Genomic DNA, 72,089 nt, shown 5'->3' on the forward strand with positions numbered 1-72,089 from the left:
CTCAGTAGATAAGATTCTGGAATATATGATACTCGCTCAAGATAAGCATTTGCACATTTGCGAATGCGGCCAATTGTTATGTGGTACTCAATCATTATACTCAGGAATATACTTCATACTAACATACGCATTGCTTGTCTGTGCATGCGTGCTTCTTCCACTGGGGTCACACAGCCGTTAGATTTCCATGTGAGTAATTATCTACGTCGTTAAGAACATCTCTGATTTTTCATATTGAGCAGAACTAAGGAGACTGCTCAGGCTGAATCTTGGCAGGTGTGAGTCTTTTCTTGGCCAATGACAAGAGCAATAATCCAATACTAACATCTCACGTCTTGAATTAAAATATAATCACACACTGTCATGGCAGCGAGTGTGTAGTCGTCAGCCAATACTTGCAGTCGACTAACTGTAACCAAATGCTCGTTTTTTAATGTCACCTTAAAAGAAAATTGTGTGTCTTATACACAATGCAGGCATTCAGTATACCTTGTACAGTACTATAGACAAGTTCATCTCAGTTTGGGTATTGAAGATGACACAAATAATATAGAAAACACAACATACAATACAATCACAATATTATGGACGGCAGTCTTTGAACATTTTCAGAAGAAAAAAAAAGCCGCTTTTCTCATTCGTCTGCACAGAGCGGTCCAGATTAATTCTGTCCTGTGGTGCTGCTCTGTCAAAGCTGCTTCCCATCACGAGAGCTCAAGTCCTCCTTATTATCAACACAGGTCCCCACAGGAAATGTATGTTTTCACATCACGCTTCGCGTTCGAGCTAAATATGTGAGGAAATTCCAGATGTGATAAAACAACGCCTGGACGCAAATGTCCTCAAGTTCAAAGTTTGCCAATCCTCTCAGGAACAGACATCAGTTCAGGTGAGTCGTGTCTTACTTTGTCTTCCCCTTCATGACTGGGTTTTAGTTCACATGAGGGGGGGAAAGGATATGAGGCAAGACAGCAACAGCAGTCGCTCTGCAGTTCATGGATGACTCCCGAGGACTGCGGAATGAGATGAGACAAGAGGATAAAATAGGAAGCTTCCCTCTAATGTGTTAAATAGTTGTTAGGAAGTTAGAAAGTCTTTGAGCTCATGCGACTAGGAGAAGTCCAGGGGGCGGATCATCATGATGGTGGCTCGTAAGGAGTAGCTGGGGCCTTTGAAGTAGTGCCACTTGATACCGTTCAACTTCCCTATGTGCTGTCCGTGGGTGAAGTACATGCCGTTGAGGTTGGACGGGCCACACGCATCAAACCACCAGCCTGCAAAGACAAGGAAGGATGGAGACGTGCATTTGTACCGGCAGCATAAATGAAGACGATGTGTAACCCTGTCTGATCAGGTTATCGACAGAGTGTCATCAGTCATAACATTTGTCCGCAGGAAAGGTCGAGTGTTTCCCGTCGCTTCTCCCAAAGGGCAGACATCACGCCGTTATGTGTTACTGTCACAAGAGCCATTCGGCACGCCAATACCGGTTTCTATTTCAAGTGGTGGCTGCATGTGCATGAGCTCCGGCATGGGAAACATTCATTCTGCTCAAAAGGTGACAAATTTCACAATTTCCCTTGAGGATATTTTGTGTTTAGTGAGAAGGTTAACTTGTTTGTCCTTTAGAGGGCAGTTCTTTTTTTTTTTTGCAACTGAAAAACCCGATATATTTTTTAATTTATTTTAAAATACTGTTGATAATATTCTAGGTCCGAATGGTTTGGCTCTTTCCTACGCTGTCTCCAACCAGCCGTTATCCTACCTGCAGCCTTTAGTTACTAAACAGCAGCATTACATCTGTCAAAGCAAACGTATGGACAGTCAGCCATTTCTTATAATCTTAAATTCTATAATGATTTATTTTGAGGTTTTTCACACATAAAAGTGTCCCTTTGAGCGTACGATACAGGTTATAAGTCATGATTAATGCTGTTATTACTATTAGAATGATATATTTCAGAACATACAGATTTAGTGAACAAAACATCAAAGTGCATTCAAGTAATTTGTGAATTGCAGTCTCTGAACTTAACGCACCCTCACTGATACGGTCAGATATAGAAGATATGTGAGGAATGGCATGTGTCAGTCACACAATCACAGATGGCAACGCTCCTCTGCCCTGTCAGAGCGGAATACCGCTGCGGCATACTGCAGCGTGACATTTCACATGACCCGATGGTAATCAGGTCCAATGTTCCGCCCTCGGTGCTGGCATGCATCACACATATATGAATTTCACATTGATTGCTGCTTCTTGACAACACACACACACAGAGATTACATAGCATGGAAACTGGTGGACACTCACACAGCTGCAGAAAATTTCAGGATGCTGGCTCCAGCTTGAAGTCAATATGAAATTTCTTTTGCTCTGCTACAATTTTATTGTACATGAAATTCAATGAGGAATCAATCTCAAGCTGGGCAGCCTGACGACTGTCCTGACCTCTTTGCAAATTTGCGAAGCCGCTATATTCAATGTTTACATATTAACATAGGATCAAATGTTCATTTGTAACTTGGGTTACTTGTAGAGATAAACCAGCTGGAAGCATCCGACTCTGCAGTTTCTCTCAGTTCTACTGCACATTTTAAGATTTTGTATTGATGGAACAAACTATTTCAGGGATTATACCCTAAAAAAAAAAACCTTTATGCTATCTAATCAGCATAAAATATCAATGAGATAAGGTCAGCATCTAGCTGGTGAACACAGTGGAGCTTAGAGCAGCTACCCAGTCAACGGTTTAAAAAAAAGTATTTGTGGAGACCCAAACTGAGCTAAAAGCATGTGAATATTGGTAAAGTCAGTACTGTGATTACAGCTTGTTCCAGCTACCCTGAAGGGGCAAAACATACATTGATACTGCATTAAATTAGACATATGATGTCTGGGAGACAACAAATAGCATTAGAATGAAAAGGTAAGTCAACATTTCCAGGAGAAGAACTGGTGGTAATGTCTTCAGGGTTTGGTAATAACACGTCATGTCCAGGATACTGTCCTTTTTAAAGAACAGCCCTTTTCTTTGCAATCTACTACTACTGTACTTCTGGCTTATCCCATCAGGGATCACCACAGCAAATCAACTTCCTCCACTTCACCCGGCCTGTCCTTTGCATCGTCCTCCCCAACGCAGGATATGAGAAATGTGCCCAACTTGCTCTCTCACTTGGTGATGAACCACAGACCACGACTGCCGTCACACATACTGTATAAACACTTAGCGTGAATACCACCAATAGATTTATGATCATATATTCTCTGCCTCTAGGCCAGAGTACAAATTACCAGCTTGTACCATTTGCTCTCGTGATTCCTCCTACCTCCTCCTGCCAGCATCTTATCTCTACTGCAAATTAAGGTTTGAAGTAAATACAGACATTATGTGTGCGTGAAAGCAATATCCTCCCCGTCTCCTCGATACGGCACGCTGCGGTTGTCCTCATAAACGGACCAGAGAATTTCCCTCTTGTACATTCCAGTTGCTTTACGTCATTTGATGTTAGCCCAGCTCTTGTGAATGCAGCAAATAAATCAAATGATACGCTGCATATACGATAGCTGGAACAGCGCTGGGCTCAGACCAACCTTGATGCAGGCTAACAGTCGTCATGCTCCTCCGTTGTGGCTGGCAATAGACAATATGAATCAAGCAAAGCAGGGGTGCTGATCAGTGATCCCATGCCAGTTCCCTTTAACCCACTGCATTCACAATGAGGTAAGAGGTAGAGCGGATCTTAAATCTGCACTTAGAAATGCTTGATTGGGACCAGGTCAGGAACGGAGCTGCCATGAGGTGACAGGAAGGGTCACTGGGCTCCACTTTTGTAGGAGAAGAAATAGAGCCATTTTAAATCTCTTTGACACTTGGTGCTGTGCCCAGGGAGTTTTATAATGTGTGTGTTTCCAACAACAGTGAAACTAGTCACGGATACAGAAAATAGCCCAATAGGTGCAGATAGATGAACACATGTTCATGTTCATGTTGCATGTCTTGCATGAGGCATGCTGCAAACTAATGACTGGGCAATAAACACTGAGGTGTTGGTAAATAAGACCAAATGGCTTTTGTAATGGCAATTATTTTAAAACTTTATCATTAATTCTGTATGATCACTTGTGCCATATGAGACAAAAGCTAAAGGGATGATTCCAATTTATGACCTCATGGGCCCTTTTCACAGTGTTATCCATGATTTATTTTAATAAAAAATAACAGTGCACTGCCAATTGTTACAGCAAGAACACTTTTTGTGGGAGCAAGGAACAACTTTAAGCTAGTTAAACATATTTAGTAATTAAAACACATGGTTAAACTGTCATTTGCTGCTATTATTAATGCTTTTAGACCATGACTACATGAAAATAGATAATAGCCTATTGGTGCACATGTGCCTGAATTGACCCACTTGGGTTAATAAAGTATTCCGATTCTGATTATATTAAGATTGTCTTATGTTCTGAAAAATTCAGTTCATTTCTTGTTGTCTCATTAGCATTGTTCCCAGCATGCATCTGTTTTCAGAAATAAAAGCTTAGCTAAACCTCTTTCTAACCAGCATCAAATGGTCGACAGATAAAGTCACCATTTAGCAGCTATGAAACATCACATTCCCATCAATAGTTCAGGAGAAGAAAAAAATAATCTAAATATACTTATGCATCTCTAAATAAATGCTATGAGTTAAAGCTGTATTGTTGCTGTGTCTGATGGATGTTATAACCAGTGACTGTTTATTAAAATGTTTGCCACCTTTACAACATAACAATTATGTTGTTTATATCCTGGCGAGTAAAGCAGTTGAACGTCTTTAATAGCTCAACTTCAACACCCTGACTGTCCTTGCTGTCGTGCAGAAACATGGACTGCGAAGTCAACACTGTGATAATGAATGAGAATAAAAACATGTTCAAAAGTCAGAATAAATAGTAATTCTTGCATCAGGAGGCAATAATAATAATTCTGCTGTGGACTCGTGATTATGCTCATTGTAATGTGTGGCTGCGCTTACCGCCGGTGAGCATAAGGGCACACTTGCACATGCAGTTGTCATTGTCCATGTCCTTGGTGCTGAAGTCTGCTCCGTGGATTACTAGACTGCTCTGTCTTCCTGCAGTCCCACTGTGGCTTTTCAGGAACAGTCTGAAACACATCAAGGAAGAGGAAGAGAATGAAGTTAGTACATGGAAACACATCAGGAGGAGGAGGAGGCAGGGGGGGGTGGGTGAAGCAAAAAATAAAGGCAGCAGGAAGACATAACATGTGCAAGAAATGTGCCCTCTGTGATATTTATTGTTTTGTTGTGATTGAGTGCACGTAGACCACCTGAATCAACATGAAAAGGGTAGAGAGAGTCTGTAGAGAAGGAGTGAGCGAGAGTGAGATGAAAGACATACAGATGGAGGAAGAGAGAGAGACAGACACATAGAGAAAAGAACATGTGTAGTATGGAAAGTCCAGGAGGCACATTTCAATTTGCAGGGCGATAGCATGTTAATGAACACTATTTAAAACAAAAAGGAGTCACAACAACTGTGCATAGCAAAAGAGCAGTGAGCTCCCCGTTTGGCTTCCCATCCATCCCATTCTGGACAGCGAGAGCACACCCTCTCTGTTTGGTAGTGCGTAGTAATTCTCCCCGTCTTCTCGGGGTTGAAGCACACAGATCGCTCAAATATTGTATTCTTGTTACGGTGTTTATGCATTACTTTTCAAAAACAATAATTCAGGAAAAAAACATTTACTAGTCACAAAGTCAAATTCAAAATGATGCATGGCATGGTGGCGCAGTGGTAGGGCTGTAGCCTCACAACAAGAAGGTCACAGGTTTGAATCCAACTTGCGGTCTTTCTGTGAGGAGTTTGCATGTTCTCACCCGTGTCTGCGTGGGTTCTCTCCGTGTTCTCCGGCTTCCTCCCACCACCAAAAACATGCAAATGAGGTGAATTGGTTACACTAAATTGCCCGTGTGAGTGAATGGTTGTTTGTCTATGTGTGGCCTTGCGATGAACTGGCGGCTTGTCCAGGGTGTACCCCGCCTCTTGCCCTGTTGACTGCTGGGATAGGCTTCAGCATAACCCGACAAAGTATAGTCCAACATTTCAAATGACAATTTGCCTCTGAGGGCTTCATAGTCTGTACAGAGCAACACCCTCTAACCTTTGACCCTCGAAACCGGGTGATGAAAACCTCTATCAAATAAAAGAAGAAACCGACGAATAATTCACAGCGCTGACGTAAGTCATGGCTGTGAAGTTTTTCTGGTGTAATTCAGGGGTACTTTCGTGAAATCCGATGCCACTGATTTGCTGATGATGAATGTTACTTGGGAATAGATGTTATCCGTCTTTACAAATGATTTCCAAGACTGAATCAGATGCTCAATGGAAGAAAACCAAAAATTAAGCACCACTTCCAGCTCACACACAATTGAAAAATGAGCCGTTATCTACTCATCCTCATGTCAGGGGGATTTCGGGGTCCTGGAGTCTAAATCTGCAAAACATTTGTGGAGCTTCACAGCCAGTTTTCTGGCTGTAGAAAATCATTCTTCCAATAATCATGGGGCTTCTGAAGACTTAAATTACTCTGCATGGGATAATTGTACGTTTGTTTGCTTTCACATTTTAAAGTAAGGGTCTATTTTCATCAGTTGTTCAGAAGATTACTGAAAAGCTGTTATGATTGGAAGATAATTATTGCTGGCAACAAAACTTAACGTGAATTACCTGCGTGGAGTCGAACATTTGGTCTCCTCATGCTGCTGTTACATGAATTCATGTACATTCTATAGTCTAGAATCAACTTTATCTCAGCCTTCCAAATAATTGCCTGGAAACAATTCACTGAAGTAATTCATTCCAAATATAGTTTTGACCAGAGAAAAACATCTCTCCTTTTGATTTTTAATGTCTGAGTTTTTGGCGGTGGCCCCTCTGTTTGTTCAACTATGATCAGATACTGCCTGAGTTTCTCTCCTATTCAAGAAAGGTCAGAAGTGTGTACTTTAAAGTGCATCGTTTTCTCAAAGATGTTCTCTAATCTCACGACATGCTTAATGTTTTGTGGATAAAGGTAAAGGTATATAATCAATAGCAAGTACGGGTAGTGCGGTTAGCAGAAGCTAACGTAGCATTGCCAGTTTCTCCCTTGCGCCGGTCTCAAGCCCGGATAAATGGACTTGAGGATTATCATGACAAACAGCATGTCTAATGGAGTGAAAGCTCGTCCCACCTAAGATGAGTTCCTTCACAAACCCTTTGCTTAACACACAAGCAGAACAGTGAGACTCAGCTTGGAAGCAGATTTCTTCAGGGCGTGTCCCACGGTGACCTCATCCATGGTGTGAATGGGAATTGCTGTATGTGAATCTGACACTCGCCTCATCGCTTTGACAGCTTTACCATTACCATCACAGCACACCTTCCACTCATCCAACACATCAAATGCTCTTTGTCTCATTTTGTCTCTCTCACACTCTCTCTCAGATTCCCCTCCTGCCAGCAGAAAGGACTGGGAGGGAAGAAAGCGCTCGACTGCAGCACCACGCCAGCTATACGATATATTCCACTGTCCTTGAAAGCAATATCCTGAACTGGTTTCAACAAAAAGACAATCGTGGGCGTGTTGTGTATCCCTGCACCCCATTCGAGTTTAAGACGAGAAGGCCAGGACACGAGAAACAATACTTTAGGTGTTCAGAAGATGTTGAGCACCCTGAAGGCCACCCCTACCTCTGAGGGATCAGGCTGAACACCTCAAAGAAAGACACCAGTAGATTGCACAGGAAAGAAAGTCATTTAACGTGAAAGACTTCTGTATTTGTACAGCTGTGCGAATGGCTGCAGCGTGAGTGCAGGTCACCGTAGGGAATTCACAAAGCCACTAAACCAATACGAGTAATCCTACAGCGTGACAGCGAGTCGAGTCTCATCAGTGGCACCAAACGGCCACCAGACTTGGCAAGCTTGGATAAGAAGCCGCATGCACAGCATATTATGGGCTGTAAGTGTGCAGGTTCTTGTGATTAGAGCGTATTAGCCGTCTAAAACAGATGTCTGTGGAGCTAATTTCCAGTCAAGAAGCACTTCTTAGGAAATGCATGACTTGAATTAGCCATTTCTTGATTTTGAGGAATGTAATATACAGTGTCAAGGATGGGGCCTGCTTCTGCCCTGATTAAAAAACAGACTTAGCGCCGCATCCACTCTCCCTTTCTCAAAACTCTGTTATGCTGATGAATCAACCGAGGTGCATCATGAACAGAGGTTTCCAGTCTGACACTATGACAGGCTGCTTTAAATAGTTACCGGCTGCATTTACTGGGCTTCGTGCATATTTACAAGACCAACAATCGCCAACTCAACTGAGTTTTTCTGTCAGTTATGCACTCAAATTATATGTAGGTTAATGCAACAATTTTCCATGTAATGAACTCCAAAGGGAGAGATGCTCAAAGACAGACATGGTGTCTCTGCAGAACTTCTGTCAATGAAACACACCGGACAGCTCAGCTAGAATTCAAGGACTTTACAGGCAGAGGAATATCTTTGTTCAATAAATTTGATGATGCCACTCACCAAGACTTTATTTTTTATATACCGTATTTAGCTGAGTGGGTACTTTGGTTTTGCTCAATCACACATCTGGGCAGGCAGATTAGAGTTGCTGCGTTTGCGACCTTTTATTCCATCATTAATGAGCCGTTTCACTCAAATCAAAACAAGTCATATTTCCCACTTGCCCCTGTTCTTGTTATGGACAGATGTTTTTTGTTGCCGAAGCTTTTGAGACATCTGAGAAGAGACTCCCGCTCCTGATGACAAATACCACCCAAGTCAAGTTAAACGCCGACGCTTACTGGACTCATTCAAGAAGAGCAGCTAAACTCAGCCTGACACTCGTTTGGTTAATGTGGAATGGAAACAATGTTCGGTGCAAGTGGAAGCCAGCGAGCCTAGCTTACACTTTCATACTTGAGCAATGATAAGTGTTATCAAATTGTGAATGGACAGAGCGCTTAAACATACGACAGCCAGCAATCAGTGGAAATAGGAATGAAATGACTTAGGGTCATATCAGGGTAGGTGGGGATCAGGAGATACCCAATTAACGCATATCAAAACTACGATGGTAAAAAGCCTGGCCGAGAACATGCTTGACTGTTCTCTTCAAAACATACAATAAACAGCCTTATATTGAAAGAAATAGAAAGTACAACTTTGATTACAGATAATTACTGCTCTCTCTGAATATATAGCTTCAAACCAGTGTGGCCCTTCAATGAACTGGCGGCTTGTCCAGGGTGTACCCCACCTCTCGCCCATTGACTGCTGGGATAGACTCCAGCACGGTCCGCAACCTGGTAACGGGCAAAGCGGTTCGGAAGATGAATGAACGAATGCGTGTAGCATTGGTAACTGGGACACGTAATGCTTCCAGGGAAGTTCAGACAGCCATAACTATCCAACATTATCACAGTATGATTCCTGGAAAATAAAGTCCAGTTCCAGAAGGGATTTTGGGCCACAAACCACATGCACTGGATTTTAGAAGCTTGTCCAAACAAGGGAAGATATTGAATAAAGATGTAACGAGTCATTCAAAAATAAGCATACATGCCTTTTCATCCAGCAGGGTGGATTTATAAATGCCGACGTTACCTTTCCAGGCAAACCTCAACTTGTGTCTGTGCATATATTTAACTGCTTGAATGTATTCTGCAGACAATTTTGCAGCTTGGGGTTCTCTCTCTGGGCATGTTACCTCACATTGGAAAGTTCAAGTTATATTTAGTGACCTTTGTTGCATGTGAAGTTTAAAAGAAATCTGAACACATCATTCAGATATTATCAGGCTTTAGGAATCTATAATTGTGCAAAGAAAGTAAAGCCAATACCTTCACCTCTTCTGCATTGCAAAAAAACAGTTTTAGATAAATCAATTGTATGCATTATTATTTAATGAAAATATTTATAAGCTGTTATTTCTTTTTCTTACCTAATTAATGACCACTACAATATATTTGACTGATTGTGGTAATGTCCAGTGCATTACACTACGGTAGCAGACCGGTTGCACTCAGCATTATACGGTTAAATTATAGCTTAGTCCATTTTGGCATGAGAGGTCAGTGTTTAAATTCCAATTATTCCTCTGTGAACCAGTTTCTCCGGGAATCCATGCACTTCAGTTGGACTCATGACTTTCAATCCCAGAACCTTTTGTAAAACAGACTTATTTGCAATAATGTTTTGAAATTGTATGCAGGTGGTCCTCACTTAATAACTTGTGATGGGCTTTTTGAATTTCAAAAGTACGAGTTCAATTGCTGTTGGGATGAGCGGAATGTACTGGCTGCAGAGTTATGAGTGAGTAAGTATGTACGAACGGTATAAATGGCCCATACATATGCGAATATAATTTTTTTTACAAAAAGTCGGCTCAGTTTTTCGTCAAATCATTTCACGACGGGGTCTTTGAAAACGTAACTCCGTTATAAATGACGACCACCTGTAACTGATTCTACCTGCCAATTGCAGTTTTTCGTGGTATCATTATATATATATTTTTCCATTATTAGTTTTTTGGTTTGCGCAACATATGGTAGATACCAGAGACAGAAAAACACGTAAATCACACTTCATAAATTTTGAATGAGCTATTTTGTATTTGTTACACGCGGTCACAATTACCACATCTCTACATGCCAGTTGTTGTCGGCTACACGTTCTTGCCTTGGGACGTCTTTTTGTACTTTTTCATGTTTTTAATTGTGGGTGTGGGTCACATTCTCGAGTTGCTGTGTCTCTTTGATTTTTCTTTCTACAGTCATTATAAACCCTTGGGTTTATTATCCTCATCCGGCTGAAACACTAATGATTTGTTTCAGGGCAAACTCAGATCTTGCAGTACCTTACAGTATGAGGGCCTAAGTCCACTATGAATACATGATTAATAACAACAACACTTAAATGGGCCTTTCATCCAGTTAAATTAAATAGCCCACTGGAGGGCTTGCCAACAGGCAGTTTACTTACTTTGGGGATATCGTGTTTATTTTCAACATTCTTTACTGTTGTAACATGATTATCCTTTCAATATATGACCAGTAGATACATTATACACTTAATTAATACATCATAAATACTTTATTTTGAGAAGACAAATGTTTCTTATTTAGCAAAAGTGAATCCGCATCCGCTCTTGTGATGCACTGGAGGACGCCATGCTGCCTTCAATTTATTAAAATTAGCATTAGCTCGGTTGCTGGAAATAATTAAAACATCCAACATCAAACTAAATAAGAGGTTAATTTAGTTTTTCCTGACAAAGAGACAGAATTTGCACACTAAACATCCTTTTTGTGTTGTATCATGGAACAAATAGCCACACACAAATGAAACGATTTAGACTCTTTAGATTTCCATTGTCTAGAATCTCTGTTTATCCTCAGGAACCTGTTTATCTTTTCTTTGCTGTAATTTTCACTCTCTTACTTTTCTTATATTTCATCTGATTTTCTCAAACCTAATTATCATGTTAACTTTTTTTTGCATCTTCTACTTTGGATGTTTTGCCACGCTGCTTGATTTTTAATTCAACCCTTCAGCCCATTACGGTGACCATTTTTGAGGCAAATAAACTTTGATAAATGAGGGTGATTAGCTGGATGCCTTGACCTGACGGCTATCATTACAACAATATTTGCAGGTCATCAAATTATATGCGATTTCATTATTTTCCTTTCTGTGCCCAAGTTCCATCGCTGCAACCGCATCACAAAGATATGGGATCTTTGCTTGCTTGTTTATGAAGACAGCAACCTCTACAATTACGGTGATCCCACTCACAATGACAATGACGTTGAAAACAACCCTCATTTCACATTATGAGGTTGTGTTTCAGTGGGAACTCCGCTGCTCTGGTGAACCCAGATTTACTCCTCTATAGTGAGAATGTGATTTTCTTTTGGTTGAACATTAAAATAACATTGCTGATGCCAATTTATGCTGTGTAGATTTTATTTCTTCTTTTATTTGGCTGCCTTTGCATGTATGTAGCAGCAATGCTGTGCTCTTGGTCTAATGATTTACTTCTGGAAGTATTCCAATGACCAATTCTTGATGGAGACTGCAAAGGTAATGCATATTTTTCTCTTCTCAAAACATCACTAAATAATAAAACCCAAATGAGCTACTTCATCCATTAATCGGAACTTTATTCCAATTTATGTGTTTGCCATGTATAATACAATAAACCACAAACAACACTTGTTGTTTATCTTACTGGAAATGCAAAACTCACTAATCTCTATTTTATAAAGATGAAAAAGGTTTGAGAAGCTGGATCTACCATAATCAGCTCAGTTTTATTTAACTGACGAGTTTTAACCTACATTAGCTCTACTGTGATAATGCTATATGGTATGGTATAGATAGAGTATAGACAGTTATGACTTCTTATTTATATTTCATGAAAGTACTAAGGGTAGGATGTCTGGTTGAAAAAGATTTTCAAAGCAAACAAAAACTGTGGCGGTCAAATAATAAGCAAAACAAACATTTCCAGAGCTGAATGTTTCACAGCAATAAATTGGTGAACATCCTATAGACCAGACTGCTGGACTTTCAAAAGCAGAGCGAGCAGAGAACATGGCAGGAATCTAATTTGAAAGCTGAATCTGCATAACTTCTTGTTGAAGTCGTCTCTTCGATGCAGAAAAAGATCTTCATCGAGGTGCTTCCCAACTTAATGCAGGCATTACTTTACCTATCGAAACGTGAGGTTGACTGTAACGAGGCTGAGTTTCCATCAGTTCGGCCAAACTGAACCTCAATTTTCTGCTAAATTCAAAACAAGAAAGAACAATTTGATCTCTTTTGCCTGATTGAAATCCATTTCGCCAGTCCTGAGAAAACCCACCATAGGTACATGCTCCCCCAAAGAAGGAGACTTCTCAAAGTGAGCCCTCTGTCATAATAAGACGAGAAATGGCAAAAATAAAAGCAGTAAAGAAATACTGAAAAGCCAAGATAGCCGAGACATTTCACAACTAACTAAAAAGACCTCTTCGCAAAGAGAACCGGTCATCCAGTGGAGACGGCTGCATTGGAGATGTCATTCTCCTCTGAAGCCAGCAAATCCTTTGAACTTGTTGGAATTATCTGCAGTTTTCCACAGCCGAGAGGGCCAAGCATCTGCCATAGCCTGTTATCATTAACCCCCTCAAAGGGAAAACAGAAACCTTCAACCTTGAAACACACAGGGACCAAGCATCAATCAAAGTGAAGTTGCAACGAGGAGATGATGACAAGTGATGCATTTGGTTTGGAAGGACTTCTCATTGATAAAACCTTTGTCACAGACTCGCCTAACAGAATCAACACAGTTGAAGATTTTTGAAGAACTGAGCCATATCCTTCCAATCTGGATCGTTTTGAACGTTTTTGCAATATTGTTTTTTATTTATCTTAGTCTTATTTCATGAAGATTTAGTTCCTCATTCCATCTTTCCATCTATGACATTCATCAAAGTCACAGTTTCACAATCCTCTGCTATTTCAAGGCAAGAATAAGTTGCATTTTGCTAACAGCTGTCTGTGTGAGCTGCTTTATTTCCACTATGAGTGGTTAAACCCCGGCTCGAGTCTTACAGGTTGTGCTCTGAGCACATCAAAATATGAGCCAGTAAACAAGGTTGCAACACATTAGCCAGTTTAACCACTTTTACCATATAATAAGAATACATTCTTAAACATACAGAAATCTTGCAGTTTGCTTGGAGTGTTTTTGAAGGACATTTTACTTTTACTCGGGTAGTGGGACCTTCATAAGAGGAAGGAAGATTCAATAACGTTTCCTCCTCCTTTCACTGCACAGGCTGTGTCCACATGTTTAATGTGTTTACAGCTATGGCAGCAGTGCTACAAGGCTGCAGGGAAGTGGTTTCAGGGACATGTCGCACAGTATCGTGCTGACAATGTGTAATGTGGTTGTAAAATGTATTTGCATGCTAACGTTTAACGATTAGCGCTAAATTCAAACAACAGCTGAGGCTGATTGTAAGTTTTACAGTCATTCGCTCATGTTGTAAAGTGTTGGACATAGAAAGTTTTTAAGCAGGCAATGGTGCTCTTCAAAAGGCTCACGAAAAACTAGCTCATCCAGAAGTGGTGCATATGATTCCTGGAAAATGGAACGCAAAATTCGTCAACAGTATTGGAAATTGCAATGTGGGCCGAAGTGGTGACGGATCAGTATTACCATTGCTTGTGTTACTAGCATAGAGAAAATGCATATTCATCAAGGAGGAACCACATACAATTTTTGAGTGGATCTGAATGAAGGAGTTGATTCAGAAATGTTTCCAAGGCTTTTTCTCCAATGACTACTTGAGTAATGATATGAAATTTGCAGATAGTGACCAAAATAAGGAACTACTGTTGGGTCTTGGCAGAGGAAAGTGGTACAATGAGTGCCTTTCTAGTTCATTAGGAGCTCCATTTACCCCCCCCCCCCCATCCCATTCTTTGACAATGTTATCAATACTAGTACTATTACCTGTAGTTTTGTTTCTCATTGCCGATTTGGAAGCGGTCATACAGGGAGAAGGCCTGGTGTCCATCCCAGTCTGTCAGCTGGACACGGAGGGCATACTGTCTGTGACTGGTCAACTGGTAAACATACTCATTTCCCAACCAATGCTCTGCAGACACACTTCCAAAGCCCTGCATTAAGGGAAGAGGAACAGAAAAACAATCATTGGTGAATAGCATTCAAAATACAAATCGTAAAAATTGTTACTCAGTTTATTTGTCAAGAATGATAAGAAAACCTCTCCTCAATAGGAGAAGAATGGATAGAAAGTGATTTTCAAATTTCATTAATTAATTCATCTTCTTGACTACTTCTGGGAAATCTGGGTCGCAGGATTTACTGGAGGCACACACACACTCACACACACACAGACAATTTCACTTAGCCAATTCACCTCAGCTGCATGTTTTTGGAGGCGGGAGGAAGCCGGAGAACCCGGAGAGAACCTGGGGAGAACCCATGCAGACAGGGAGAACATACAAACTCTGCACAGACAGGAAGCAAACCCGATACCTTCTTGCTGTGAGGCAACAGGGCTACCCACTGCGCCACAGTGCCGTATTTTCAAATGTATTTACTGCTTTGTTTTTTGTTCAATCCAAGCTATATCTGAACAGTTAGTCATCGTGAATGACTAGTTTTTATTTCTAGCTATGAGCAGTAGAATTTGTTTCTCATCGTGGCCCTGCATTCCTTCTTTTTTTGTGGAGACAGCGGTAGAAAACCCACAGACATTACTCACATTTTATGTTAAGATTTTTTATGAAGCTTTTTAAAACATGCTTAAGGTTTGAGCCTGTCCCTGAATGGACTTATAAAACTGGTTAAAGTCGTAACAGCTGAAATAGAGGCACCCCTTTGTTCCATTTCTGTGTTACACACATGTTAAACTAATTATTACCTAAAGACTAGTTTACCAAAATATACGCTGCTCGCATGGACACGCCTTCAAACAACTGCAGAAGTTTGCTTTTGATTAGAGCGGCTCCTGGTCACAGGCAAAGTGCTTCTGACAGCAGCCAGAGTAGTGCCTTGCACAAAGGAATATCACAACAGGCAGGAGGACATTACACCTCTGACAGGACAGTCTGGACTGATCTATTGAAGATTAGGAGAGAGGGGGATGGAGTTGGCGAGGGAGGAAAAGTCTGTATTGGAGCTGAGCATGCATGGTGATGACAAATGTTAAGGAGGAAAAGTAAATATGGGGCATTCCTTGGGCCTGAGACAAGTCCTGCTATGTGGGTGGATGAAAAAGTGACTCAGGTCCATTACAGCTTTCTCTCCCTTTTCTACATTTGAGCTCACTCTCGATGAGATGTTCCTTCCTGCCTTGTTCTCAGCTTCATCCAGTGCCTCCTACTGCGGCTTTAGCTCAAGAGGAAAAACGTGAACTCTGCATGATCCTTCACATCCAAACTTGATCTTCAGATTAGATGATGAAGACGATGACAACCTGGCCAGTCACATTGTTGGAGTGAGGATTGCATTTTCAATTACACCTCTAAAATATATTTGGATGGGAGTAAAGTTTATGTACATGTTGTTAATGTTTGTGGTGACAGTACTATAAAAAAAAAAAAAATCATCCATCCATACTTTTTTTGAGATGAGACGATTGCAATCTTGCTGGATGTTGCTGGAGCCCGTCTCAGCTGGCGAAGGGGCGGGAAGTGGGTGCACCCCGGATGAGATGCCAGCTCATCGCAGGGCCTCACGGAAGACATGAAAGTCATGCATGCTCACACTTACAGCTACGGACAATTTGGTGTGATCAATTCACCTAAAGCTGCATGTTTTTTTGTTTTATTTTATTTGTTAGATCTTTGTTTTCTTGTATTGTTTCCCCTCATGCCGTCTATGATATCTGCCTCTACCTATGCTTTCACATCTACTGAGTGAATCACAATGAATTTCAACCAAGTCAGAGTTGGTGATTTGTTGGAACAGTGCGAGAGCAAACAATGTCAGCTTTGGATGATCATTTTTATAAAGGTCTACTTTTGACTGTAAATTTATGTTTCGTTTATTAAAAGATAAAAATCCATCTCTGTCGGCATCCTTCTTTAATGGTGCCAGATACATTGAATCATGAAGCTGTAGTTGTACATTTCTAGCCACTGTTGCAAAACTTATTTACACACCAAAATCTGGGAACACAATGAAATTCTCCTTTACTCTGTTCCCATGCCTGTTTATCTTTCACATGAAGCCAACAGTTTAAATAAGTTAACTAAAATGTTTTCACAGGTTGAACTACAGTTAACAATTTCAACGGTTCATTCGTGTTCCGCTCAAGGCTTTAGCAGCAACGGTTGGGAATAATTGTTCTCCAGGCACCATTTTCAAATTTAAAGTGTGGGTTGTCAAAATGAGTTGCAATATCGAATGTGACGCGTTATCCCATGTCGATGTCCTTATGATAACATTTTAATGGCAAAACAGTGTCCTTGTTGCCAAATCTGTTCATGGTCTCCCAATAAAATAGAATGTAAGATGGGATTGTTAGCCAAACGCTGCATTTCATCTGATCTGCACTGGCCTCTTGGTAGAGAGAGAGAAAGGAAGAAAATGACCACCGTAATAAAACATTATTATAAAATAGCATGACCTCCAGTCTGTTCAAGGACAAGATTGTTAACACTAAGTTATTTGATCGGTTCTAAAAATGTCAAGCCAACGTCCATGAGTGCACTCGTGTTCTACAATGGACCCCAAGCTGTCCGTAACACCTGCTCCAAGCTGGAAGGATTCCATCTCTGTGTTCATCGGTGCTTCATTTTTAGGTCACATATTTATTTATTAATTATCCCTGGCTTGTTTCAGTAATTCACCGTCAGTTAAGCACTTTTATTTGATGCATCTTGGGAGTTCGCTCAATTACTGACACATTTCTACATTAAGAGCGAAAGGAATAATTCATGTGGAGCATAAAAAGGCAGATTACAGCAGGCAGAGTGGCAGCTAATGGCGGGTATATGCAGGCGATTTACAGGGCAAACGCATTCGCCTCCAGTGCCAGCAATAACAAATCCAATTTACTGCCTAAACACATCTTACGCTAAAAAATGTTAAAACTCGGGGGGGGCACATAGATCACTCCTTGATGACAAACAGATGAAAGTGTTGGCACAGCGCTATAGAGACTAAACAACTGTGTTGTTTTTTTACATTTAGGTAATCATTTCCTGTTGGAAACGAAGGAAAAATAATAATAACTGCGTGTCACTGAGACCTGAGCTGGAGGAGCAGAGCAACTCTCAGACACCCTTGACAACATGTCTCGTACAAAGTCGGAGGAGGAGGAGGAAGGTCCTCCTGAGGATGAATGATATTTGGCTGAAGCGTTTAAAATGGTTTTTGGATCAGTGGACCCTGGGTCTTAATTTTCAACATGTCCGATCAGACCAAAAAAAGCACACACACTTATTATGACCCCCCTGTTGAAATGTGTTTTTGAAAAAGAATGCCTAACTCAGTGCACATTTTTGGAATTCATGAGTGCATTCTCTGACGTTGGATGTGTGCTGACTCGCCGTGTTGCCTTTACGGGATCATTAATATCACCGTGCTTTTCGTGGAGAATAATTTGTCTCGTCTCACCATCTTGTACTCCTTCCATGTTCTTTGGAAGTCCACACTGCCGTCTTCTCTGTGTTGGATGACCGTCCATCCGCCACCGGCTGTTTCCATGTCACAATACACCTACACAAGTGATGGGAGGGAAGCGCAAAAGGAGGGTGGGAAACATATCTATGGGAGTAGAGGAATGCTCACGGCACCCCTAGGTCTTTGCGCACAGTTTCAGGGTGCAGAAGATGCATTGTAACATCCAAAGTGACTCTCAGCGGCATTAACAAACAATGGAGAGCTTTTAGGAAAATCATTTGGTGTCAGACACTCCCCCCCCCACACATCTTACATGATGAATCATATTTTGGAATGCAGCATGTCTGTGTCCTCCTCTTATTTAATCAGTGTCTCCTCATCCCGCACCAACTCCCAGGAGATGTTTCCTCATCAGAAGGTCTCAATACTCCAGGATCAAAGAGGAGGCCCTTGGTGTGATGTGGCCCTTAACCTTGGACCTCTCTGTGCGTAAGCTGATCATGCAAGACTGGTGCTCTGTCCAGGGTGTTCCTCTTTGTTTTGAGGAGGAGACCCCCGGGTGGAGTGGAGAGGGTCTCTCCACCTCAGCTCGCCCACACAGCTGAACATACATGAACGCAGCCTGGGTATAATTAAGAAAGTATCCCTGACATCACTGACAAAACTGAACTTTAAATTCATAAAAATAATAATAATAATAATCTAATCCTGCATTTATATATATATATATATATATATATAAATAACTGATTGCTGAGGTTATTTATTCTCAACAATCAAGAGGTGTGAGGATTGCGTAGAGGATAAAGCCTAATCAGTTCAGTGTTTCCCCTGTTTCACGCCTCTCCCTCTGCTAAACCCCTGAGAAGCTGCCAAGTGTATTTTCAGCTCTCAGTGTGCCTGCAGCAGTTCGCACCCATCATTGACACTCATCAGTCCAGTGGTGGCCGGTAAACTTAGAGGTGATTCTCAATTTAACTGGAAAGAAATATGTGAAACCCACAATGAAAAAAACAGTCTTTTTTACAGTACAGTTGAGCCTTCGCACCTTTTTGGTGTCCTGAGGATTTATCTGGATAGAGAAAACTCCACTCTTGCGGAAGCCAGCCTGGTAGAGGTCGGCACAGTCACGGAAATTCTTCTCTTCATCAACGACCTTTGTGCTATTGGGCACGGCTGTGGGTAGGAAGAGAAGAATGGATGGCGTTAGTTTACAGTTCCACCAAGGGGAACCAAGCACAGCTAATAAACCTACACGGAGCCCTGGAGTGGAAAATAGCTGGCTGAAAATGAAGCGGGAAGATTGATATGGTCTCAGGTGGATGGCTTGAGTGATCCTTGATTATGGATCACTTTGAAAATGTCATTAGCGTTGCCGTCAATGGAGCTTCAAAATGTGTTCCTCAATATCTCGGTCGATTAGGGTGGAGAACTATCTCACCACCGGATTTCATCTGGATCCGATCCAGAATGAGGTCAGGAAAAAAGATTACATTTTAACATTGACAGCCCCATTTACGGATTCAAAAATCAGTTAAAAATATCAACTCCGATTCACTTTAACTTTTTAATGGAACAATGAATATTGTTAAATTACATTAAATTGTTCTTGACAATTTACAACCTTTTGATGATCCAGATCACCATGTTGATGGTGTAAATCTAATTAGGAGGGGAATGAGCTGCTTGGCGGAGGTCTGCGCTCTCTCTCTCAGTGCTTTTCTAGTCTTTACATAGATTTAGGGGTCGGCTGCAAGTCTTAATCACTTTACAAATTTGCGGAATTTGAAAGTGGCGACCCCCCGCGGGACAAGTCCTGACTTATAGCAACATTTCATCTGCTGCATTGCTGTGGAAATTCACATAAATTCCGTGTAAATTGGTTTGAATGTTACACAAGGCGTCTGTCAGAAGCATTAAATGATCTGTACAGACAGGCCCAGGTGACTAAACAGCTGATACAGCAGAAAAATAAAGCCTTTAACGATACGGATGACAGTTTAATGGTGTGCTGTGACAGTGCATGCTATTGAATGGTCACCCGCCATGGAAACTCTTGTGCCAGAAAACTATGGCAATGATCAAACAAACAAACCTTGAACAAGATTATTTATCCCTTTTGTAAATCTGTACACGTCAAAGCAGAGAGTCTATAAGGAGGCGATGGGTGAGGTCTCACTGCGAGTGTACTGGAACGACCAGATACAATCTCTGACTCATTAGCCAGTGAAAAGCACTTTATTGACTGGATGGTCTTCCACTCGGAGACGAGCCCCGAGACTTTGACAGACCAGCTGCATCCATTTCCATCTGTAGATAATTATGGCGGCACTATTTTGAAACTAAGCAAGGGGCTAAGGACAAAATACTACAAGCTATAAATTTCAAGTTCCTGTTATAACAAGTGGTTTATATTTACCTTCGAAGCCCTTGTTATGCTGGTGGAAATTCCTTCTGATTTTCTCCCCCCCCCGTTCTCTTTTTTCCTCCCATATAAGGGGTTTACCTCAGATTTCACACCATTGTTTTTTGTTATTGGAATTGTTGCGTCAAAGAGGATGTCAAGAAAAAGTGAAATGTGTCAGTGATCCTTGGCCTTCACTTCTGTGCGCAGAACGTCCCTGTGGGACACAGGAGGCTTATTTAGGTGTACTATCTGAGCATATTGACAAAGTATTAGGTGTCAGCGACAAGAATCTCCTGCTGTCACAGGTTGACAGAGTAAGCCCTTGCGCTCCAGATTCTAATACAACAAAGAGCGGTCCCGTCAGGCGGTAATTTACCCCAAGCCGAGCGACGGCAGAGCGCCTTTTAGAAGCCAGATCATTGTCAGAGGGGAACTTTGCAGTCTTCAATATGTAAGCGTGTGAACAATTATTGCACAATCTCATTTGAAATCTCCCGTTGTGAAGAGAGCTTATTTGGTGAGGGACCTGATGCTCTAGTGGTAGCGCTGCTCCTTTGAACAGCTTGCTGCCCAGCTCATAAAAAAGAAAAAAATATTATTTATGTCATATTATTTGTTTACAGACAAATATTTTGTGGTTCAGCAGGGACTCGTATTCAGTAGGGGGGTTCATGTGAAAAGATCAGCAGGGCTTGGGTGTTTGCATAAATCAGTACTCTTGCCAAATGAGCCCAAATACTTGAACTAAAGAGAGTGAGTAATGGAGCTAAATGCACTTCCATAGACATCACCGCTCCCATGTGACTAGAAAAGCCACAGAGGGTTTAAGTGATTCCATACGAAATCCAATGTAATTTTCTGGTTTATTAATATTGTAGCGATCGCGCGAGATCACGTGAGGCGCAATGCATCATGGGAGTGACGGGGTTGGGCGGTTGGCACCAGGAGTGAGGGGGGTGTAACGTTGAAAGACCCCAGCGTGGCATCCATTTTGCAGTTAAGTTGTCCTGTGTTGATAAAGGCACTTGTTGACGCAAGCTCGGTTCCGGTGTGGTTCTTCGCTCGCTACATTGGTGTCAGAAGTGGGATTTCCGACTTCCAGAAGGATGGAGATGGAAATCAACGAACTCGAGCGAGCAGTCAGAGCCATGCTGAAGGCGGACCGGCTTCCTGACGGCTCCAGCGCGCCGAGGCGTCCGCTGCCCCTGCTGGCCGGGCGGGCCGCCGCAGCAGACGCACCGAGGCGTCAGCGCCCCCTGCTGGCTGAGCAGGCCGCTGCAACCGATGCACCAAGGCGTCCACCGCCCCTGCTGGCCGAGTGGGCCGCCGCAGCAGACGCACCGACGCGTCAGCGCCCCCTGCTGGCCGAGCAGGCCGCTGCAACATCCATGGAGCTCCAACATCCATGGAGCTCCGCTGCAACAGACGCGCCAGGGCGGTATCGCCCCCTGCTGGCCGAGCAGGCCGCTACAACAGACGCACCAAGGCGTCCACTGCCCCTGCTGGCCGAGCAGGCCGCTGCAACAGACGCGCTGGAGCGCCATCGCCTCGTGGCCGGGGGAGACTCCAAGGCGTCAGTCAAGCTGCCCAAATACAATGGGATGACGCCGCTAATGCCCTTCCTCGCCCAAGTCCAACTAGCAGCATCGTACAGTGGCTGGAGTGATGAAGAAGCCGCTGTTCACCTGGCCCTAACGTTGGAGGGGAAGGCAGTGCAAGTGCTCCTTGATCTTGCCCCGGCGGAGCAGCAGGACCTCCACACCTTGACAACTGCACTACAGAGGCGGTTTGGACAGCGGCTTTTCACTGACCAGGGCAGAGAGCAGCTGGCCAGCCGACACCGCCAGGAAGGGGAGAACCTGGGCACCTTTGCTGCAGACGTGCAACTGTATGCCCAGCAGGGCTATCCACATTTTGATGCAGCTGTTCAAGGTGAACTGGCCCTCAATGCCTTCCTGCGGGGGCTCACACCTGAAAGACTGCGCCAGCATGTTCGCCTCGCCGCGCCCAAGTCCGTCAACGAGGCACTGTATGAAGCTGAACGAGCGGAGGCGGTGCTCTCCAGTCAGCCTGCACCACAGAGGGGTCCTGCTCGACAGCCAAATGTCAGAATGGCTGACTATGAGGAAGGGGGGGCGCCCGAAGAGACCCGCCAAGCCACGCCATCGCCACTGCAGCTCCAAAGAAGACCTCCGCGCTTCCAGCGGGCCCCCCGCTCAACTGACCGCTGCTACCGGTGTGATGAGGTCGGTCACATCGCACGGGATTGTCCTGCTCCTGCTCCAAAGGCCAGACGGGCGGGAAACGACAGCGGAGTGACTCAATGAGGGGGCTGCCACTCCGACCTCCATACCCCCTCCAAGGTAGATGCACGCTGGTGGGCCGCTGTGGCCATACCAAAGGACTGTATCTAAACTGCTGGCTTGATGGACAGCCCTGCCAAGCCTTGATGGACACGGGGTCCACCATCTCCCTGGTAGGCACCGACACTCTCGCCTTACCTTCCACTGCGTGGACGCCAACCGACACCAAGCTGATGACAGTGACAGGGGAAACGGCTGTCATGGGGGGGAGCAGGCGGCTGACAGTGAGGGTCGGAGACCAGGAGGTGATCCATGAGTTCTGGCTCGCCAACATCCAGGACCAGTGTATCATCGGCCTGGACCTGCTGAACCGCTGGGGAGCCCAGGTCGACGTGGTAGGGAAGGCTGTCACCCTTGGCGGAGAGCCCATGAAGCTCCAGGCTGGCCGAGAGAGTGGGAACCGACCGAGGAGGCGCCACCAATCAGCTGCAGTTCAACGGCGGCTCAGCAGCCTGGCACAACCCCAACCTGCCCCAGAACTGCCCACAGGGTCAACTGTCGCCCCATCTACAGAGACAACCGAGGCCATATACCAGCTATGGCTACGCAGCAGCGATGGCCTAAATCCCCAGCAGCGCCAGCAGTTGAAACACCTCCTTGATGGCTACAAAGACATTTTTGCTGCCAAAGATAAGGACTGTAAGCAGACTGGCCTGGTCCAGCACACCATTGAGACGGGTGATGTTCAACCCATTCGCCTACGACCTCATCGGCTGGCCTTTTCTAGACGGCAGACGGCGGAGGAAATGGTTCGTGAGATGCTTGCCGCTGGTGTGATTGAGCCATCAGATAGTCCATGGGCTGCCCCGGTTGTCTTGGTGAGGAAGAAGAATGGCTCCTGGCGGTTCTGCGTAGACTACCGGCGCCTCAATGCAGCCACCAAGAAAGACTCCTACCCACTCCCTCGCATCGATGACGCCCTCGACTACATCGCTGGGTCCAGCTGGTTCAGTTCCCTTGATCTCCGCAGTGGCTATTGGCAGGTGGAGCTGGCCCCCGAAGCAAGACCGAAGACTGCCTTTACCATCGGCCAGGGGCTATGGCAGTTCCGTGTCATGCCGTTTGGACTCTGCAACGCACCAGCTACGTTTGAGCGGCTGATGGAGAGGGTGCTGGCCGATGTGCCGCGGAGTCGTTGTGTGGTGTACCTTGATGACCTGCTGGTGCATGCCACTGACTTTGACGGAGCCCTGGCCAACCTAGGTGAGGTTTTTGCTGCCATTCGCCAGGCCGGGTTGCGACTGAACCCTGCCAAATGCCATCTGCTGTCCAGGGAGACGGAGTTCTTGGGCCATGTGGTTAGCGCTCGTGGTGTGGCTACTAACCCAGCGAAGGTGGCTGCAGTTCAAGAATGGCCAACCCCAGCCAACGTCAATGAGCTGCGGAGCTTCCTGGGGCTGGCTTCATATTACCGGCGGTTCGTCCAGGGCTTTGCCACCATTGCCGACCCACTGCACCGCCTCACCAACAAGGGCCAGCCGTTCAACTGGGACGACAAATGCGCAGCCGCCTTTGCCCAACTCAAGCGAACTCTCACTGAAACCCCAGTGTTGGCGTACCCCAATGCTCAGCTGCCCTTTATTGTGGACACAGATGCTAGCAACGTCGGCGTCGGGGCTGTCCTCTCCCAGCAGGGAGAAGAAGGAGAGCGTGTGGTGGCCTACTTCAGTCGAGCGCTGAGCAGAGCAGAGAAGAACTACTGCGTCACCCGTCGGGAACTACTGGCAGTGGTCCTGGCCCTGCGGCAGTTCCGGCCGTATCTGCTTGGGAGCCACTTCCTGCTCCGTACTGACCACGCATCGCTCACCTGGCTTCTAAACTTTAAGAACCCTGAAGACCAGGTGGCCCGCTGGCTGGAGGTCCTCCAGGGATATGACTTCAACATCCAGCATCGGGGGGGGCGACTTCACGGCAACGCTGATGCGCTCTCCCGGCGTCCATGTGCAGCGGTAGAGTGTCGCTACTGCCGGCGGCAGGAGGAACGGAGCCAGATGACACTCAGCGTGGCCAGCGCCAGCCCCTCCAACGATGGAGAAGGATGGCTCCCGCTGACCACTGAGCAGCTGAAACAGCAGCAGGAGGCTGATGTGACCCTTGCATTGGTGGGGGGCTGGCTGGAGGCGGGACGCCGTCCTGAGTGGGCCGAGGTGTCTGCCCTGGGGCCCGAAGTGAAGGCTTACCACTCCCAGTGGGGCAACTTCGTGGTCCGTGACGGAGTGATGTACCGGAGGTGGCAAACGCCAGGACGAGGGTACGACCTCCTGCAGCTGCTGGTGCCAAGGGCCCTACGGCCCCAAGTTCTCCAGGCGGTCCATGGCTCGGTGGGGGCGGGGCACTACGGGAATGCCAAGACCCTCAACCGCCTCAGGAGGCGATTCTACTGGCCGGACTGTCGGCGGGAGGTGGAGTTGCATGTCCACTGCTGTGATGCCTGCACGGCCCAGAAGGGACCGACCCAGCGCTCCCATGCCCCGCTACAGCAGTATCTGGTGGGGGCCCCGATGGAGAGGGTTGGAGTCGACATCCTGGGGCCCTTTCCAGTCACCAACTCTGGCAACCGCTATGTTCTGGTGGCCATGGACTACTTCACAAAGTGGCCAGAGGCGTATGCGGTCCCAGACCAGACCGCGGCTACGACCGCAGAAAGACTGGTGGAGGAGATGTTCACCCGTTTCGGAGTCCCTAACGAGCTCCACAGTGACCAGGGACGGAACTTCGAGTCCCAGGTCTTTGGGGAGGTCTGCCGACGGCTGGGGGTGAGTAAGACCAGAACAACTCCGCTTCACCCGCAAAGTGATGGGCTGGTGGAGCGGTTTAACCGTACCTTGGCCACCCAGCTTGCCATCCTCACCAGTCAACACCAGAAAGACTGGGACCGTCACTTGCCGCTGGTCCTGTGGTCCTATCGGTCCGCTGTTCAGGAGTCCAGCCAGTGCACGCCTGCCGCTCTTATGTTTGGGAGAGAGCTCCGGACACCGGTGGACTTGGTGTTTGGTGCCCCGCCAGAGCCGGAAATCCCTGGGGGGCCGGAGATGGACTATTTTCGCAGGCTGAGAGAGCGCCTGCTGGTAGTACACGACTACACCCGCCAGGCCCAGGCGAACTCTGGCGTTCGGCAGAAGAGGGGCTACGACGTCCGTTGCAGAGGACGGGCCTTCATGCCAGGGGACAAGGTGTGGGTCTACTGCCCTGTCCGCAAAAAGGGGATTTCTCCGAAGCTTCGCAGCCACTGGCAAGGCCCCTGTGACATCATAGACCGCTTGTCTGAGGTGGTGTATCGGGTGCGGATGTCCGGCAAGAGACGCATGGTGGTGCTGCACCAGGACAGACTCTCACCGTACCGACCCCTCGTCCCGGATGCTGGGGAGGCGAGTGGTGGCGGTAGTCCGTGCGCCGGCCCCTGTGACTCTCCGCCTGGCACGGCTCCTGCCAATCCTAGACGACCTGTTCGCCGCCGTTGCCAGCCGGGGTATTTAAGAGACTTTGTGTTGGGTGATGGGGTCGCCGAGGGCGTCTGACCCCTCAGGTGGGGGCTATGTAGCGATCGCGCGAGATCACGTGAGGCGCAATGCATCATGGGAGTGACGGGGTTGGGCGGTTGGCACCAGGAGTGAGGGGGGTGTAACGTTGAAAGACCCCAGCGTGGCATCCATTTTGCAGTTAAGTTGTCCTGTGTTGATAAAGGCACTTGTTGACGCAAGCTCGGTTCCGGTGTGGTTCTTCGCTCGCTACAATATATAAAGGATGTATAGCACAGTTTCAATATCAAGAGATGACAAGAGAATCATGGTTGTTGTGCGAAATGTACAATACATTTAGTATTAATCACGTTTTCAATAGATCAAAGAACATATACTGTGGGTGAAACACGTCTGTGAAAATTCTATCCTCTCCGTATTTGAATTGAAATCCATAAAGCGACTGCCATTTATACACCAAGACTTGTGGTTACACTAAGAAATAAGGACAACTACGTACTAGAAAAGTCAACCCTGAGTAGAATTATGGAAGACAAGCTGCGTCATAGCTGCATATTCATCCAAAACCATAATCTTCTCCTATATTTAACCAAGTTATTTAGTACCTAATCTGGTACAACACAGCCTCTTGTGACCCCAATAATGCATTCCGGCATCCCAGTGGACAGAAATGTCCCACTTCCTGGATTTATTAAAAGATTACCACGAGAGCAAATGTGCATTTTATAACATGATTAGCAAAGCAAGCGCAAAAAAGATGCATATTTTATTTGCATACAGCTACATCTAGCTGAATGCATGCAGGGTGTTTGCAAATTAAGAATCAAAATCAATAAATAAACAAACAAACCTCTAAAAAAATATTTCCCCATTTAACAAACACGTGAAAAATATGCATCTAATAAAAATAATCAAGGCCTCTGAAGTGACTTCCAATAAAATTGCACAATTTGCAATTATTGAAATTTGTATTTGCAAGGATTGTTTTCATTCGGTTGATTAGTGAACATAAATATAAAACTTTGCAGCACTTAAAACGTTGGTTGTGATAGCAATGGGATGGTTTGGGAAGGTATCGTATCCTATAAATTCCATTTTATGTGATTACTCTCTTCAAGTAAATAAGCAGCTGTAAAAATGATGAATGTCCTTCATTTTGCCGGATTATAGAAAACCATTAAAAAAAAATCAGATTTGACAGGGCTTTTTTCCCTTCTTTTTTTGTGTTCCAAACCTGATGCCAATTACTGTTAATAACACTGTGGCTCATTGCACCCCAATGAGGTTTGGGTAATGACTGCAACCTAAACAATCTCTCTACTACTGCATCTGGCCACATGAAAACACTTCACTCAGTCTGCAGTGTCTGAAAACATGCTGGAAACTATCATTTCCAGAATATACATGCATGGCAAAGTGGGAAAATATATATGTTTTAACATATGGTATATTTTTGAATGTTATAACTCAGTTTATAGGTCATTTGAGCCCATGTTTTCAAAGTACTGCCTGGGCAAGCAGATAATCTATGGCAGTAAATCCTAACCATTTCTTAACATGAAAACAATCATCCATTTCCCCAAAACAAAACCTCTCTAAGATGGAAAACGAGCACTCGTTTCTTTAAATGGCATCAATAAATAGCTTGCATATGCATCACATATTCATTGTGATCTACCGATTCCGTCACGTCCTTCGGACGGGTCTTCCCCCAGGAGCAATTGCAGTTTGACATACAGGTATTTAGGTAGAGGTGAAGAAAGGGGAGACCTCTGACCTGCATGCCCAATGCAACCTTCAACACTACCATTAAAGAGGAAAGGATCAGCCACAGAGCAGCAGAGGCCACAATATATTTCTATTGCCTCCCATTAGGGCAACCAGTAACCACAGATGGGTGGTACCCTGTTTAAAAAAAAAAAAACCTAAGACATAGCGGCAAAAACAAACAGAGACTTTTGTCAGACTTGGCAGATTGCAAAGTCAGTAAAATACAGAATGCATAAATACATGTGGTATGCATAAATCTAGACTAAATAGATTGAGGGTGAATATAGCCTTTGTTGCATGGAACATGAAATTACAAAATGATAAATGTAAGGTCCGTGTTAATCACGTGCAGTAGTCGTCCCTTCACGATTCCTACATCCTTTCTGGTTGGATGGAAAATTGGAAGGAATCGCTGTGAGGTCCTGTAGGAAATCCACAAATGAAATTGGGGTCACAACCATAGTACAGAGTCGGACATGTGTGTCATCTCTCCTGTGACCAATGGGGATGTAACGCCAATGTTGAGATCAGGTGGGTTTTGGTATTTAAACAGCTCAGAGAGGTAAATGAGTTAACTCAGTTTGACCAGACAGGAAAGGTCACGTTGCTGTTGGGGTCAAATGCAAGGCCGAAAGGAACCTCTCATCTCTGGTTAACAGAAGGGGAGAATAAAAAGAGGAAAAATCTTATTTGATGCTCCGGTTAAGTGCAAATGCTAATAAGTGTGGAAAGGAAAAGAAAAGTGCATCACGATCATGCTGTTTCATAAGAGGCACAAACCCATTTAAGAACCATGTTTCTTCCTTCATGCTGCTCTCAATGGTGTGTCCCTGTGTCTCTCTGTATGGGGGTGAGGTTTCTAGAACTGCTGTCATCACAATGCCTGAGGGTTGTAAAATCAGAGTCGAAGCTGCAACATCTGACCAGAAAAAATTCAAAAACAACTTTGAATGCGCCTCCCAGTTTACGAATCACACGGCCGGTTCGCAAACTTTCTTGACAGCATTTTGTGGTTTGGCAAGTTTGGCAGGTATTTTCTCGGGTCGGGGTGGACAAATTCTGGGCCAATCTATAAGCAAACAAAAAAAGAAACGATGACAAGTGTTCTCCTCCACTGAAACATAAATATTAAAACTTTCTTCAGTTGGATGGAGTGAGGCAGTTGCGTGGTGGACATTGTTGATTTAGTCTCAGGGTTTCAAAGCGAAACAAATGTAAATGCATACATCTGCTAATGGCTCCGTGATGATATGAAACATTACCAACTTAATTCTCATGATATTTTGACAACCTTTCTCTCTCAGTGACCCTGATACTGATTCAGTCTTTGGAAAGGAACTAAACTAAACTCCAGCCTAACACGATGGCCAAGAGTCTTCTTTTAACTCTTTCAGTGCTATTAACGTCTAAAGACGTTTTTTTAATAACCCAAACATTCACTGCCAACCCTGACATTGAAATCTGCCTCTCTTTAACGGCCAATAACTCCAGAACAGAAAATAGTAGGAACACACTTTTTTTTCGAATGAAAGAAGGGACTTTGATCTTTCGTTTGATATGTTTGGTGTTTGCTTAGACATAGTAAATAATATTATTTAGGGATTGGAAAATCGGGCAACAAACTGGGGCACTCAGCATATAGCTGGGCTGAAAATGGCTGGCACTGAAAGAGTTAATGCTGATGACCTGCTTCTCCTTAAACACTTGGCCTGAAATTCCAAGTTTAAGAGCAGTCTGGAAGAACTTTGACTATTTGCAGGATATTTTTCATTCTAAACAAAGCCACAAAGGCCAACTTCATGGTGTTGCTTGTGGAGCTCAATGACGTATCATTCAGTAGCAAAGAGCAGTTAGCTGACATGTGCGTTAGATGGTTGCACCAGTTTCCGTCTAACCATGAATGCCAAATGAAAGGATTTCCATCTGCATTTCACAAACTCTTATTTAAAATGTGCAAAGAAATCGCTTGAAGCCGTTTCCAGCAACCTGCTAAAAAAACACACACAAACACACCAAGCCTCTTCATCTGTCAGGCTTTGATTGCATTGATCTTACCTCCATCTTTGGAGCAGATATTGAGCAGGTTATGGACGGTGTCCATCATCTCCTGCTGCTGCCTCTGCAGAGCTGTGCTGTTTCCTGAGCTCCGGCTCAGCTGGGCTTCCAGCTCTCTGATAACTCCACTCTGGCTTCCCACCAGGGCCTGGAGACTTCCCTTCTCCTGCTTTAGTGTCTCCAGCTCTTCACGGTGCCTTGTCTCCATTGCTATCATCTTCTGCTCCAAGAGGCTGATGGGCGGGATAAGTTAAAGAGAAGTTACAATGTCTGTCTATATAATCTGTCGAATTTATTAATTGTAATCACTCTTTATCATAAATAAATCCATGTTTTTCCTCTGATTTCAACGGATTGCTCTCTTTAGCTTAGTGGTTATGCAGTGTCTGCCACTAAAAACATTTTAAATGCATTACAAGTAAGGGTAGACCAATTAAATCTAACTGACTAAGATTTCCTCCATTTTTTGGAAGCAGTGATTTCAAATCTCCTAAACCTTAGGAAAACTGATCTCAGAAAATGATTCCCACAAGCCTCAATAATAGCTTAAAAGTCAAAGTCCATCCATTAAAATGGTGTTTGTTTCTTTCCCAGTGATTGTCCAGATTTGGTATGGATATTGTAATGAGAGACGCAGACCAAATGCTCTAAAACACTACATCAAGTAAGCGTCCCGCGGGACCAGTCACTGTACAAAACAAGATTTGAGACTAAATCTATCCAAAAGCCACATTTTGATTGCCTGATTACGCAACAGATTTGCACAGTGGTCCAAAGTGGAAAACATAATCTCATACATCTGAGACCTTTTAACTTAACATCAGACAACAATAGGAGCTTCCTATATAATGCTTTTGTATATACGACCGCATACTGCTTTGGAAAACGGTCAGTAGCAGCTGGGTAGCAAGGAAGCGAAGAAGTCAGAGTGAAAGCTGTTGCTTGATTGGATTTGGATCGTCTTTATTCCGATCCATCTTTCCAGTATGGAGGGTACGTAAGCGCGTTTCTGCTTGGCTTAAAGTCGTACCTGTTCTTGTCGTGCAGCTTGTTTATCTCGTTGGTCTGGACCATCAACTCTTTCTCCAGCTTGTTGGTGGAAAGGGAATTTTCCAGAAGCTGAATCTCAAGCCTGGATGTCTGATTCAGAACCTTACACCATGAGAAATAGAATACAAAAATAGCAGATGATATTCATTCATTCTTCTTATTCAGACGCGATACAGGTTGTGTGTTATGCTGGAGTCTATCCCAGTGGGTAAGAAGCGGGACACACCCTGGACGAGGCGCCAGTTCATCGCAGGGCACAGATGATATTATGTCTTGTGATATGCAATCATAGCCGGAGAGTAATACTAGCTATTAATATGCACATGTGCAATAGCAAGACTAAAAACAAACAAACTATTACTAAGTGTAGTAGATAATAAATACACATAAAAACACACTTGACATTTGAGGAACACACAGCCATCGACTGCTTTCATTTTGTCAAGTGTTCACTCAACACATGGAAACATCTAAATACTAAAATAAGCAATTCTTGGGTTTGCAAACATCTATTTTTGGTGCTTTAGCAAAAAATAGCTGCCGCTAAGATCACAACTTTCCATCACCTCCTCGGCGTAAACATGACACGGAAACGAATCACATGGCCAAAGAGGAAGGGACAGGCTTATATTTAGCATCACTAGTGTCTATGGTCAGTCTTCTGGGACCTTTTGGGAGCCGTTAAATGTGGAATATTGGGGGTGAACCACAGGATTGGTGGAGCCGAATGGAACTCATTTGCCTTTAGCATGTTTGCGCGCATCAGTGTGTGTGTGTGTGTGCAATCTCACCTGTGTCTCAACGTCAGTCAGCTTGCGTGTTTGTTCAGCAGTCTGAGACAGGAGGTTGGTGCCCATTTCCAACATGGCTGCCGTGTGGTTGTGGACGGCACTCTGCTGTAGCTGAGCCATCTCCGTCTTCATGCTCTCTTTGATGTAGTTCTCAATCTGCAGCAAACGACAGGTCAGTTAGAGCAGCGACTAAAGAGCACCGGCAGCGCTACAGAATCAACAGCAGAGGTGTTACTTGGACATACTACGCTTTAATATGTAATAATTATGCCATTTGTGAGCATTATCCCACTGGAGATTAATAAAGTGCATTTAAATATTTAAAAAAATATTGTCTCCATACGGCTTAAGCATCTTTAAATGATGCCATATTGTGTAACTTAATCAAGATGGAGGATATGGTTACTGTTCAACATTGAACATTTCTTAGGTCAAACACTGGTATGGCTTTCTGACGGACGTCTGAAGAAATCACAAACAAAGCCTCTTTTTTCTTTTCCATCACTGGAGAGGAACTCAAGGGAAGAATTGGTTGAGCCAACATAGACACTCTAAGTGGTTAACTCGATTTGGAAGAGGCTGACCTGAACAGATATTCACTGAAGCCTGTCAGTAGAGATCTCTAAACACACACACACAATAACGAGAGACAGAAAGATAGAGGTTTGTGTTGGATAAAATGACTATGGATTATCAACATGGATAAACTGTCTCTCATGGATTACCAACATGGATAAACTGTCTCTTATGGATTACCAACATGGATAAACTGTCTCTTATGGATTACCAACATGGATAAACTGTCTCTTATGGATTACCAACATGGATAAACTGTCTCTTATGGATTACCAACATGGACCATCTTTCTATTGTGCTTTTCATTTTTCATGCAATATTCCTACAACGTTATGCACCTTGTGTCTCATTTGTACAATATTTACATCACACTGTGTCTGATAAGGTTAATAAATATAACAGAGCTCATCTGTTTACAGTTAGAGACATGCTAAATTTTACAACTAAATCTGACTTGATTGGATTTCAATCCGCCTCTGATTACTTTTACTCTGAACACAAACTGATCTGATTTAATATAATCTGGCCAATGGGGCGAGTCTCTTCCACTTGATCTTTAAAATATATTGGTCGAGATTTGCTTTGATAAAAAAAATATATATATACTTTCTTGTCAAATAACAGAATGTATTTAGGCTGATTTCAGGCAGAAAACTGCTTCCCTTAACTGTGAACTACATACGGTGTCACTTCTCCAGACAACCTCCAGAGTAACTGGAAACAAAACGGCGAGTCTGGAATCCATTACCAAGTAATGATAAATGGCAGCACCTAATAATGAACCATGGATTTGACTGCGTTTGGAAATGGTTTTCAGCCATCGATTTGAACCTCGCTGTTTTGCACATCATTTTTGCATTGCAGGCTACTCATCCAATGAGATCAGAAGACGCACCTTTGGAGGAGAGCGACTGACTTTACGCAGCGTAAATCGCCTTGAGAGAAACGGTATGGAGAAGCCAGGTGGCCGATGGAAGCTGAAACCTTTTCATGGTTTGTCTCTTCGGTGATGTGGCTTACTTTCGAAAGGACTTTTAAAGGGAAGGGGCTAAAGTGATGCTGGATTATCACATACCCAATTGTGTAAAAATCTGACTCTGCTTTATTTACATTGTTTCTAACCTCAGCAGTTTGATGTCGTGCTATCCCAGTCAGCAGCTGCCAATCGTAAGTACAGTCAGCAATGAAAGCAAACACTCTTTATTACTTCTCCTGAATTACACACCTGTGTCGATATGGAACGGGATTGAGATGGCGAGATAAATTCGAGCGCCTAACAAGAACACGTATGCTTCACCGACTTCCCTGGTGCGTGGAGAGGGCGCAAATTGCTAAAGAGGTAGACACTCCAGCCCGACCTCCAGGGTCATCTGACACTGATGAAGGCCGCATGCCGAAACCCGTTGGCCTATTAATAAAGTTGTTCCTGATACTACGAGTGTTACTGGAGTTTCTTCCTCTTCATGCATAGCAAGAACACAAAAGGTCGTCTCGCTTTGGGATACTCTTATGCCAACTGGTGTACTAAGTTTATTGAACAGAAGATTTACGTGTTTTAGGACTGGATTCAGCGTCTTTCACAGGTTTCATTTGAGGAATTTATGAACATTTCACACTGGAAAAGAAAAAGCGAAAATGAAATGATGTTATTCATCTTTAATGCAAGTTAAAATAAATCTCTATTTTAGTAAGTGGATTATTTAGGGTACAGTAACAGTCGGCTGCTTTCAGAAACTATTAAATCTCTCCAAGTTTCAGAAAATCACCGTTTGCTAAAGGACAGACCCACAAACACAAGGTTTTTTTGGCCCCTAATTGCTTCTTTAGACCAAGGCATTAAGGTTTTAATGTAGTGTGTTTGGCACAGCCTGATTTCATGAGCTCATGAGGACAATCGGCAGCCATAATAATGATACTGCCATTAGTACCTTACTGTATTTCCACAGCGCAGCACATGTGCACGTACAAACGGCTCCTTTTAGATTAGATTTTTAGATTTAGTTTCTAATGCACATTTGGCTGCTAATTTTCTAAGGCTGCTTTAGGCCCTCTAGAACAAACATGGCGAGCAGCGGGACGTAAAGCAGGATACGGGCTTTAAGGAGCACAGGGACTGTTCATCAGGCAGAGGGACAGCTGTTTAGATTACTGAATTAACTGTGTGACCTGTGCACATTTTCATGGAAAGCACCACAGGCAAAAAGCCACACAATCCATCATGTGAGATCTCCATCATATGTAGTCTGCGTGTTATCATGGCCAAGATGTTAACTCGCCGTCACTTGAGAGCCAAGAACAAGATAATCCACCAAGATGCTACTCCCCACTATCATTGTTACAGATTACTGCTAATGTTTACCACTTTTCTGACATTTCCCATTTAGCGATTCTGAAAATGGGTCTTAATCTTATTCTAAACAGCCGTGTTGTTGCTGAGAGACACAGAGATTCAGAACACCGCGGGGCCTGGACTATATAAAAACACTTACTGCTTAAGCTCTTTCAAATCTTTGCTTATCTCTGGCTCTGAGTGCGTGTGTGTGTGTGTGTGCAGGGAGGTGATGGTGATGGTGTTACTGGTCTAGGTACCGGTTCGCATCCCTTACGCTCAGGTCTTAATCCATTTCAAAGCATGTGAGCTTTTATCCACCTCCATCCAGCTCTAATATCAGCACCTCCTGGTGCTCAACATGCCGTTGACAAACCTCCACCAGACCAGCAAGCATCCTTGCAGCATCTTATCGCCCACCGACGGCGGCAGGCGAGTTTGACAAAGCTGTTTTATACCTGGGCGTATGTTTCACTCTGGCAGAGCTTCGGGAGGTGTTGCCATGACTCACTGCCCTGTCAGCCTCCTCCGTTCTGTAAAACAGATATGGGCGCATATTGTAGAAAGCAGCCTCACTCACTCGCCGACTTGTTTGCTTTTAAATTCACCTTGAAACTGTTTTAAAGCTCTCCGTCTTAAACTCTGTCAGGAGGAGTTGAGTAACGGCTCTCTTCTCTGACCTCTTTGACCTTCACCCCCAGTAGTCAACATCCAAGCGTTTACTCAATTGCTGCCACATTTTATTTCTCCCTTGCATAGAATGTCAATAGAGGGAGGGAACGAGGGTGGGGGCTAATGAAACCATAAAAAAAAAAAAACCCACACACAGATATCCAGCATACCTTTGTTAACTAATCACGATTTGGCTTGACATTGAAATGTGGGTTTGATCAATTGACCATTTGATAAACAAGCCCCATTTGATAATCAGTCTATCGCCCGGTTTAACAAATGTTAAAGGTTGGAATGCAGCTAACTAGCTACTATCTACAATGATTGCTACATCAAAGGCAAAGCGTACATTATGTGTTAGAAAATGTGCGTATTTTATCCCGACTGTATGATTGGCAAAATAACATCAAACACTTTGCGAGATGGGAAAATTGTGCAAACTAAGCAGCCAAACAGTGAAAGCCTGAACAGTCTGTAATTATACCAGGATTAAAACGTCCAGTGCCATATCTAGGTTCAACTACTGCATCATGTAGCATCTGTAGACATCAGCGGGACCCACCTCATGCAGCTAATCATTACTAAAACATATAATATAGCAATTTTCAAAGCCTCCCATATCAACTCTCACCCAGAACACAATCGCTCGAACGCTCTATTCCTCGCATTTTCATCTTTTTTGTCAAGATGTTATTACTTGGATTTCATCTGTGTTTTGGTTGTGCATTTCCAAGAACACAATGAGCCATGTTTAGACAGCCTGAAAACAAACCGGCCGGTCCTCTGTTTAAATACTGGGCACATTTTGCTAACTTTTGCAAACTCCTTTGGCAGAGGAAGCACATTATTTACGTACTTCACTCTTTGTAAGTGGTTTTTTCCCCCAACACATCAGACAATAAAATAATGTGAGCAGATTCTACTTTGCATTTTCAAGGTTGGTTGCTTTGCTTAGCACATTTAAAGCAACCCATATAGGTCATTATTCACCTTTCGGGAAAATTCCTGAAAGCACAAATTGTTTCGACAGAAGAGGAAAAGTTGATGCTTATTGTCAATGAGTTCATTTTTAAATGACTCATGCACTTCAGCTCATAACAATAGACTTCACAACAATATCAAAGTCAAACGTTCAGAGAAAATCTGAACGTTGCACTGAATCATGATCATGAAACACCATCTGGTTTCACCACATCTTTGAATGAAGAAACATCCAACAACGCAAGAAAGTCCTGAGATGAGATTCTGGTTTGAGTTTCACTAATCAACATGGTATTATCATCACTCACTTCTGATCTATATTTAACGTTTTCTTCTGCAACAACTGATACACTGAGAAACTAATGTGACACTACATTTTACCTCCGCCAAGGAGGTTACGTTTTTGACGGCGTTTGTCTGTCTGTTAGTTTGATTTTGATAAAAACAAATCCGAAGATGAATCATGGTCTAACTTTTAGATTTTGAGAGTGATCCGGATACAGAACTGGATGAAAATAAAATAAAATAAGGATACCAAAAACCCATTTACTTATATCTAATTGATGATACAAAAATCTCGTAAAATATGCATTCAATTCACTCATCAAAAATCAGTCATGAAGGAATGCACCGTCACGCACAATGTCCTCTGCATGTCTGTGTGTAGAAGATCCTAAGTCATGCAGGTCGAAGTAAATCACGAAGAGCAAAAACGAAGAATCAACTGAACTTGTTCACAGTTGGTTGAAGATGTTTCACCTCCGATCCAAGAGGCTTCTTCGGTTCTAAATGGAGACAACGACCCTTCACCTTCACCGACATGAGGCGAATGACTCCTGTGGAGACTCATTGCCTTGGTGGTCTCGGTTCTTTGTCTGTTTTCTGCTCCAACAGGAGTAAAAGCATCTGGATCCTCTACCAGTCATTTAGACTGAAGAAGCCTCTTGGATGATGAAATGTTTGCTCTCCTTCTGTTAATATTAGTGTGGAGGTGTGGACACAAGCTTGTTTTAATGATCAAAAATCCATTCCAGAATTTTTTTAATTCTGGAATGGACATGTGGATGTTGACAGAGTGATAAGTCAGTCAATAATTCCTCTCATTCTTATTTCACACACGCTCACCATGCATCTGTCAAAATGAGTCAAGAAACTACAGCAATCATCATTAAGTATGAGGCAAGTGATTGTGATGATTTATGAAAAGGCAATTTTAGGCATTCCAACTGTACACTATTAATGACACTGGGAAAATTACAGTCGAAAATAAAACAGCTGACATGTCAAACATCGGTTCTTGTAGCAATTTATATTATTGTGAGCTGCAGTTTCACTGATTTCACTGGAATTTAATGAAGCAGCAGGAACGATGCATATTCATTGCATTTTTGACTCGTGCCTCAAACAGATATTTTCTGCTTTCTTTTAATCTAAATAAAAAAACAGTGCAGTACAACGTATACCTGGATGTATATTGTCAAATATATTTCAGTTGAACTCCTGGCCTTGAATGTCAACACTGGCCCAAGAATTGCGGCGATTAATTAAGCTTATCTGGGCGCATGGGAGAGGAAGTACTGTGTTCACCCAAGACATGGGAATGTGAAGCGGAAACCAAACAACCAAACAAACTCAGACCTGCTCATTCATCCAGATGCCTTAAACGCTGAGTGCCGACAGAGGGACAGTTTTTTAATATTGTGACGTAAATTGTCCAAAAATGAGAATCGTTCCTCTGGGACACATCCAGGCAAGAATGCCCCCCCCCCTTCCCCAATACTGGGCTTTCTTTTTCTGCAGCACACAGGAATACTGCAAATCCCATGCATGCAAATATTTCGGTTGGCATTGCAGCTTAAGCTGTGAACAGCGCCGCAGGAGAGTCTCATGCAAAGGATGTGTGTTGTTTTTAGCTCTGCCAGGACTGAAACACGACTACACACTGTTGCAGGTTAATGCTCCTAGCTGGGCAAATCTTTTTGTGGAAAAAAATGGTTCCAATCTTCGTGAGTGTGTGCCATCACTACTATCTATCCGGCTGGGTGTCTCTTCTAATCAAAAGGAATGGGCGTTTAATGACAGTGGCTGTTTCCTTCTGTGTCAAATGGGTGTTTACCTTTCATCCTAACATCCCATTAGGCAAGGCCTGCAGAGTTTATAAACCCCTGCTGTGGTCGTCCATGGTTACAATCACCACGCAGCTTTAAAACCTTTGTCACTTTTTCCTCTCTACCGCTCTTTATATCTCGCCGTCTCCTTGTGTTTTTCACCCCCCATTCTTTTTTTTTTTTTTTTTACAACATCTGCTTTGCTTTGCTTCTATCACCAAAGATGGATTAACTCTATCGCCTTCTGTCCAGATAAAGTGACTTATGAGTCGTTTTCTCTCATCCTGCTGTTGCTTTTGCTAGTGCGAGCTGTGTTATCCCATCACCGGCTGCATGAGGCCTGTATAAGTGTGGTGATACATCAAGGCAGTATGGAGTGCGTGTGATTCCCCTAAGACATGTTAAACTGATGTTCAATCTAAACAACAGAGATGAGCAGGAAGGCCGGGTGCAGTAGTCTGACCTGCGGTTCACCATGGCTGTTTGAATGGAGAGTAATGGCTGTTGGTGTTCATGATAATGTGCAGCTCATGGCCACCAGCGCATCATTTGCCTTTCTGTAACACTGGAAACATTCATTGCTGCTCAACTTTCAGTTCGATGGATTCAAACGCTAATTGCATGTGTATCTGTGCAGCACTGTTGTATGTTTTTGTTTTTGGAAGAAAAAAAAAATAAGTGAGTCATGCATCTAGAATTAGCTGACACAAACATGGATAAAAACAAAATTAGTAAGTCTATATTTCTCCAAGGCTAAGAGATGCTAAGCCGAACAGAAGAGAAGGTTTCGGAAAACCCAGGCTTCTCATGTGCCCAAGTTCCTGTTTATTTCGCCACTTCCTAAAATGAAGTGTAGAAGATGTGTGTATAAACACAGTCAAGAGCGGACGCTGGATCAAAAGATCAAAACCAGCTCAACCGAACGAGGACAAAACAAAACAAAGTGCCATCATACAGAACGCAAGAATTCCCACAGACTCCCTCAACGTCAACCATCCGCAAGAAGAGCATCAAATCTCAGCCAATCACAAGTCTATCCGTCTCAGCCTGGATCCCCATGTGCCTCAGAACATAGAAAGTGAAAGTAAGAATAGGAAGTGTGTGCCAATTGTTTTATGTGTCTTTACACTTTAGGCCTAATTTTGGTAGTGCAAAATATGTGTGTGTGATTATGTCTCTTATTTTTCCATTTAACCTTTATCTAACCAGATAAAAACCCATTGAGATCCAGATCTCTTTTCCAAGGGAGACCTGGTCAAGAGGTCGGCAGCACACATCACAGTTAATTAAAAAGAGATAAATAATAAAATACAAGGCCATCTATCAACATAAGCTAAACACAACAGAAAGTTAGAAAGCAGGTTAAAACAACAAAGGGAAAACATTACTTAAAACAAGTTCCGAAACAGAGGCAACTTTCCAAGAGTCAAACTGCGCCCAGCGCCCCGAGAGTGATGAGCTTTGTCAACTTCTGTTCAGACTGGAAGGCATTCCAAGCAGACGGAGCTGCAAAACTGAAGGGTGTTTTCCACATTTCTGTCCCGACACGGGGAACAAGGAGGCAAATAGAATCATTGGAACATAGAGTATAGATTCTTTCAGTTATTTTACAGTGCAAAGGTAAGGGTGAGCCAAGTTAAGCAGAGCCTTATAGATTAGAGTCATCCATGGCGTGTTCCTATACGCCATCCAGATTTAGTGTAGAGCTCACAGTGACGCATAAGGCGGCGGATCATTTGATCCTTTGCAGATGGTCAGTTAAGCTGAATGTCTTCTCATCCTTCTTAAATGCTCAAAAAATGTCACACAGATATTAAACATTGATTTAGCATGACACAAAGTCAATTATACTGCACACCTTCAAAAGTACACACAGACACACAGGCCCCCCTGGAGATTTAACCTCTCAGTCTGCAAACACTGCGAGCATGGCAATTTAAATAAATGGCAAGAACCATTTGCCAGCATTTTGTGTTTTGGTTGTAAACTCAGACCAAAAAGAACATCCATTGTTGGATCAATGACAGATTTGTGAGAGGGTTCCTTGGCTGCAGTGATACGCTTCTACATTTGTGAAGAGTATATGAATCAGATGCGTTGTCTTAGTAAATTAAGTGAAAATCAGACCAGAAGCCCATCAATCAATTAATTGTAAATTCAATTTAAATTGAGTTGAGTTGAGCTACACTATGTAGCTTGTTAGCTACATCCTAATCCTACATTATAAAATAAGTCAATATTTTCATACTGGTAACCCTGCCCAAATTTTAGCTAAACCAATCAAACCACAGTGGGCGGGATCAAGATCAAGCAAGCTATACTTGCTTTAGGCTGCAAAATTCAGAAATCGACAAATCCTGCAAATCAAGGCTCTAAGTTTTGCAAAAATAGCGCCAGTGTATACAAATGCCATTTTACTCATTGGATAATGATCCAAATACAGTTTTTAAAATACAATGCAACAGATGTTGTCCTGACTTTATGTATCAGAATTTTTATGAGGAAGGAAAAAGCCATTTCTTTATTAAAGCAATGCACCAGACATGATGGGCTTTCAATCCGTTATCCTCCTCTGACATCTCAGACTGGGGTGCCATTAAATGTGCTACAACCTCAAATGATGATGCGAAACAAGTGTAGACCGATCACTTTTTAGCAGGACGTGTACGGTGCTATGTTTGGTTTGGGATCTTTTCAGACTGTGGGGAATAGATCTGTAGTTGCAGTGCCAATTGCAAGCCTAACTCTGGCTCCAGACAAGGCAAACACAGCTCTGGATGAGGTAAGCAGGTTTGATGGGTGGGTTTCTGCATATATCTAAATGTGTATATATGTGTGTGTGTGGGTGGGTGCGTTGTTGGCCACCACGCCCACCGATTCGAACACATCATCGATGTGGCATTCTCAATTGTGCAAATCACACACAGAAAACAGAACAGCTCTCATCATTCCGTCCTTCTGCATCGTTCCAGACCATCGAGGAGGCTTGGCCAGGATCCTGTTTTGTCCTGCCTGAGTTTGTCATAAGACCTCAAACCGGAGCATTTTCCCTCAAACCCAAATGTATTCAACAGATACACGTGGAGAGAGCTGGAAGACTGTGGCTAATGAGAATGACAGCTGATTAGTTCAGCGTCACATACAGTAGCGGAGCTTTCCTCCGTTTTGCTTTTATGCTGTCTGAGTTTAGCTGAAAGTTGTGCACAAAGTGCCGCCACACTACTCCACCGATTGCTGTCCACAAGAGTGAGATCTCTTACCGGTAACAAGTTGGTGTAGATTAGGCTGACAATAGTTTTAGCTACACTCAACAGTATCTCAGGACAAAGCCTGGCTTCATCGTGTCCCGCTTGTCCAGCTCAAGCTGTTGTAATACACTGCTTGTACAGACTTCAGACATCAGCTTCAAATTGTTGTTATAAAGAATGAAGGAATATTATAGATCACAGTCCATAGATGATACACATTTTTTATAAATCACACCTATTCTAAGAGTAATTGCTGTATTCCAACCAGAAGAATAAAAACACAAGATCAACATATTAAAATCCAAACTATGGAGTTAAACTGCCTAGTTAGTATCTTGCGCTCTGCCCACATTACTTTCTTTCAGTTTTAACCTTCACCCACTGTCATAAGTTTCTTTTCAGACTCAAGCATCTCTTTTAACCATCGAGGTTTGATTCTTTTAGGTTTTTTTCATTTTCATTTTTTTTAAAATATTAAAACCATAGCAACACTCATTCAACGGGACTGAACTCCAGTAAAGGTGAAAACAGTTGTGCCCTCTGGAAGACTCCCTCATGCTGAGTGACGAAGGCAACCTCTCGAAATGCAACATCTGTCAAGCGAGCGTTGATGCGAGGAGAGAAAGCCTCCGAGGCAGCATGTGGGGAAGCGTCAGGATTTCCTCCCAACCCCCCACCCTTTGGCAGATTTAATCACATTTCGGATGAACAATTTCCAGATAAAAGGGGATTAAACAACTGAATTTCAAAATGGGATGAACCTAACAGGAGGCATGTAGTGACAGTATTTCTGCTTGTAGTGTTTTATGATTGCTCATGCTCTTGCACCCTGCCATAACCAACAATGCAAGACAGGCACATTTGCTTCAGTGCTATAAAAAAAAAAAGCAATACCTGAAAGGTTATTGTAAAGTCACTGTGTAGATGTCATGCAAGGTCCAATCAACACAGATTATTTTTTTCTCTTTTCAAAACTGTTCAGTTCCCTTAACCTTCATCAGAACTTGATTTACAGGGCACAACCTAGCTGAACCTGTAGTCTGGAGGGAAAAGCAAATAGCAGCAGATATCAGCAGTAATATTATCATCGACTCGGTTTATCAAGAGTCATTATAAAACAAAAATAAACAGCGATAACAGCCTGCGCTGAGACTGAAATAAGTTCAAACACAGTTGTGATTTGCTGCAGGCTGCAATAACACCACGTTTCTTGCCCACTAACTGCGCGCTCAGATGGACTACAATGTCTAAAGGTTTTGATCTAAGCTATTACTATCTCATTTTGGCTCATAATCACTCAACCTTAGCAGTGGCAGAGATACAGCCGTGAAACTTTGTGGTTTTGGCAAGTCCTCTGAAAATAACTTACTTGCAATAATAATGACTTCCACTTGCCTGCCCAAAAAAATATTATCTATGCCTATTCTCTTGAAGGAGATCTCGTGTTTCAACCATTGTAAAAGAACAGCTTTATATACCACAGTGGAATAAAATACCTAAATATCTCTTCCAGACCTTAGTAACGCACTTGCAGACCACTCACGTTCACAACACGTGGCTGCCATCAATCTACAGTATTTATATGAAATGTGGCTGCAATGTCCACTAAAGTGAACATGTGTGTAAGTAAAAAAACACAAACAAAAAACACCAGATATATTTTTGAGTTGTTAGGAAGAACTGAAATATTTAATGATTTAAACAAGAAAGAAAGAAAGACAGAAAGCATTTTCATTGTTGGAAACAGGACGTGCTCATCTATGACAAAATAAGATCACCAGTGAGGGCTTTGCTTTGATGGCTCAAAACAGCAAAGGGGAGATTTAACTGGTTCATATCTCATTATTGAGTCTACCACCCATAACTCTAAGTGTACTTTGGGGACAATAAAGCTGGAGACATTTTTAACAAGGAACAGAAAAACCTGTTGCACCATCAGTTTAAGTGATAGACAGAAATCTCTGTGGATGACCGACATTGTTGTGCGGAGAACACACAAACGGGAATCAAACCAGGAACCTTTTTGCTGAGGCAACAGCGCTACCGTCTATGCAAACATGCCACAAAAAAAACAAACACATATATATATATATTATTATATTGTGTATTGACCATATATAGTGTCATAAAATATGACTCACTAATTATTTTGTTTGATTTCTTTGTTTGATTTTTTATATTTAAGACAAATCCAAGAGTCAAAGAGCATATTTTAGAATCTTTCAGCTAATTCTTTTGGTTTCACAGTCTTGCATCCCTCTGTTTAAACATCACTGCTCATATCTGTGATGTTTTAATCACTGTAGCAATAACGTTATTATTAAATAAATAGATTGCAACATGCACCTCAGCAAAAGTGGACAGACTAAGTTAGCAAGTACCTGGTCTAAATAATGGAGCATTTAGCCATTAAAGATTCAGATGCTCCCCACTGTATTTGTGAAGACAAAAGATAAAGAGAATACTGGCCTCATTCAACAACATTTAGAGACAGAGTAATGCTAAAGTTGCTCTTTGTTGATTATAAATTACATGTAATTTGCATGTTTATAACTTGTTTTTCTGCCTTGAATATCAAATTCCACGCTGCATGACAAGCTGCAGAGCACTCACAGCCTCCAGCAAACAAATGAAGAAAAATTAGTGCCAGTACTGGAAAAGAACATTACTTGAGGGCAAATGGAAACGCAAACCTATCAGAGGGAGCTTACACCTCAGTCTTTAAATGCGTCAGTGGGTGCCAAGCTACACCTACAGTTACAGTGTTTTGAGAAGGGATATATCATAAATCGCATTTCGCCATATGCATACCCTCATAATTAAATCAAAACAAATCTTTCCTAAAGAATTCCCCAGAGAGTGATTTACTCAAATGACTGATGAAAAACAAACCGCATCCATGCATTAGAGCCGTGGCAAGGTAAACCAGACGGGTTCATGATACACAGTCAAATTACCATTAAACAATACTTTGTTGAGCCTTGAGAGAATGTGGAGAAAAATGCTTCTGTCCTGTATCAAAGCTTCCAGCGTATTTGAGGCCACCAGCTGAACAGATGATTTCTGGAGAACACAAAACAAAGTGGCTGCCATATTGAGCATGACAAAACCACCAAACACCCCTTTTACTGATGTACAGGAACATGAATAATGTCGAGCTCATATTCCCATGATATCCTTTGCAATCGTGGTAAAACTTGCGTACAACAAAGACAGCCATGATGGAAGCTGCTGTGCCCTTTTAGCCATTTCTTTGATTCCCTTTTTAAAAGTTTCATGGACAGAGAGGATGAGCTTTTAATTTCACTGAGCATTTCCTTGCTCTTCTGCATCGTAGAATTGTTAGTTTTGGCCCACCATATCAGTGAAAAATAAACTCAGAGGCAGCCATCCCTAAAATAGATGGACTTCTCCGTGCGTCCCCAGGCATGCTGTGTGGCCCCCGGATAAGTTTGAGCAGAAAAACATATTCACTCTCTCTCACATGAACTCCTAACATGTAAAGGAAACAAGCTGCTCCTCACAAGCAGGATGGAATGCTTTTTAAACCACTGTTTACTCAGCACAGCCATGCATGCTCAGCAAGAAGCAGAAAGATGGACACTTCACAGGGATAAGACACGATAGATTCTCCCTCCTTTTGTCCAACTGCTTAGTTTGGCTTTGTCTGCTCTCAGCCACTGTGTCCACCAGGAAAGTACTTCCAGGAGCAGGAACAGAACCCGGCCAGCGGAACTGAAATTCTATATTGTCCTTGAAATACTAGAGAAGAATATTCTTGGGACACGCCTCAATAAATACAACAGCAGTCTGTGTAATGGAATGAGCATGTATATTACCAATAGCAGGACAGTAACATTTAGTGCCCTTAAATTGAAATTGTTTTAAAAAATAAAATTCTTCAAATGCGCCTTTTCATTTTGTTTGCTAGTTTATGGCTAAATTATACATTGTATGTCACAGAAGTTGATAAAAAATGCTTTTATTATCTTTTTGTTTCAGAATGTCTTTCTGCTTGCAGCGGTAAAAGATTAGTTGTACCGATTATTAGAAGATGATTCCAGTAGGAAGAGTGTAAGGCTATTGAGCAAGTAATTTCTGCCCCACCAAGCAGTTACGCTGTTGGTGTATTCTGATTAATTATGTGTCGCAAATAACTGTATGAATTAAGCTACAGTCAAGCAGCTACACTCGTGCTATTACTGAACTGATGTTTGTTTTATGATATCAGTCTGACGTATGTCTGTTTCTACATCTTGATGATGGACATATTATTAGGTAATATCAAATATTCAAATAGTCACTACCTAATAAAGAAATCAGTCTATTTGTAACTGCTACTCACAAAACATGGATGAAAGGCAGTGTGATGTTCTCCCCAGTAGCAGAAACATGCCAAGTTTGAGCTCCAACCTTTATAAAATGTAAAAAAAACCCCAGGTCTGACAAAGATCTGGGTCTTCACCTGTCATTACATACACAACCGGACAATGCTCAGTGCTGTTCTACAGGCAAAGGCAGCGTCAGATCGATGCTCTACTGAAAAAGCGAGGACATGTCGTGGTGTCCTCGTGGTACAGGCTGAAAGACACATGGGCTGTTCTCTATCGGAGATGTTTTCCTCTGTTTGTGAATTTTGTTTCAAGTCCTAAAGATAATGGATGAAATAATGGATAGAATAAATGTATACAATTATAATAAATCTGGAAAGCTTTGGAATATTATTAAATGGAATATTATTGCTCCCACATTATGAAACTACTGTTGTTGCAGTAAAAAGAGCCTCAACATGTGTCCCAAAAAACCCATGGTGATGATGTCAACGAGGTAATTGTTCCTTCATGCTGACTCCACTTCCATATTTAACACAGTTTTGAGAGTGGTACCAATCATTGTATTTAACTCAACCATCCATCCAGCTTCTTGCCGCTTTGCGGACCACTGGAGTTGCTGGAGCCTGTCCCAGCTTGCTATGGGTGAGAGGCGGGGTACACCTTGGATGCTTTGCCAGCGCATTGCGGGGGAGACCGGAGAACCCGGAGAAAACCCACGTGGACACAGGAAGAACATACAAACACAGATAAGGATTTGAACCCAGTACCTTCCTGCTGTGAGGAGACGGCGCTAACCACTACGCCACCATGCCACGTTGTTTATCTCTTGTATTGATAAAAATTGTAACCCCTTTAACAAAATCAGGTGATTTTGCAATGCTCCCTCATGAAATGTACTACGCTTTAAAGGTTGACCTTTACCAGTTTGTGTTAAGCAGCTCGTTTTCTGTTGCATTGCTTCTCTTAGATCAGAGTCAAGCTCGTCCTTTCCTCGCTGTCAGGCCCGAGAACTAATCCCTGGACAAACACAGGCCACCTTTGACTGGCTCGGAATGTTATCGGGCTCCATATACTCTTCCTCTGTTGAGGAGGCAAAGATCTCAGACCTAAAACTGCTTTCCCGGCAGCTGTTTGCTGCATCACTCTTGCCGTCTACCCCCCACGCTGGACTGAGACCGCTATCTGGAGCAGTGTCCTCTGTCTGCCTCTTTCATCGGGGCTGGCTGGAGCAACATCAGGCTGAGCTTTTGCTTAGACAAGCACTAAAACCGCTGGTGTGATTAAGATAGATAGACTGGCTCGGACACTTAATCTTCTGTCAATTGAAAAATGTTAACTGCATCCTTATGTTCCCCCCCTTTGCTATATAATTAGGCGACATTACCGTTGTGTGTTTAAGGGTGCCCTCTTAAATGCCCAGTTCAGTCCCTCTCTTTTTTAAATCTTTTACTTGTTACTTGTGCTCTTCGGTCTAATATTTCTTTCCAGCCGGGCATGAAGTGGTTTCAGCTGCAATGGCAGACACTTCTCTTCCCCTTCTTCAGGTCTGAGGAGAAAGTGACTCCGGTTCTGTTGTGTGTTCATTTGCATCACTTGTGCTATCCACACGGATGAAGCCCACTTAACAGAGCTATACGGTGCTATTGCTTCACCCCTGGCCTTTGTCGACGCATGGATCGCTTTTGGGATTTGACTCGAGTTTGACTCCAGAGGAGAAGTTGGGAAGAAGCTCATCAATTAAAAGGTGGTTTGTTTTTTAAGTTCACTGTTGTGTTGTGTCAAGCTCTCTGCGGTGGGAAAACAATCTGAAGGCTTGGCAGTGTATGTCTTCAGCTTGTTTTTCTTATTTCCATGACACGCAGCTCGGTGGAAGGGATCTTAAACCTCGACATGCACCGTATCCAGCAAAGGAAGATAAAGGCAGTGATATATAGCCCATTGATAAGATGATATTTCACAGATTCTATTCTGTAAGCTCAAAATCCTTTACTTTTACGCTATATATAATATGTGTTTGTTCTGGCTCTGTGGTTTAGCAAGCGATTAGGGTTTAGGAGGCCCCAATACGACACCTCCCCGATTGCCAACTCAATCAACACCTCACCATAATAAAACGGGTACCAACTCCTGGTTAATTGATGAGAAATGACGCTTTCCTCCGATCTGAGGAGGAGTTTACTTGCTGAGAGTAAATGAAAAGCCGGCACACAGAAGAGGAGCCCAGACGCTTTAGGGAGGACTGCATGCTAATGAATATACTCAAGGTATATTTCAGTTCCGGTTTAATCCATCAAGACATCAGGGACAAAATGAGCCTCTGACCTGTTGATCGTATTTCTGAGCAGCAGTATTGTGGAAGGCTGAGGTACCGAAGAGCTGCTCAGGCTGAAGTTGGAACTTTGTTGATTTTATTTTTTTGCTCATTGATCTCGCAAACTCTAAAAGCTAAGAAAAGCAGAGTTCCTTCCAACCACATCACAACCCGAGTGACACATTTAGCAGATCATTAACATTATAGAAGAACCATATTAGCAACCACTTCTGTGGCGCCGTAATTAATCTGTAATTTGATCGCTTATGAGCAAGTATGACATTTTTATAACATCAGCTCGATCTAAACAAAAAATGTGGTTATTTATCTTCAAAAGTCAAACAGGTTGTTGTAATGTGAGTCTTGTTTAAGAAAAGAAAATTATACTCACTAATCCTTGACTTTAATAAATAAAAAAGGGAATTATTTTCTGTCAGTCCCTCCTCTTAGCATCTCTGGGGGCTCTCGTTGACTTCCTGTCATTAAAAAAAAAAGGAAAAAAAAGAAAAAGACAGCCCACCCGAGAGCCGGGGCTGAATAACACCTTCTCTCTATGACCGACACTCTGCACAACTCAAACTGGACATCTGTGGAATTTACCCAGAGGAAAGTATACGCAGGAAAACACAGATGAGACGGGCACAGAGTGACAGACAGCGGTCCAGCAGTCCAAGGCTTCTATGGGGGGGGGGGTCATAATCAGACAGCTGTCTGACATCTGGGACAAAAGTTTCATGTCAGGCAATGTTCACAATTGCACAAGAGCATAGCAGACTGTGATGCATGTCGGTTGACAATTCTCCAATTTTATACATTATGATTTGCACATTTTGGTATTTTTAAGCCTTGTTGATAGAAACAGCTGTCACATGATATTAACCACAAATTACGTCCTCTCAATTGAAGGGACATCAATCCTTCCAGTCACCCCATTTTCTTTATGCATGCTTTCTTTTTCTTGTCCATGGGTTGCAGTCTGAAACTGCTTGAGCACATCAACTCACTCACCCGCACTCAAAGGTATCGGCTGCCAGACGAGAGCAAACGGCCTGGCTTTAGTCACAGAGGCACAATGCGAAACCCAAATGAAGTCCTCTTTTCACACTGCAGACAGACTCATTGGAGGCCACACACACACACACACACACACACACACACACACACACACACACACACACACACACACACACACACACACACACCCTACGGACAACTTCATATCTTGATGCCCAGTAGACAAACATGTCCACTTTAAAAGACACTCATCCAGTCTCATGCGGAGCTCTTCTAGATTTATTCAAAAAACAAGCTAATTATAATAAAAAAACACAGGGACTACTATTTTCTCCTTGCGCTGACAGTGCCCATCATCACCCCTTACCTTCTGTAGCCACTGGGTATAATTGTCCATTATCTGCTCGAGCTGCTGAATCTTCTGGCTGGGATATTCAGGATCAGCGGACGGAGCGTCTTTCTGGAGAGTGTTGCCATTGTGCTGGGCGCTGCCAGCTCTGGCCTCCCTGCAGGGGCCCCCCCTGGCTCCATCTCCCTCAGGGAGGATGAATGTGTAGGTGCACTGACCATGCTGGATCTTATGAAACCGTCTGTTGCTGTAATTGCTGCTACTGCTGCTGCTGCTGCTGCCGCCTCCACCTGTGCTGCTGCTGCTGATCCTTTGCTCTCCTCCTCCGCAGCTCGCGATCACCAGAAGTGCTGCCAGAGAGAGCCAGCGATGGCCAGTTTCGTACCGCAGCATTGTATCAGTCTGGGGCAAAAGTTGCTGGTGAGCCAAGTTCTTGAGTTTTCAGCTGCTCCTTCTCAGTCTGGCTGGATGGTCCCCTTTAAGGCTGAATCAAACAACGGTGAAGATACACCAAACTGCTGCCATCCATTCTCACATTTGACTGCAAGCACTGAAAGCTACTCATGACACTTTGTGTTTCCAAAAGCTCCTTTGAGGTTTTTTGTCCTGGTTTGAAGAGCTGCACACATTTCTTGCGGTGATAACTTGTGAATCCTGATGTTACTCCAGAAGTCAGATGCAGAAGTGTGCGTTTGTTTCATCAATCTGTGCTTTTAAAATGTGCAAGCTGGGACGGTGTCGTCAGACCTCCCCTGGTCTTTCTGCCTCCCCTTCCCTCCTGTGCCTCGCTGACTGAATGGCTGGTGAGAGTGAGAGAGAGAGAGAAGCTCACTCTGAAGAACAGTTCCAAGCTTCCAGCACACTATGTGCCTGCCCCTTGAAGAGCCTGTAGTGGAATGTGTGCGTGTGTGTGTGTGTGTGTGTGTGTGTGTGTTTGTGTGCCTGGGAGAAAAGGGACCCCGGCACAGAGGATGTGCTTAGACTATGAGGATCAGTTTACAGACGCTCTGACTGCAGGCTGTTGTGGTCAACTGCCTTTTTGCCATTGTGTGTTTTTAATTAATTCATATGCTTCCAAGATGTTACTTTCAATGAACATTGTTATTTTACACCTACGCATGAAACACCTCCGTCCTAATTCCTCAGTATTTCTTTTTGGTGGCAACAATGAATATTATTTTTAGTGAGGTCCTTAAATTAACATTTTGTGTGAATCCTTTTTCCAGTAAAAATGGCGGGCAGATGGCCTTTTTTTTTTATCTTTAATTGTAATCCATGATATCTTAATGTGCTGGATTCAAATTAAGGCTATTTGCAGAAAAAAAGGAATTTGAATATGTCTACTGAAATATATCCAGAAGATAAAAGCCAGGGTATTTGAACATAGCACCAAATTTCCCTTTTTGGGTTGATATATCATTAGTTACAGTAATTTCTCATAAAATCTTGCCCATGCAAATGTAACCCATCTGCATCTGCTACACAAAGAAAGCTGCAAATTGCTTGTGTTCCTTCCTTTACAGAGCAGCTCATGTGATCAATAAATACAGTATATAAAACTTTAGGACAAATAAACCACAAGAAAACACTTTTAAAAGCTAGAATAGAATCAAAAGCAAATAATTACCATTGATATCAATCCATCATCTTGCAGACAAGACGGCCTCAATCGTCTCGTCCGAAGCCGCCTTCTGCGGCTTGTGGGTCACGGGTCTTCTGGAGCCGATCCCAGCTGACTTCGGCATTTTGACCAGCGGTTGCTTTTGAAGGACTCGTCAATGAAAGTAAGTGAATAGATCTTACGGACTAAAATAATTATTTTCACTTGCTTCTTGACAAAATGCCCAAAATGCCCAGGTTACATTAATTTTGCACAAAGTAAAGTATCATTTATATTTTAGAACTGAAATTAATAGTCTTTTAGTTTTTTTCTGAAAAGGAATGATATTATATCCCCAAAATAGACAGGCATTTAAGAACTTGAATTATCGTTTATAATGGCCTGCATGAAGTTTATTTTGACAACTAAATATTAATATTGATAAAAGCAATATAAATATTAACTATACGTACACTGTATATTATAACCTGCAATTATTGATGCCGTAAAGCGGCTTATGATGTTTGCTATCACAACTATTAAAATAGATATTTCACCAAAATTTACACTACAGAAAATATATCTATTAAAATTGATTAAATTATCTCAACTTTGATTTTGTATTCTGACTCATATAACGTGAGGAAATTTCACATTTTCACACAGCTTTCACAAAAAGACAAGGTCTTGAGAGTGAGGCACTTCCCTTTAGGGTTTAACTTGAAGCAGAATTATTTTTTTACACTGGATTCTGAAATTGATAAAAGTGCATTGCTATTTGCTAGTAACATTTATCCATCCGCTATACCAGTACACATGTCCCCGTCTACTACATTTTATTAGCAGTATGTTTCTGGCACACACACACACACACACACACACTTTGCTGTTTTCAAAGCAGCAAAAACAAAATCCAAGAATAAGCAGCGCTACAAAGAATGTCTTCAGCATTGGACAAGAAGAAGGAAGAAAGTAAAGAAAGAACAAACGCAGTGCTGAAACTAACTTGGCCACAGGTCAATCCTTGTTATGGATAGTCCATTTTTTAAAATCTGGTTTCGGGAAGATGCAGTTGTCTGAATTTTGGCTGGATTTCAACATTCCTCTTTAGGTCAGAGATCCAAATTTGCGCGGCACCGCCATTGCCTAGCGTGCGCGTACCATTTACGTGTTATGCATGTGCATGTTTACATTCTACATGTCTTCCTTGCCTCAATCTGCTGGCTCATGCTCACGTGTTATTCTGTGAATGTCCACATGATCCTGCATGTGTATGTGTTTGATAGAGTGTATGTACTCTGCGATAGCAACGGGCTGCAAAAAGTCTGGCCCTGTGTGTGGGAGCAGAGGGGCAATGTGAACGAATGCCTGAAGGAGACCCAAGATAGCAAACCCCTTGAAAATCCCAGACTGGCCAAGACAAAGCATGTACAAATATATCTTGGATCCCTTGTCGTTTGGTCGACATGCTTGACTTGGAAACCAAGAATGAGATAGTGTGTGTGAAAATCTCTCTTTTAATCCAACTCAGGAGGAAATGTAACATGCAAAATACTGATGGTATCAACAGTGCAATGATCCTATTCTGAAAGTAATGGTCCTCCTGACTGCAAAAAGAATTGCACTGTTTTGGAATTACTTGAAGGGTTAAATATGATCTATATTATAATGTGGAGGATGACTCTTTGTTGGCTCGAGTTATATGCTTGTTTGTTTTATTGTAAAAGCTGCTGAATATCTTGATCTTGACCTTAATCTGCCAGACACACATCGCTCTATTTTCAGCAGTTGTAGAGTGACGACTTTGATCTTCCAGAGTGAGAGCGTTGCAGTCTGGGCTTTTTTGTGCATCATTGTGTTTTGGTCCCTTTTCTTTGCAACTCTCTCTCACTGTGTGTGACTGACCTACTTTCGCCACATCTCGATTTGCAGGATGGACACACCTGTTCACAGTCGCATTCGTCAACCCGATCATAATAGACTCCACTACAATGCCAGATAATTCTATCTTTGTTCAGGAATTCATCTGATGTGGTTTATTCTTCTGGATTTTTTTTTATGTAATTGTATTATTTCTTAGACACGCTACATCATGTTTCCTCCACTTTTTGTGGAAACGGTCTTCTACTCATTACAGCCACAATCTCCAGGAATTATTTTTTTTACCTTTTCATTTTTGCCCAAAACCAATTATTAAACTGCTTCTAAAACTTCTTTTCTGACTCTGCCTCCACGCAGAACATAATGGGGGGAGAGAAATAGGCAGAACTAGACTAAACAAAAAGCTCTTCCACGCTCAATTTGGACAACAATAAAACCTAATCTAAAAATGTTCTTCCCTTCAAAACAAATATGCATGCGTTAACAGTAGCACTTGCAGTTTAGGGTTATTGGCCTCTAAAACATGCAATTTAGGTGAATTGAGCACTGCAAATTGTCGGCCGCTCTGAGTGTGTTGTCTTGTCTACAAAAAAATAGAAATGGATGGATGGATATTTGTCTCTTTACCCAATTGTGCAAATAATTGATTACACCCAATTCACACTGGTAGCATAATTTGATCTCTCTCTAATAATAATAAATATTATTTAAAGGCTCCTTTCTTGGCACTCAAGGACACCGTACAGATATGTATATCGACACAAAAATAACATATAGAATAAAAAAGTTAATTGAAAAGTAATAAGTAAAAGCAAAATAAATTAAACAAAAAAAAATTGAGAAAGCAATAAGGAAATAAAAATAAATAAATAAAAATTGACAGTTGGCATCAGATGTATTATTTCTTAGAGCCACGCTACATCGTGTTTTCTCCACTTTTTGTGGCAAATGTCTTCTACTCATTACAGCCACAGTCTCTGTCATTGAACTTACTGAATCCACTATTGTAATTACTTCATCTACCACAAGCTTTACCAGAGCTAATCAACTCTTACCAGTAATGTTGGGAGGGCAACAGGTGCTTTGCAATGGGGGGGGGGGGGGGGGGGGGACAAGCTTGTGAGATTTTCTGTGTTGACCAGAGCGTATTTTTGGCCTGACGATCAATTTGGCCTGACTTTTCTTGTCCTCTGAGTCAGCCCTTTAAAGGACAGTGACCCTGTCCTCACTGTAGCACATGAGGCAGGGGATCCGTGAAAAACATCGACCTCCTCCAGCCCTAGCAAGTGATCCTAATGCCATTTGCAAGAATCAACCACACAGTCAAAGCTCAGCCTCAGTCACGCTGCTTCTTTGTGGGAACGGGCTTTGGAGGCAGAGCTAAAAATATGGAGGGGGGAGACTCCTTGAAAAAACAATTCAGAATCAGTCAGCTCAAATCGTATAAAAACAGGGTTTTTTTTTTTTTTACTAATAAACTAATCTAATTTACTAATAAACTATCAAGTAGTGATTGTGATGTCGAAATAGTTCTGAATGTGCCACCATGATTGCGTTACAACATACATGTCCAGACCGTCGTCGAGATAATTGCAATTTAAGAATTGGTGTCACAACAGCCATCACTGGTTTCGATCAATAGATTTAGTAAATGTGATACTTGTCCTAATAAATAAGAGCTGTGATTTTTGGCTTGTGAACTGTTTAGATGCTTAATACATTTATTATGGATCTTATCTTGATCAGCTGTAGGATGGAAAACGATGAGACTGAATCCTTGTCACACGGCACAGAAATTGTGTCCATAAAACAAAGTGATTGTGTGAATTCTGAGGGTTGGCCGCCCCAAATTGTCCGTAGCGTGTGTGTGAATGCCTGTCCGTCTCTGTGTGGCCCCGCGATGCGCTGGCGATGCATTCGGGGTGTACCCCACCTTTCGTCCATTGCAAGCTGGGATCGGCTCCAGCAACTCCTGTGACCCGCAAAGCAGAAGAAAATGGATGGATAGCTCTTAAAAGGAGTTTTTTTTAGGGCTAGTGAGTGGCAGCTTTGGAGGCATCTTTAAACATTGGCTTAAATGGGGGGGAAACATCTGTTGCATGGGCTTGATTGCTGGATGCATAAATCAGCCTATTCATCAAGCCCTTTTAGGACAAAACAGATCTGTCTGTTTCATGGCTCTAGAGTCACAATTGTGGCCTTGACAGTATTTGTCCTGTCCAGCTCATGTCTCTCCTCCTCTGCACTTTGACCAGATTGGAGCCGATCCCAGCTGACTGTCTCACTGAGAATATTCCAACAAACACTTTTCTTTTCAGATTCAGTTTAACAGGGTCCTTAGACATCACATTCCTCGGCTATTATTAAATATTCATAATGTGCATTTCCCATTCTCTTGTGCCATATTAGGCTAAAATTAAGTTTAAAAGAGAACAAGATGATATTTGGAACAAGGAATTTTCATGTTTATGACTAGCTGGCCTGTTGGGGGGGATACATTTTCTGTATTATCTAACGTAAACCTGATCTGCAGTTGGTATTATGTAACAATATAGGAGTTAATAAAGCAATAATGTATCACCCATGACAGCATATACCACTGTTTGGCATTCATCATGATGTCACTGATGGAGACGCAGTAAGCTGAGCTACATGTTCTCACTCATTTCACCACTGGACTGCCTTGCTTGCCTCCTCCATCTAAATGTGCAGCCAGCATGCTGACATTTGTCATGCTGTATTTTCTTCTCGGGTAATGGAACCAGTCAGTCCCTCCCAACATGGGAAAAGAGCATGACATCACCAGATGGTGATTTTCTTTACTCAACACTTCTTGCGGAATCACATTTTGGGTCATTGTGTAGGATCACGCATGTGAGAGTAAGACATACATCCATCTAAGATCCCTTGGCCTCCCTCCTCAGCATTGAAAAGGGTTGTCACACACAGTTTGCTACGCACATTTCCCATGTTTCATTGCATTCCCTGCCTTTGTCTCCATTTGGCTTGCGATAATACATGGCAGTTTAATAAACCGAGATGAACAGGCGAGGGGGCCACATGAACCGGGAGATTTCCCTCAGAGTCCACTTCTCTCAGTTGAATTCCAACAACTGTAACAGTATGAGAGACGATCATGCAGGGATCTGACATGAGGCCTGCACTGTATTCTTTACTATCAAATCATCCTGCAGGCTCTCACTGGTCCATTTGTGAATACTCTCAAGTGTCACACTAGGAACACCAAACAGTTTGAGGTCTGTTTCAAAGCGGTATTCCTTTAATGGATAGACGACTAGTGTGTTTAGAGCCAAAGGACATTCACAAAGCCTTTGCAGAGTCAAACAGCGAAAGAAAAAAAGCCCCTCTATGATACTCTTCAAAAATGAAACATCCAAATTTTATATTAAACCAAGAAAAGTGGGCTAAGGTTCCTGTAAACAATCACCATGTATAGAATTGCATGGAACATACTCATTGAGTTAGTGTTTTTTTCCCTCTCAAAGCATTAACAACGCTAACTCTTTTTTCCCCCCATCTGTGTTTTCATCTTTTTAATGTACCATTATATCAAGGAAATAAGAAATACCATATCCAGAATCATGAATAAGTTTAATTCAAACACAAATGAGATAAAACAAAGGATATTCAGAAAAAAACAACAAAACCTATTTAAAACAGTACTCAAATTGAGAAAGAGCAGGATAAGGAAAAGACAAAAATTATTTAACCCTGCCCCGTGTCACTATGAAATTATCTCATATTAACAGGGGGAAACATTTTTAGCTTTACACTGGCTATATCTCTTTTTCACAGTCTCAAACAACAACAGAGGCATCTGTTTCTGCTCAGTCGATTCCTTTTTGCTTGTCCATGCTCAGAGCTTTAAAAAAAATAACTAATAATAATTGTATATATTAAGTCAAGTAAAAGGTTTCAAAGAGTATTCTTTAATCACCAAATGCATGACGGACACGTCACTGGATTGTGTGTGATTTCAAAGCGATACGAATATATGAATAACATCTCATTAATCCTGACAGCACTTTTTTTCATTTGACAAGGCCCTGCGATAATAAAAAACGAAATCACGCAGACTGGAAAACATCAACATGCAAAAAAAGAGAAGTTCCACACTGGGAAGCTGAGGGGCTGTTTGTGCAGGGTCTCTGAATATGGAAACAGTCTGTTAGGGATCACTACTTCAGTGAGTACCGACACTTGTCTCAATCATTAGAAGCACAACGAGGTCAAGAGAGTCAGCGATATTGCGGCCCCCCCAATTTCCCATAGAAAGCCATTCTATTAGCCGCCTATTAAAACTCAAATAGCTGAAGACCATGTCCAGCATGCCTCATTGCAAACTGGTAGTTATTCACCTTGTAATTTGTGCGTGTAGGTTTCACATATCGGTTACAAACACCGGCTATGCTACAAACCAGGCCGTCTTGTTGCCCTGCAAACGTCATGCTAGGAAACATTTGAGTTTCTTCTTGGAAGAGAAAAAAAAAAATGTTCCACAAAACTTTCATCATGATTGATGAGCTGATTCCTTCAAAGCAGACTAAATTTGGATTCACATGGCTGATAATTTGACCTGATCAATTTCATGGCACAGACTTGCTTAGAAGGGGGGGGGGTAGCGGCATAAACTTACCCGCACTATGTAAATGTTTAGCAGAGATCTGTCACATTAAATAAAGCCAGAAGTGCGCCGATGGTTTACATCACGTCACTTTGTCGTGCAGGTCAGCTGGTCAACACTAAACACAATCAATGGCAGGCCTTTCTTCCTCGCCTCCAGGACACACCAGTGAGGGTCCTCAGCTCTCATCTGGAGTACACGTCTGCGAGCTTGTGACGCACAAAGGCCCGTTATTGGCAAGTAAAAATAAATGAAAACTAATTTTACAAATGGGGAGCGAAAGCAGAACCACATGGTGCTTGACCTCCGCGACATTGGGATCTGACCAACTTGCTGATCCCTCTGGTTCTGTTTGTTTCCCATACTGGGCTAACAGTTGACAGAGCTGGTGGTGTGGGTGTGGGAGTGGATTGGGGGGGGGGGGGGGGGGGGTCTGCTTCCCTTTTTTTTTGTCATACTGGCAGACAGCTGGGGCTCATTCCCAACAATTGCTACCGTGTCCCAATTATAGGCGAGCGGGAATAATATGCCAAATCTGTTGCGGCCATGATGAACTCTGAGGATGTACTCCAATATACCACAGTCAGCAACAAAAACAGGTCTGCGTACTAAAACTGAACATTCAAAAAGTAGTATATTGTCATTTGGTTAAAACTTATTCCACATCCTGCAGCCAATCAGGATCAAGAACCTTTAATGCTAACAACAGCAACAGATCATTTGCAGCTGAATTCACTTGAAACCAAAGCATTCCAAAGAGAAATCTGTAAATCTACAATATTTCAACTGAATAATGATCAATGTTGGTGAAATCATTTCAGCAATGACATTTACAGAACTCTGCTGGACGACAGCGGATAGTCGGAGGCCAACGCAGTGATGTTTCATTTGTTTTGGACGTGAAATAGGAAAAGCGTTCCTACAGCGCTGCTGCCTTAAAAGTACGTCCCTGAGTTGCCTCTTTTACACGGAGTGTTTTGCGTCAGTAAGCATCGAGTGGCTGTCTTCGTTTTTTTTTTTTTAGGGAAACTCTGGCCATGTTGAGAGAGACAAAAATGTTTGACAATGCGATACATCAGATCTGATGTTGAACTTATTTGCCTCCTGTCGAGTTCAGAGTCTCATGGATTTTATACCTTCCTTTTGCCATAGAATATTGTGTCCTATGAAGTTATGAGTATGTAAACACCGAAACTACAAAAAAAAGAGCAGATTCTCTTCCTTCACCAGAAAAAGGTTTGTTTCTACCTTTTGACAGAGGACTGGTTCCACCCGCGGACAAACTGGCTTTTAGAAAACAAGTTTTGTGTGTGTATATATATACATATTTATTTATTTTTAAACAATTATATAACTATGCGCAACATCCACATCGACAAAAATGTATGACTTATTTTTTTGCTGTTGCAGGTATAGCCAATCTGGTTGGCTCCACAGCAGCTCTCTGGGCTTCAGGGGTTGCAACACCTCTCTCTCCCTGAATTATCGCACCATGATGTAAAAAAAAAAATAACTGAAGGAAATCCTCATTTGCCAACCACTAGTCTCTCCTGAAATAATATTATATGCACGTGATAGTTGTTGAACACATTGCTCAATTTACACACAAGCCTAACATATAATCAGACAGTGTACATTTTAAAAGGGCATGAAAAAGTTAAACACAGCCAAACAGCACATGACACACAAAAAGCACTGCAATAACTCAAAGTGACTACAAGTCATTGTCGTGCTTTCTGTTTTGCATTTGGTGAGACCAGGACCATTTCTAAGGCAAATCTTTGTCTCTGTGTGTTTGAGTGTGAGCTGAGCTGGACCTGCCAGGTCCCTTACTGGCTGCTCCACCATTGCACATTATGTTGAGGCTGACTTTCCAGAAGCAGACTCACCGACGTTTGAAGAGTCTTTATTTCCCCTTTGTGGAGTTGAGACTGGTGAGGTTGGCTGACTGACAGAATGGTTTTCCATTCGTCGGAACTGACGAGGTGGCGCTGACATCCTAGACACTGGATTACAGGTGAGAACATAAAACCACTTTTGAAACGGCAGAAGGAGAAGAAAAGCCGGGTCGGTGTAGCTACCACATAATTAGCTGAATAACCTGGCAATGAGTGGAAGCAGCGTCAGGGCTCTGGCTTATGCTGCTGCCGATGAGGTGAGTGAAATCAGGTGTGACTTTGAGGTGGGAGTGACTCTGCACCTACAACACACAGACACACAAGAGATCATGGAGGTGGGCAGGGGGGAGACACGGGGAGAGAAAGATGGGATAAGATGTTTTATTTGTCACAATAGACGCACGGAACAGTGAAGTGAAATGTGCTGTTTGTGTTTAACCCACCCATAAGGGCAGCAGTCAGGGTCCCCAGGGTGCAGGTTTGGGTTTAGTGTTTTGGCTTCTCTGATCTAGAGGGGTTTGTGACACCCAGTTTATGGTTTGTCTGAGCTTCGGGTCTACTCCTGCCGGCATTCCTGGGCTCCTGTCCTCGTCCAGCTCGTGATCATTACTATAAATTCTGGCTGCCTGTCCTGCTTCACAGCCTCTCCAGCCTATTCGCCAATCATTGTGCACTTTGAATGTAATCCCAAATATCTAAAATTTAACAAATGGCCTCGCCTTTTATGCATTTTTCTATCACAAGCTTTTGTTAGCTTAGAAGATGGATTTGGAGAGTTAGTCGCTTGGACATGTCGCTTGGACACAGAATGTTTGTCGTAAATCTTCTTAATGATGCACGAATCCTGTGGTCTTTAAGAGAGCATCGATGACATGCAAATCCACCTGGACACGAGATAATAGGTAATAAACAGCAAAGTGTGAAATGGATCCTTTTAAATCATTCATATCTTGACTGCGACTCAATGCCATTGAGCCAGGCAGCCTTTCAACTCTCCGTCCAAACTTGACTGCTTTTATTACCAAGCTAGCACTTTCTCGTCCTCCACACTGCTTTCTTTGCCATGGAGACGTTTAGTACTAAACACCATGTTGCTTTGCGAGTGAGGCCAGAATGTTTATTAATGCATGCAAGGCTGGCCCCAGAATGATGGGCTGTGTCGTTCATGCTGGAAAATACAGAGCAAGGCCTTTCATCACTACTTTTCATGTCTGACAATCTCCCTCGTCTGTTGGCTGCCCGGCCAAGGCAGGAGGAAGACAGATGTAAGATCCCAATTTAGAGGTGCCCGTAGTGCTCAGTGTGCAGGTTGGGCTTATGTTTGAGGGTGATGACCCAATTCCATGGCAAAACTGCACCAAGAAACCTCGACTAAGGACTTTAAAATGCTGTCCTTTCCACTTTTGACACAGTATATGATTCCAATGTAACATTCTCTTAGAAATCACAGCATAAAATTGCAGTAATTTAATTTTGGTTGATTTGATCTAATATTGTAATTTATGACCATTGTATGTTTTTATCCAGTGAAGGAGCTCTGACGAATTACCTGGTCATCACTGCGATTTAAAAAGCGTCCAATGATAAACTGATCTTATTGCTACTCTGTCCAGTTTGGCTCTACGAGTTCAAAATGCAGCTTTTCAGTCAAAAAAGTCATTTTCTGGGAAATTGTTGCGTACTGTTAGGCAATTTACAAAAAATATTTAGAAATATCTAACAGGACGAGGTTAAAAGCTAAGGAAAACTCTGTGATGCCATTTCTCTGTGACTACTACCTATAAAATCAATGTTAGGTTATTATTCTCAACTCAGATTTTATAGCTCATGAGAAATGTTTTTTTTGTCAAATATAAAATCATTTGTTCATGCCAAAAATTCAGATAACTGAAAGTGCATACAGCATATTTTCCATGTGCACCTCTATTTGGTACTGCATTGAAGTGGCCCTGAGGCAGTATAATACTCCAATCCATGCTGGACTAATAATTACTCATCTCACCACAGGTTAAGCAGTTCAGTTATTATCAGTCATAATAAGCATAATCTCTTTCCTCACGTTACTATTGCCAATTATTTAATCATTCTTGAGTGGATTGCATTAAATTCATGCATTCATGTTCCAGAGAGGATCTACCTTTTTAATACAGTGACTTGCCATCATATGGTTGGCATTTGCTGTTTTGAGTGAAATACACCAATGAGGCTATGTTTTTGACAGTGCCTGTCTGTCTGTCTGTCTCTCTGTCCGTCTGTCTGTTAACAGGAGTTTGGAAAAATGCTGGATGGATCTTGATGGGCAATAAATCTGGAAATGGGTTTTAGTTGAATTACATCCCATTAAATTTTGAGAGCGATCCTGATACCGGTATTCTGGATTACTGGTATTTATAATTTTGGCTTTTTCACAAAAAATCACATCTTGTAAAATATGCATTCAATTCACTCAACAAACATCATAGTCATAAAGGGGTCCGATATACACTATCATGTCAAATGTCTTCTGGGTTTGATCCAGAATGATGTCAGGCAAAAATCTGAAATTGAAAAATTGAAAACCCTAAATTCACCTAAATTGCATGTGTTTGGTGATGTGAGGAAAACCGGAGAACCAGTAGAAACCTCACGCAGACACAGGGAGAACACAATACAATTATTAATTGTCAAGTTGAAATCTATTTAATTTCCTATAAAATAGAAGTACCGGTAGTCACATTTTTCACTGCCAAGTATTCAATCCCTTTCTGTTTTTGATGTGTGTTCCTATGGATGCCTTTTTTGTCACAGAGATTCAAACCATTTTACTGTAGAGCCCCCCCCCCCCCCCCCCCCCCCCCTTCGTTGAGGCCTGGTGTCAGTGAGGTGACGGGAGACCCAGTTAATTGTGTTTCATATCAGTTGGGGAGGTGTTAGAACAACAGGACTGTCGTTTCATTCTCTTACACCTTCTATTTTTAACGCAGACAGATGCATGTTTCAGCGGATCTGCGCAGCGCATGGAACCCATTCCGACAGGTCGGAAACTGCAGGATGCCTAACGACTATCCAACGTGATCCCAACGCCAACATATCCGCTTCGCATTGGTTTTATGCTTCATGTAAAACAACCGGAAATCCATAACAACATCCCAACCACTTCAAATGTGCATCTGGGGGAGGGGGGGGACTCATGCTAATTCAGCACTAAATTCTCCATGGTTGTAATAAAAACAAAGGAAAGAAAATACACATCCCAGACACCGTGTTTTATTAAGATGGACTTGTTTTTGTTTTTTCTTCTTCTTCATTTTTTCCAAGTGAGTGATTTATCCCATTTCATGGAGGAAGTTGCATCGTGTTAACAGACCGTTCTTCTATGTGTGCTGCTTCTGGGAGCTCCAGAGATGCCTGCAGTTATCTCTAATTACGCAAGAGTTTTCACAGCTGCTTGGTATTACACTCAGTTTGTTGGACCAGCCTCGATATTTGCCCACCGCACTATGCCACGGCCCATCTACATGATCGTGTATTTGATTTGGCATCAGGATACACACAAGGGTTTACATGACATTGCTAATGTGACAGAGAAATCTGAAGATGAGTCAATAAGCTCATTCAGTGTCGGTGGTAAGAGCTAAGAAGACAGGTTTAACAAAAGATTTTCACTCGAATTAGAGCTCGGTCCCTTGTGTCTCTAATCTCTAAGCATGGTGTGTGTCTGCACATGTAACCATGAGTAGATGTGATTAATCTGAAAACTACTTGATTCCCTTGAGTGGCCTTTTAATAAATCTGACCTCATCTTAGTGGTTTATTCCAGAGAGCTGCTTCTTTTCATGTCAGTGTTGTGTTTTATTCCCTTTTCTCTTCACCTCACACCTGAGCTATGTGTGGCGATGAACTGGTCAAATCGTTCCATGCACATTGTTACCATGTCTCTTTAGAGTGTCCTGTACATGGCTGGAGATCTGGCGTCTGCATTTCTGTCCTGGTGGTTGAATGGACTCTTTGTGTGACTGCCTCAAACCTGCGTTCTGCAGAGTGTCACAGAAAGTGCGGCTCATGTCCTTATCTGAAATTGGCAGCCGGATTTTCCAGGAAAAGCGTACTATCTTAGATCTTATAGATTGTTTGTCATCCCCTTTGAAGGCTACTTTTAAATCCTAGCATCATGTTTTAAAATGTTTGTTATTTTGTGACTCACACTGTTAGCACTAAAATTTAAAATACATATGTTAAGTTAAAAAGTAAATTTAAGTTGGAATTGTTGTAATTTTTCTGGAAAACATTTGCCATATATGTATTGTGAATATATGGTTTCATACCAATAGCAGTCATTGACCAATAACCTAAACATTCAATACAAATTCCTGAAATATATCAGTAGAGGGCAGCACTGAGTCCAACGTCCAGGTGGGTAATTGGGTAAATTGGAGGAGGCTGTGATTCACTTTGGGCTTGGAACAGTTTAGAATTCCAGAAATGTCCATGCTGCAGAGTGACATCGGTGCATATATATATATATATATATATCAGATATTATGTGGCCCAAATAATACTGTGATAAAGTAAGGTGCTTTTACTTGGGGTGATTTAAATTGAGTCAGCAAATATTGAAGCAAATAGCAAATATTGAAGCTAATAGCAAAGTCTGGAATACATGGGTCACAGGACCCATGTATTCCAGACTTTGCTATTAGATGTACAAGAGTTACAAATAAAGTACGTGTATTAAAATAAATATTTAATATAATCAAAATACAGTAATACCTTGACATACAACCGCTTTGATAAACGAGTGTTCCGAGCAAACCCTGTGAGTAACATTTTGCTTTGAGACACAAGCATAAATGTGAGATACGAGCGACTTCCAGATGGTGGCACTAAATGGCCGAGCGCGCTTCATCAGTTCAGTTATTCACCACCTTCCGTACTCGTCTCCTGCACGTCTCCCGTGTTGTGTTTCCATTATTGACGTGATTTGGGCTGTATCTGTGAGTGTTCCTTATAAGTGACGGGTCCAAAGAAAGCGATTGGTGAGGATGGCAGTGACAAGAAAAGACGCGTTATGATGATGAAGATGAAGCATTAAATTATTGCTCGACGTGACCGTGATGTTCGTATGTGATTTGGCACGCCAGAACCAAATCATTGAATTGTTTTCAGTTATTTTATATGGGAAACATTTATTTGACACGAGAGATTTGAGTTACGAGCTCGGCTCAGGAACGAATTACTCTACACCCGTATGTCAAAGTATTACTGTAGTCACAAACCTGTGATAAAATGTACTGCTGCATGTTGAGATTCACTGCTCTGAGGGCTCCTGTCTTTTGGAACTGGAAAAAAACACCTTGTCCTTGTTTTATCATATTAAACTACTGCATTAGACCACAATGCTTTTTTCCTGTTGTCTGTGGTTCTCTTGAAAATTGCTCCGATTTGCGTCCCCGCAGCATCCCACAAGCATGTCGGCGGAGGCAGATTTCTAAGTAGGATACTTAAAGCTATTAAATAACTACAGCAATGCTATTTATCTAATAGCTGCCAAAGTGGTTGTTGGTAGCAAGAGACCAACTGTTTGGTTTTCCTCTCAGCTGTCCACTGCATCTATAGCTGCTCATTGAAATCTAGAGGTTGAGGGCTGCACAAACAATACACTTTCATCCACAGCACGTCATTGACACAACCACAGATCTCTGCACCATTACTCCCCCCGCTGCTGTCGCAAAGGCACGAAAGCACATTGCGCTTCACGCATTAATTCAGAATGGCAGTAAGGAATTAAGCCACCCATGAAAAGTGGTTCCTTCCCTGAGCTTACCGAAAAGAGAATTACTGTACACCCATGCGTGGCACAAAGGACTCTCTATTTCAAATGATGCCCTGGTTATGGGGCAGAACTATCTCTCTATCTCCAGTAAATTGAGCGTGCATGTGTGTCATCATGCGTCTATTCAGTGGACCTTAGTGATGGGTGGAAGCACCGGAACCAGCATGAACATCAGAGGAAAATCAAGCCTATCGTGGCTAGAACCTCTAATTCATCACTTTACAGGCACCGGAGTGACAAAAGACAGACAGAGAGAAAGAGAGAGAGAGTGTGTGTAGGTGTGTGTGTGTGTGTGTGTCCGGATGGTTTAGGAAATGAACCAGGCAAGTGATAGCAGGGCCACAGGGCAGACAGTGGCTACTTTAAGTTTGATATATGACTTGAACATGGCGGCACCTGAGATGAACTCAGCCCAATTATTATAATTATTATTATTATTATTTTTCCCTGCTTTATTCAGGTTAAAGGTCCGGTTTAGTCATTTACAGACATTAACCTTTATTGATACTTCAATGATGCCACTTTTATATGTTTTTACTGGCACAGCTACAGGAAGGACTCGGTCATCTTATCATCAAACTTTCTGATTATTCATTAGAGTGGTCTTGAATTAGTGTTAGCTGTGTCACAGAATTTCCCGTCTTCATTCAACGCTATTTCTAAGTTATTTCACAAAATGTCAAAAAGAGGTCTAATCGTTTTTCACTGCTAATGAGAATAAACTAACTGTGCGCGGCTGCTCGTCTCCCTCCCTGAGTTTTCTAATGACTAAGGGGAGACATTGTGTAAATGTAAGGTGATCGAATCAGCTAAACACACAGATCAAAGGATCCTGAGTATTCCATCTATGGTCTCTCAAGCCCCGCAGGGCAGGTGGGTCATGACAGTCTCTGATAATAGCCACTGCTGCCAGACTGGGACTGAGAAAAGAGAGGGGAAGCTGAAAAGTATTTATTATCATATAATCTGCAAAAGGAGACAAAGAAAGTGCTGGTGATAGCAAGCAGAAATCCACAGAGGGGTCTCAGTGAAAGTCAACAAAAGTTGGACAGTTTAATGTTAGAAATTAGGTTGTCACCATCATTCATTGAGTGGCCCACCAGCCACACACAAGCCTGTAAAGGCAGTCACATTATAAATCACCCATCTGCATGCCTTATCTTCCCCTCCCTCACGCTCTCTGTCTGTCTACATCATCTGTGTGGGAACTCCACATATATCACGAGAGGCGGTTGTAGCATAAGGTAGAGTAGAAGCGGATTGTAAATTGCTGCACAGGGAATAGTGTAATCCGAAAGGAAAATGTAAGAAACAATGCTCCGATTTACCGTTTTATCTGAACTGCATTAAAGATCCCAAGTAGGATAAATGAAATATGAATGCACTCGGGTCAGATAGTTAGATTCTTCATTCAGCTAATAAGATGTAAGAGAAAATTGTATTTATTCGTTTTTTTAATTCATAGATTGAGGTTGAAAAAATCATGAACAAATTTGTGCTTGAATGGCAAGGTGGGAGAATAAAGCAGACCTGCTGCCACCTGCTGGACAGAAAGTAAATGTCAGCGTTCAATCAACGCATGCAGGCAGACAGCTGTGAACTTATATGAGAACCAAGGGAGTTCAGTCACAGACACGCTGTCTGGAGGGGGGGTCATCCCTCTGCAGCGCAGGGGGCCATGCTGCAGGCTGCTGGTGCTACTCCTTTAGGGGCATTCATTGTGTACACGTGATTCGGAAGTGTGTGTGTGTGTGTGTAAATCAAGTAGAAAGGCCATGTCTGCCGTATTTTATCCTCTCTTTCACACATAATTATACTCTTTACAATCTTTACTATGGAGTGCATTGGTACGTGTGGGAGGGTGGTGTGTGTGTGTGTGTGTGTGTGTGTGAGAGAGAGAGACAAACCACAATTTATGGTCTACATGCCCCCTCATAAAATAGTGTGCTTTTGTCTCTCTGTGTCAAACTATTTAAACTAAAATATCTTTACTGTTCGTGTTCTCACAGACGTATATCTACTGTACTCACATTACAGCTGACATGCTGTAATGTAATGTGTGTGTGTGTGGGGGGGGGTGAAAGTGTGCTTGTGTCTAGTCTGTTGCCATCATCAGCATTTCTGCAGCGCTGCAATCATCTCCCCACCCTGCTGCTCACCTTCTTATGCTGTTTGTTATATTAAATACGGTCTCGCGTTTGGACATGCCGCTACATCTTCAGTGCATTCAGACAAAAATCAGGGCAAAATAAAAGCTGGTAAATCGATTTTATCATTACATATTCATGCCACTAGATGGCAGTAGAGTTCAGAGATAAAGTACACTCTTCATCCTCGCTTTGACAAAAGGACAAAAACTTTGATTATTCGTCTCGAGGGCAGCAAGTGGGTGAAAACACTGTGGTGATGCAGGCTAGGGGTTTGCTTAGGGAATAAATCCATACCTGCCCTCCAGTAATGTGACTGTGAGTTATAAACAGCTAATTTTACTATTTTGAAGAAGGAACACAATAGTCCAATGTTAGTTACTCCCTTGCATCGAGGCCTTGGCCTTCTCTGTTGTGGAATTTCTAAATGCCAGACCTGAAAAGTGATATCTGAATAGGTGAGTGAAGGTTAACATCGACTTGCTTCACACACGCCCTTTGAGCCTGCAGAATCGGACAATAAGCATTCAGAGCATGGTGAGCTGTGAACAGCTTTTGCTGCTCTTATGTTCGTATTGTAGGAATTACCCCGACTCTGACGGAGCTTGTGATTGGCCAATCTCTTCCTGTATTCTTTAAATTAGTAAAGCGTTTCTAAAGTCTTTCCCTTTCACTCTAAGATAATACTACCCGACTCCAATAGAGGGCTAAAGTCAGACTGGCAAGCTCTCTCTCTCTCTCTCTCTCAACAGTAAACTTTAAAATATGGCTGCCTGAAAAGTTTAAACAGCGGAAGAGACTGGAGCATAAACATACGTTATGCACATTCCCCACATCCAGACTCCCTCTTCACCCCCCCACATTTTTGTTTTGGACGTGAGATCCTGTGATGCTCTGCCAGTGGCATCGGGGCTGTCGAGCACTTCTCAAATATTTGAGTTCAGACACAGCCAAGTTGACTCGGCTTGGAGCCTCGCATTCCCAGCGCTTTCATAAGATGCCTGTGGTGAGCTTGGTGCTTTCAGGCAGGCTTGCACTGTGCGCCTCTTGTGCCTCATTCCATCTTGTGTCTGGTGACTTTGAAAACAGACAGGATGGGGCTGAGGGACAGACGGCCACATGAGGGTGGGCTGAGGTTTCCCCACCATCCGTGGCAAAGTCTGGCACAGGACGTCTCTATTCTGGGACGTTGACTGGAAGAGATCAAAGAAAACTCGACAGCTTTGGCGGGAAGCAAAAAAAAAAAAAAAGGTGGATTTCCTCAAAGCGACAGAGACATAGTTAAACTTTCATTTTAAATGTGTGCTGGTTTAAACTGGAATGAGCTCAAATCCTGATGCATCTCATAAAAGGTTCCAAATGATACTGCACCATTCTTTAATTCAACATTGTGCATCATATAATTTAAAAATGTTTAAAAATCCAATTTGTCCATAACTAGCATTTAATTGACAAGTTCAAACGAGTTCAAAGCTCTCCGTTGTTTGAGCTCAGTAGGAGTCATGCAGTAGTTAAGAACGTAACTCTATACGCTGTAAAGCTGACCTCAGGCAAGTCTGCTGCTGCGTTAAAGCAGACAATTACTTCCATTGTCAGGACATTGTTGTGGTTTAGTCCCTAAAGCCAATCTTTTTTTTTCTTTTTGCCTCTGACACTGCAGGTTTCAGCTTCATTTGTCACGTTGCATGCTGGGATGTTGGGGCGAGGGATGATGAGGGATGACTGAAAACTTAGCTTAGTGCTACTTATGACCTGGGGATTGATGGCTGGCTGGCTGGCTGGATGGATGGATGGATGGTTAACTGCAAGTGGGTTTGATTTAGTCAGAAACCAAGTTCATCGTGTGCTGTCCATGCATCAGACTGGTTGGGTGTGTTTCCAGAGTAGGAGAAAAGCGGATCAGACGCAGCCAATTCGTGCAGCTCATAGACCTGTGAACCTTTTGGACATCTATTAAACAAGCAGCACACATGTGAGTACTCTAAATGCCACACGCTTCTTCTCGTTCCCTCTTCTCTTGCGTGGTGCGAGTCTGGAAAAAGCCGTTCTTCCCACCAGCATGAGAAGAAACAGAAGGCCCATTTTCCTTTTCCTTACATTTCTTGTCCCCCCCCCCCCAGCGGTTACACATCATGTTTGAGTTGAAGAAGGTGAAATATTACTGCCGGTTAAGTTAACGATCTCCAAATATAAATTTCACCTTCAACAAGAATTTCCATGTACCTTACTCATTTGACATTCTTTTCCCCCCAACTTTATTCTTTATGTTCTTTTAGCCAGAGTAAACAATAGCTTCCATTTCAACATGAACTTGTGTGATGTCGACTCAAAATGAAAATCCATTCGGCCATTTTCTTACTATTTGCGAGAGGCGGGGTACACCCCGGATACGTTGCCAACGGGGACACAGACAGATAGACGGGAACCTATCCCAGCTGACCTTCAGCAAGAGAGAGAAAATAAGCTACAAAAATAAATAAATAAACTCTGTTAACCATTACTAGTGGGATTTACGGATACATTGAGTTGTCACGCCCAAGCGGCAACACGGTGCAACAGATGGGATATGGCAGCATGTTTTATACCAGCTGTTGGTGATATATTACATATGCAGGATTCAAAACGCACCTCCAAAGAATCGAAATCATATAAATCCAAGCAAAACGCTTAGCTTTCCCCCTCTCCTTAACGCTCATTTCAGCATCAGTTCTTTGTTTCACACACCTTGGAGGCCTCTATAGAAATGTGGACCTGAAATGTCCTATATTACCCCATAAACAACCGTCACCCCGAATGTTCTCATAATGACACTATGCTTCTATTCACAAGATATAAGCTCATCTCTTATAAGCCTTTGTGGTTGACGATGACACTGAAAGCACCACTTTTTGGAGCTCTGCGGTGCTGTGAGATTGGATGGGTTTTACTTCACTACACTGACTCTTTTCTGTCCATTTCAGGCACACAGCTATTTGCTCCATTATGATTAAGGAAATTATGGCATGAGGCAAGAAGCCTTGAGAGGGACACACTGTAAAAAATGTTGATTTATCTGCAGGATGAGGTCAGGATGATCTGACGTGCAGAAGGTTGTGATGTGCCGATGTCACAAGTGGCCCATTCCACACTCGCGTCGAGCGAGTTGCAAAGTAATAACAGCAAAAGAGAACCAAAGAAGTGAATTCAGTTCAGTCAACGGACCTTTTCAGCAGTTTTCTTCTCCTGTGCAAACTTTCACGAGCAGCAATCACATGCACATGAACACACAGTATGCATAAACACAGAACACATCGTTCCGCGTTTGTTGAAAAGATGCTCACATCCCATTTGGTAAAAATCAAGGCAGTCGAGTGTGGGATGGAAGGAAGTGAGGGTTGAAGAGACATTAAGATTATGGAGGAAAGAAAGGCTTGCTTTTAAAGAGGGTGGGGGGAAATATTATCACTAACAAGTGAAACAGGCGGTGAACGCCATCAACAGCCATGGTGGATATGGATTAACAGGGAGTGCTATAGAAAGGTAGCCAATCAGGAAGGAAAGTCAATTTCTGGGAAAGAGGAGGATCAATTAATTCTTCGTTAAAGCTGATCAAGTCCTCCACCTTCTTTACGTCTATTCCTTGTAACCGAACTGATCCCCCTGGGACCTTCTCGTTTACAGAGATATACCGTATTGGCCCGAATATAACACGACCCCGGATATAATACGACCCCCTCTTTTTCAAGACTCAAGTTTGAGAAAATACTTTTTGAACACCAAATTCAATTTTTATACAGAAAATAATTACAGTACATCTGAAACAAATGATTATAACAATATATTCGAGAGAAAAAGCATGTTATTTTGCCACATTCAAATCATGCAAAAACTGTCTCACATCTTAATATCTGAACATTTAAATATGTGAACAAAAGTGCAATCACATTTGTAAATGAATGGCTTCTGGTTTTTAAAATGTAAATAAACCAATCTACTGTGATAAAACAACAAAATTGCAATAACTGCATTAACCATCAAAGTGAAGTCTAACTGGGGAGATCGTTGTCCTCCA

The 72,089-nt window shown here is 42.6% G+C and overlaps 1 protein-coding gene across 1 annotated transcript; it reads right to left on the reverse strand.

The window, feature by feature from the left end:
- Window positions 1–1,110: 1,110 nt before the first annotated feature.
- On the reverse strand, window positions 1,111–50,448 carry angpt1 (angiopoietin 1). Its single transcript, XM_068747109.1, has 9 exons — window positions 50,074–50,448; window positions 32,134–32,289; window positions 31,323–31,444; window positions 30,293–30,525; window positions 19,267–19,394; window positions 18,213–18,314; window positions 14,574–14,740; window positions 5,023–5,153; window positions 1,111–1,274 (listed from the first exon to the last, which is right to left on the reverse strand). The coding sequence occupies exons 1-9, from the start codon at window positions 50,446–50,448 to the stop codon at window positions 1,111–1,113; spliced, it is 1,578 nt and encodes a 525-aa protein (XP_068603210.1).
- Between the last annotated feature and the right edge of the window lie 21,641 nt (window positions 50,449–72,089).

The sequence above is a fragment of the Brachionichthys hirsutus genome, chromosome 13 (genome assembly GCF_040956055.1).
Source record: "Brachionichthys hirsutus isolate HB-005 chromosome 13, CSIRO-AGI_Bhir_v1, whole genome shotgun sequence".
In the NCBI taxonomy this organism is placed as follows: Eukaryota; Metazoa; Chordata; class Actinopteri; order Lophiiformes; family Brachionichthyidae; genus Brachionichthys; species Brachionichthys hirsutus.

What these genes read in the sequence shown, in the direction of transcription:
- angpt1 (XM_068747109.1), bottom strand. Translation starts at nt 50,448, where the DNA reads ATGCTGCGGTACGAAACTGGCCATCGCTGGCTCTCTCTGGCAGCACTT. An exon ending in AATGAGAAACAAAACTACAG is followed by an intron (nt 5,154 to 14,573) that starts GTAATAGTACTA and finishes GATGTGTTTCAG; the next exon opens with ACTGTTCCTGAAAAGCCACA. An exon ending in TGCCCTTATGCTCACCGGCG is followed by an intron (nt 1,275 to 5,022) that starts GTAAGCGCAGCC and finishes TTGTCTTTGCAG; the next exon opens with GCTGGTGGTTTGATGCGTGT.